The 72,089-nt window shown below is 48.4% G+C and overlaps 1 long non-coding RNA gene across 1 annotated transcript; it reads right to left on the bottom strand.

Moving 5' to 3' along the window:
• Positions 1 to 18,490: 18,490 nt before the first annotated feature.
• Positions 18,491 to 51,958, bottom strand: LOC137437981 (uncharacterized). Its single transcript, XR_010986625.2, has 4 exons — positions 51,821 to 51,958; positions 48,123 to 48,152; positions 46,158 to 46,318; positions 18,491 to 18,584 (listed from the first exon to the last, which is right to left on the bottom strand). It is a non-coding gene; the product is annotated as an uncharacterized LOC137437981 (long non-coding RNA).
• Positions 51,959 to 72,089: the final 20,131 nt, after the last annotated feature.

Raw genomic sequence — 72,089 nt, 5'->3', positions numbered from 1 at the left:
CTGCGAATGGTTAGACTCAGAATTAGAGCATGGGGTAATGAACATGGACCAAGTCCATGAAAAGCTGCAGGAGTTTGATCAGTCACCAGAGAAGAGCCTTTCTTATTCAAAGCATTGGCTGAAGATAAAACTTCTAGAGAAATACGAAGACACCTTGTATTTCACAACACAGGAAAGAAGGGCAGATGTACTCTGTCTCAAAGATGGCACCGACAATATTCTGCGAGCGCATCATGCTAATCTTGACCATGGAGATGAGAAGACTCAGATCATAAAGACGGCACTCAAGTTCATATCCAATGATATTGCCTTGATTGATTTAGGTCCAAAGTCATACCCCACCACACACAGTATGACTGACATCGATAGTCAGCTGACACTTGTTCCTGCAAGCCTTCAGATGTTCTTGAGACTGATTGTCAAGACAGACGAAAGAGTTGCCGTTTGGGGGCAGAATTTTATTAAGGCCTGTCGACCTCGGTCTGGAGTATTGCCACACCAAATGGGGCTTGCCATACAACTTGATCATAGATTTGGGTCAAAATGGATGCTCAACAAGTTCCACCGGCTGGGATACACTGAGTCTTACACGGAGACACAAAACTACAAATACTGCTTCCTTAATAGTAGGAGTGGAGATGATGTTCCAGATACTTCTGGCACTCTTTTTTTTTTCTTTTTTTTTTTTTTTTCTTTTTTTTTTTCTTTTTTTGTATACAAGATCGAGGCTCGTGAAAGAGCGAAAATTAATCACACAGAAAGACAAACAGACACATAAAACAAATAACATCGGGAGCGGTAGACAAGATGGGGAGAGAGGGGGAAGGACACAAACACAACATTTGAGAGCAGGGACCGAGAGACATGGAGACATCGAGAGATCTGTGGGAGGGAGAGGGCTTTGGGGGGGAGGCATGTGAAGGGGGGCAGGCATGTGAAGGGGGGGGGGGGGGGTGGGAGAGGTATAAACATATGGACACTGCCAGGATTTCCAGGAAATAAGTTGGAATTTCAAACAAGGTGGATCTGGGGTGAATTAGTGGGGGTAGAAAAGATCAAGGTTATGGATGGGGGAAGATAAGAGATGGTGGTGAACAGCTGTTTTAAAGACCTGGAGGGAGGAGAGGGATTGAAGGGAGTGTGGGAGTTTGTTCCACAGGCGGGAGAAAAGAGGAATGAAAGAGTGAAGGTGAGCAGAGAGCCGAGATTTCGGCAGTTTAACCATCAGAGGGTTGCTGGCAGATCTTGTGCGACCTGTAGGAATATTTGGGGGACAGAGCACGGAGAGAGCTGGGGGAGCAAGGCCGGAGAGGAGTCGGTAGAAGACAGAAAGACCACCTACCTGCCTGCGGTGAGTGAGTGAAAGGCCCTCAGAGATAGCTTCATCGCGGGAGATTCCAATGATTTTGAAAGCTTTGGATTCAACAGCGTGAAGCCGAGCCAGGTGTGAGGCAGGAGCACCAGCCCATAGGGGAGAACAGTATTCCATTGAGCTGCGGATGAAAGCCTTGTATGTGGTGAGGAGCTCAGGTGTGCCGAGGAAGGACTTCGCACGACGGAGGATGCCCAGTCGGCGACTGGCTTTGGAGGCCAGCTTGGAAATGTGGTTTTCCCAAGAAAGATCATGGCAGATAGTGAGACCCAAAAGCTTGAGTGACAGAACTTCTTGGAGAGGATTGTTGAGAAAGTAGATGGGAGGGTTGTCCAGTCGATCTTTTCGGAGAGACATAGTAAGAGAGTGAGATTTGGCAGGATTGAAAGACATGTTCCACTTGTTTGACCAGTCTGTGATTTTGTCCAGGTCTTCAGAGAGTGAGGAGGCTGCAGACTGCCTATCTGAGGGAAGAGGAATGGAGCGGCAGAGAGTGGAGTCATCAGCAAAGAGATAGAGGATTTTCCAGAGAGTCAGAGAGATCATTGATAAAGACCAGAAAAAGCACAGGGCCCAGCACACTTCCTTGGGGAACTCCAGCCTGAACAGGAAGGGGAGATGAGAGAAATCCATTCAGGGCCACACGTTGACTACGACCAGAGAGGAAGTCCGCAAGCCATGCATGGAGATTTCCATGGATACCATAGGAGGAGAGTTTGGTGAGCAGAGCTGGGTGCCAGACCGTATCAAAGGCCCTTGATATGTCAAGGGAGACAGCTCTGATTTCCTGTTTGGCATTCAGGACCTCCATCCATTGTTGAGACAGCAGAAGCAGCATGTCCAGAGTAGAGTGACCTGGTCTGAAACCAAATTGATGATCAGAGATCAAGCCATTGGAGAAGAGGAAAGATTTCATATCCGAAGCAATGATGGATTCCATGACTTTGCTGATAATTGGGAGCAGGCTGATTGGTCTGTAGTGACAGCTTGATGTCACTTGACAGCTCTTGACAGCATTGTGGAGGAAACCGATGAACAGATCAATGATGAGGTTGCGGTTGATGCTGCGCTTGAGGATCAATCAGTGATGACAGCCAAAGTGCCAGCCAGTGAAAGTGAATTGTCAAGTAATGATCAGGTGGTCTTTATGGAGGTTGGGGAAACAAACAATGCAGTCACTCAGTTTGTTGGAGACAATATAGATTTAAACATTGTCTCTATTCACGGAAACACTCCCTTTCACTCAATGGGTTGGATCGAAGTCACCTCTCCGGCACCACCTTTGCCAGATCCACAGACAACAGCAGCTTTCCCCCGGGTGAAGTTGAAGGCACTCGACAAAGCTAAGATCCTGAGAGGAACTGAAGTAAAGATTATTCCATTTACGAACAGGAAACAGATAGGAACGAACGCGATCATGTTTCTCCCCCTCGCTGAGCTTTCCTCCTCCCTGGCTCATGATCAGCCACTCCTCACTCCAGGTGACACACTCTGGGCAGCGGGGTGGGTGATCAAAGCCAACGATCCTGAGTTCCCACACTCCAACTGGAATGGCTGGATGAAGAGAATCCATGCTAATGATGAAAATCAGAGCACACAGATCGAGTTCCTCCCAGTTATTGAAGGAGACCCTAATGTCTCCCTCTTCCAAATCCTGGTGGCGTCTGGTCAAATCTGTTTCTGGTGTTTGTTCCCCCTCCATCCCCTCCCTAACCTCAAACGGCTTAACGGCTGACTCCGCACGTGAAAAAGCTGAATGCCTCAACTCTGTGTTTGCCTCTAAATCTTGTGTCCCAAACCCATCCCTCTCTGTACCCACCGTACCCAGCTGCTCCTGGACTCTGTGTCCTTTCCTCCTGACAAGGTGGAAAAGTTTCTGTCAACCCTCGACTCTGATTCTGCAACTGGTCCTGACGGCATCAGCCCACGGGTCCTAAAATCATGTTCTTCTGCTCTTTCACTCCCTCTTTCTGTTCTCTTCACCCTCTCTTTTGCTCAAGGTCATCTGCCATCTGCTTGGAAATCAGCCAACATCACCGCTTTGCACAAAAAAGGTGCAAAAACAGATCCCAGCAACTACAGACCAATCAGCCTTCTCCCAATTATCAGCAAAGTCATGGAATCCATCATTGCTTCAGATATTAAATCTTTCCTCTTCTCCAATGGCTTGATCTCTGATCATCAATTTGGTTTCAGACCTGGTCACTCTACTCTGGACATGCTGCTTCTGCTTTCTCAACAATGGATGGAGGTCCTCAACGCCAAACAGGAAATTAGAGCTGTCTCCCTTGACATTTCACGTGCCTTCGATACGGTCTGGCACCCTGCTCTGCTCTCCAAACTCTCCTCCTTTGGTATCCATGGAAATCTCCACGCATGGCTGGCGGACGTCCTCTCTGGTCGTAGTCAACGTGTGGCCCTGAATGGGTTTCTCTCATCTCCTCTTCCTGTTCAGGCTGGAGTTCCCCAAGGTAGTGTTCTGGGCCCTGTGCTTTTTCTGGTCTTCATCAATGATCTCTCTGACTCTCTTGAAAATCCTCTCTATCTCTTTGCTGACGACTCTACTCTCTGTCGCTCCATTCCTCATCCCTCAGATCGGCAGTCTGCAGCCTCCTCACTCTCTGCAGACCTGGATAAAATCACAGTCTGGTCAAACAAGTGGAACATGTCTTTCAATCCTGACAAATCTCACACTCTTACAATGTCTCTCCGAAAGGACCGACTGGACAACCCTCCCATCTACTTTCTCAACAATCCTCTCCAAGAAGTTCTGTCGCTCAAGCTTTTGGGTCTCACTATCTGCCATGATCTTTCTTGGGAAAACCACATTTCCAAGCTGGCCTCCAAAGCCAGTCGCCGACTGGGCATCCTCCTTCGTGCGAAGTCCTTCCTTGGCACACCTGAGCTCCTCACCACATACAAGGCTTTCATCCGCAGCTCAATGGAATACTGTTCCCCCCTCTGGGCTGGTGCTCCTGCCTCACACCTTGCTCGGCTTCACGCTGTTGAGGCCAAAGCTTTCAGAATCATTGGAATCTCCTGCGATGTAGTCAACGCCGAGGGCCTTTCACTCACTCACCGCAGGCAGGTTGGTGGTCTTTCTGTCTTCTACCGACTCCTCTCCGGCCTTGCTCCCCCAGCTCTCTCTGTGCTCTGTCCCCCCAATATTCCTTCAGGTCGCACAAGATCTGCCTGCAACCCTCTTATGGTTAAACTGCCAAAGTCTAGGCTCTCTGCTCACCTTCACTCTTTCATTCCCCTTTTCTCCCGCCTCTGGAACAAACTCCCCCACTCCCTTCAATCCCACTCCTCCCTCCAGGTCTTTAAAACAGCTGTTCACCACCATCTCTTATCTTCCCCCATCGAAAACCTTGATCTTTTCTACCCCCGGTAATTCACCCCAGAGTCCTTGCAGTGTTCATATGTTTTAATCCTCTCCCACCTCCCCCCAAGTCCTCCCGATGTCCCTGCTCTCAAATGTTGTGTTTGTGTCCTTCCCCCTCTTCCCCCTCTCTTTTGTGTCCTTCCCCCTCTCTTTTGTGTCCTTCCCCCTCTCTCCCCATCTTGTCTGCCGCTCCCCTTGTTTTTTGTGTTTTGTGTGTCGGTTTGTCTTTTTGTGTGATTAATGTTAGCTCTTTCACGAGCCTCGATCTTGTATACAAAAAAAAAAAAAAAAAAAAAAATGACCTCAACACCATCCTCACCACTCTGAAAGAGTGCATACGGCGCGCTGGGGTCGCTATAGTGACCTTTGATCTTCCGATTTGGCTGAAGGCTGTGAATATAATAAAGCAGGCAAATCTACCCGTCATTCCAAGGTTGGGTGGTTTTCACCTGCTGAAGTCTTATCTTGGATCAATGGGTAACATCATGGAAGATTCTGGACTACTAGATGTGATCCAGTTGATCTATCCTGGAAGTACGACAGCCAACCACATCATGGATGGAGGATGTTTTGACAAGGCAATCCGTGTTCACCTCCTCATCGATGCAGCCATCTATCAACACATCATGAAACTTGCCTTCACTGAGGAGGAGCGTGGTGACATGAAGACCTTCATGGAGAAGGTGGCTGATGGGAAGATGGGAGCCAGACACTCAGACCCAGTAGTGCCAGTGTTTGAGCAAAGGTTTGAAGAAACCTTCAAACGACTCTCAAAAGGAGGAAGAACACCTGCACTCTGGGTGGAGTACCACCACATGGTAGATGTGATCAAGGTCTTTATCAGAACCGAGCGACTTGCAGACCACAATGGGCATCTGTCCTGCATTGTTACCAAGATGCTTCACATCTTTGCCGCTGCAGGCCATCATCAGTATGCCAAGGGCGCACGGCTGTACTGTCAACTCATGAAGGAACTAGAAACTTTGCCTGCTTACAAAGGCCTGCCTTCTACAGAGCATGTCTCTGAACCCCAGTGACTATGGATGGACAATAGGTGTGCATGGGTATGAGCCAGTTCCAACACTGGACCCCACGGCTCCTGAGGAGCTATTGCAGTTCACGAGCTGTAATTGTCATGGAGATTGCAGCAACCGGCGATGCAGCTGCAAGAAGAATGGGGTCACGTGCATCTCGGCCTGTGGAGTCTGTAATGGCATTACATGCAGAAACTGCAGTCATGATGTTGTTGAGTCTGAAGAAGACATAGACAATGACTGTTGAAACTTCTGACATTGTGAATGAGAAATAACTCTTGAGTATTATATATGTATGTGAAATAAAAGCTACTTTGTGTGTAAATGTAAAAGTGAAAATATAAATGTTAACAATCAACTCAGAATCATGAAAAACCCTTATTTGACCCCTCATAAGTTACTTAAGGGCCGATTAAAAAAAATAAAAATTCTCGAAAATAATTTTTCGGTACCCGAATTCAACAGCTTTTTTTCTGGGTTTCCCACGGGAGTTGAACTTCAACATTTTAACACATATTATTACACACCTTTACAAACATATTGGTGAAGAAATTTTTTGGTAACAATTTAGTTAACAGATTTGTGAAATATCTCATAAAATGCCCTTACTAAATACGTTGCTGACTCATTGATCTGGACAAGTATATCATACCAATGACCAGACATATGAGGAATCTGAAAGTCCCCACTTCCTTAACTAGGCCCATTGCCTCGCTGTAACATTTAGCATCCTTTCCTTTTTGCAGTGTCAGCCAAACTCAGTGGGGCAGCAAAGCTGATGTGAGCCTAATGCCGAATATGTTAAGATAAAGAAGAAAACGCTGACTCGCCTCCTAAAGGTACTTCCGCAAGATGGAGGAAATGACGTAAAATCATGTAAATAATTCATAGTAAATTTCATTCCATTTACTTTGAGGTCGTTGGGAAGTTATTTAACAAGTAATAAAAACTTCTTCTTTTTTTTAATGAAAAAGGATATTGGGATGTTACTGGGAAAAGTATGGAAACAGGAAGAAATGATCGATTATTGACCTTATGCATTGACGTCACGAAGCACCGAACAACCAATCGCGACGCCATCTTAGAGGGCAAACAAAGGCCCTGACGACGCGTTCATGTGTGAGTCAACTGCGATCGCAACTAATTGCGTCAACTAACTGCGTCAACTAATTCCACATGGTGAATGAATCATAAAAATTATTTTTTGGTGAAGTAACAATGGATATAGTAATGTTTGAAATGTTTCTGTAGAAATTTATACACTACATATTTTCTGTGAACAATAAATGAAGCTGCACATATGTGTACATATGTTTTGAAGCTGACACAACTGTGACAATAAAACTGCTGCAACTTTATATTACTTGTGATTTTGTTTTGTTTCATGTGCGTATTTAACAATGTGAATCACTAATAAGGCGATACTGGTGATCCATAAAATAACACTTCCATGATAATCAGTCCATAGGAACTACTCCTGGACAAAGATTTACGAGAGCACACGCAACTTGTAAGATTTTGTTCACAGTTGCTTCTGGCGATGTCCCACGTTTTATCAGTGTGATGGGAATGCGATTTTGGAGTGCAGTATATTTTTGTTTCACCATTCCAATTACCCGTTCAACATGGATCCGAACACAAGAAAGTTCTCTGCTCCAGACAACTTCTCCTTTTTCAAGTTGCTTCTTTCCCTTGGTGAATGGGGGCACCTTCACCTCGGACATCGCCATTCCACAGTATTCATCAACAAAAGAACCACGATCGGAAAGCACAAGATCCCCTGGCATCAGTTTATTCATGAGGTCACTGTTTTCCGTTATCTCAGTGTCCGTTGCCCTTCCTCCCCAACACTTGCTTAGGAAGCATATTGGGCCCTGTGGTGTTATACCAATTAGAAACTTTACAGTTGAATGGTGCTTGTAGTTGCTCCACACTTGTGCCCTTGTGCCCTTGCCAGTAAATCGGACGCAGTGCAGTCAATAATAACTGCACATTTCCTGAAAGATTTCCTGAACGATGACGGCATACTGAGACGTAGAGCGTCACGACTGGGCCAGTGTATCAGCGACTGAGTCTTTACAAACATTACATCAAGAACGCGGTGGAAGTTTCGTGAAACAGTTCACTGGCTGACTCCGAATCTGTAAGCTCGGTCCTCGTCAAAAATGTTCAATCGCAACTTCATGAGGAACATTAGCACTTGACCAAACTTTGTGAGTTTTTTACACGTTGAGAGAGCACGTGATGTAAACGTGAAGAGTGGCACAAAAATTGCCCAAGAAGGAAGTCCCGTGTAAGATCGGAGTTTTGCATCGTTTTTTTGTTTTGTTTTTTTTTGTATACAGAATCCAGGCTCGTGAAAGAGCTAGCATTTATCACAAAAACAAATCAAAGAGACAAACAATCAAAGTATATAAAAAGGGGAGTGGTAGACAAGATGGGGAGAAGGGGAAGCACATAAACACAACATTTGAGAGCAGGGACATCGGAAATGTGTGGGAGGGAGAGGGATTGGGGGAAGGCGGCGTGGGAAGGGGGGGGGGGGGGGGTAGTCAGGTTCACTATGTTTTTTCGTTCAAAATCATTGTAGATTAGCAAACCTATACATTTTTGGAAACCTTATTACATGGAAAATCTGAAAATCAATGTTTACATTTGCCAATTCCGACCAATTCGATTCGATCAATTCGACCAATCGACCAATTCCATTCGACCCATTCGACCATTCGACCAATCGCTTCGATCGACCATTCGATCGATTCGATTCGATTCGATTCATCGAATTCGATTCGATCGACCATTCGACCAATTCGATTTGCCAATCAATTTGACCGACCTTTGCTTGTGTGGAACGGACTGTGAAAACGATGCGGACTATATTGTCGGATACGACACACAGGACAGTGATGACGAACTCTAAATGGCATATTCTGTAATCGTGTATGTTTGATGCCATTGACTGCCTGTGTATATTTTGTCATTGACTGCCTGTGTAGATGTGAAGTTATACTGACTGCATGTGTATATATGATTTTGCTGACTGCCTGTGTATGTTTGGTGATATGAATTATTGTGACACATTTTGATGTTATTAACTGCCTGTACAAAATGATAACATGTATTTGATTATGCAACTTATCGCGAAGATAAAGACAGTATTTTGCAATTCAAAACCTTTGATTCGTGTCTTACCATTCACCATAGCACTAATTTGATACTAAAGCGCGGCGTTACGCGCGCTGCTTGTGAGCAAGGAGGAAGCGGACAAGCGGTAACATATAAACATCTTTATTGTAAGACTACACTGTAACACTGAACTCCTCCGGGCTGGTCGCCCGGTGTATCTCATGAGGCCACGCCTACCCCTCGGGCGTGGCCACCGCCCACTTGGTGCGTGGAATGATGTCACCACGCCAGTGGGCTTTTGTGTCCGCCACACGCGCCCCCCCAGAATTCCCGCGCACCTGGAGGGCCAGTTTGCGGGGCAGACGAATGACCCGGCCGAAGCGCCCCCTGGCGATCGGCGGCGTCCGGGGTGCAGGGATACCAGGTGGGATGCCCCTGGCTGCCCCTGGGATGGGTGCAGGACCGGGGGGCGCCGTGGCGGCGGGGCTGGGCGGTGCCGGGGGTCCGCCCGCAGGAGGGCGGCCCCGACGTGGGGGTCGGGCCACTGGCGGTGGATGGTCCACATCGAGGTGGGCCGGCTTGAGGCGGTCTACCGAAACGCGGTCAGGAGTACCGCCGATGTCCAGGGTGAAGTGCTTCGCCCCGGTCTCCAGCACGCGGAAAGGCCCGTCGTACGGGGGCCGCAGTGGTGTCCGATGGGCATCGTGGCGGACGAAGACGTACTCCGCCGTGCGAAGCTCCGGGGCGACGTGCGTCGGTGGGTGCCCGTGGCATGCCGTTGGCACCGGGGCGAACCTCTGGGCGGTCTCTTGCAGAGCGGAGCGCTGCTGTGCCGCGGACCATGGTGCCGTGGAGTCGGGGAGGAACTCGCCCGGCACCCGCAGCGGTTGCCCGAAGACCAACTCCGCCGCGGATGCGCGCAGGTCCTCCTTGGGCGCCGTCCGGAGGCCCAGCAGGACCCAGGGGAGCCTGTCGACCCAGCCGCCGTCGCGGAGGGTGGCCCGGAGCGCGGCCTTCAATGAGCGGTGAAATCGCTCACACAGGCCGTTAGCCTGGGGGTGGTAGGCCGTGGTTCGGTGCAGCCGGACCCCGAGCCCCTGCGCAACCGCCCCCCAGAGCTCCGAGGTGAACTGGGGGCCGCGGTCGGATGAGATGTCTGAGGGGGCGCCGAACCGGGCGACCCAGGTGGCGATGAAAGCCTGCGCGACATCGGCCGCCGTTGTCGACGCCAAGGGCACGGCCTCCGGCCACCGGGTGGTGCGGTCCACCATGGTGAGGACGTAGGTGAAACCCCGCGAGGGGGGCAGAGGTCCCACCAGGTCCACGTGGACATGGTCAAACCGGCGTTCCGGCACCGTGAACGGGGCCAACGGGGCCTGGGTGTGCCGGTGCACCTTGGCGCGCTGGCACGCGAGGCACGTCCTGGCCCAGCCGCGGACGGCCTTCCGGAGGCCATGCCAGACGAACTTGTCGGCGATCAGCCTTTGGGAGGCCCTCGCGCCCGGGTGGGACAGGCCGTGGATGGCGTCAAACACCTGGCGCTGCCAGCCCGCGGGCACAATGGGGCGAGGACGCCCGAGGGAGACGTCGCACAAGAGGGCCGCGCCCGCGCCGTCGAACGGCACCTCGGTGACGCGGAGGCCCGTGACGGCGGTCCGCAAGGCCTGGACGTCGGGGTCAGCGGCCTGGTCCGCTGCCATCCGGGCATAGTCGATGCCGAGGTGGACTGCGTGGGCGACGGCCCGGGAAAGGCAATCCGCCACCGGGTTGTCCTTCCCCGCGACGTGCTGGATGTCCGTCGTGTACTCGGACACGGCCGAGAGGTGACGCTGCTGCCGGGCCGACCACGGCTCGGTGACCTTGCCCATCGCGAAGATCAGCGGCTTGTGGTCGACGAAGGCAGTGAACGCCCGGCCCTCGAGCAGATGGCGGAAGTGCCTGACCGCCAAGTGAAGTCCGAGCAACTCGCGGTCGAAGGTACTGTAACGGCGTTCGGGTGGGCGAAGCTGCCGGCTAAAGAACGCCAGCGGTTGCCAAGCTCCACGCACCCATTGCTCGTGCACCGCGCCCACCGCGTAGTCCGAGGCATCGGTGGTGAGGGCGATCGGTGCATCGGGCGCCGGGTGCGCGAGCATGGTGGCGTTAGCCAAGGCGAGCTTCGCGCCCGTGAACGCCGTGTCCATCTGCTCGGTCCAGGTAACGTCGCCTTTGCCCGGCTTACCTCGGAGAGCTTCGTGCAGAGGGCGCAGGAGCTGGGCGATACGGGGCAGGAACCGATGGTAAAAGTTCACCATGCCCAGGAACTCCTGCAGCCCTCTGATCGTGCGGGGGCGCGGAAACCCCTTCACCGCCTCCACCTTGGCCGGCAGGGGGACGGCGCCGTGCCTGGTGACACGGTGCCCCAGAAAATCGATTGTGGCGGCGCCGAACCGGCACTTTGCGGGGTTCACAATCAGGCCATGCTGGCCCAGGCGTTCGAAGAGCGTGCGGAGGTGGCGTAGGTGCTCTTCGCGGGACGCGCTGGCGACGAGGATATCGTCCAGGTAGACGTAGACAAAATCCAAGTCGCGCAGGACGCTGTCCATCAGTCGCTGGAACGCCTGAGCCGCATTCTTCAGACCGAAGGGCATGCGCAGGAACTCGAAGAGTCCGAATGGCGTGATGACCGCCGTCTTCGGGACGTCCTCCGGCCTGACGGGGACCTGATGGTAGCCGCGTATGAGGTCCACCTTCGAGAAGAAGGACCTGCCCGCCAAACGGGCGGAAAAGTCCTGAATGTGGGGGACGGGGTAGCGGTCGGGAGTCGTGGCGTCATTGAGACGGCGATAGTCCCCGCACGGTCGCCATCCCCCGCCGGGCTTCGGCACGATGTGCAGCGGCGACGCCCAAGCGCTCTCTGAGCGCCGAACGATGCCGAGTCGCTCCAGGGTAGCGAACTCCGCTTTTGCCACCGCCAGCTTCGTCGGCTCGAGGCGGCGTGCCCGGGCGTAGACCGGTGGCCCGACGGTGGGGATGTGATGGGCCACCCCGTGCTTGACGGCCCCCGCCGAGAAGGTGGGCCGCGTGAGGGCCGGGAAGCCGGCGAGGAGGCGGGTGAATGCGTCCGCTGCCGGAAGCGTACAGACCAACGTGGCCGGAACCGAATCGTTCGGCAAGCCGCTTGGCAAGCCGCTCGTTGAGCTGGGCAACGCACACGCGAGCGAGCTGAACGTCTCGGCCTGGACAAGCCGTCTGCGCTTGACGTCGACCAGGAGCCCATTAGCGCACAGGAAGTCCGCGCCAAGCAGTGCCATGGGCACGTCGGCGGTGACGAACGTCCATCGGAAAACCTGCCCTCCAAACCGCAGAGAGAGGCAGCGTTTTCCGTACGTACGGATGGGCGTCCCGTTCGCGGCAAGCAGCGCGGGGCCCCCACCCGCGGCGTGCTTGTCTGACGTGCCGGCGGGAATGACACTCACCTGCGCTCCCGTGTCGCACAGGTAACGGCGCCCGGAGAAGGTGTCCGTTATGAACAGCAGGCTGCTCGAACGGCCGGCGCTCATCGCCACAATTGAGCGCCGGCCCGGGCATTTCCCGACCCGTTGAAGGAGCACGGCGGATGACACCGCCGAGCTTCGTGGCCGAACTTGGCGTGGAACCAGCAGCAGGTGGTGGAGCTGGAGGAGCGCGGCTGGCTCCGCCAGGCCGGTGGAGTCGACAGGTTTCCCCGCGGTGGCGGTTTTCGCCGCGGCGGTGGGCGGGGCGTGGCGGCGTTCACGAGGTGCGTATCAGCATGCTGCTGAACTTCAGCGTGCTGTAGAAGATGATGCTGTGGAACATCAGCGTCGAAGGCCGTGACGGCCACGCCAACGCTCGCCCGCGTGTCCGAAGCGGCGAAGTACTTGTCCGCCTCGGCCGCCAATGCTCGGGGTTCCGTTAGCCCGATCCCGGCCAACGCGAGGCGAACCTGCGCTGGAAGTTGGCGACGGAAAAGCGCCCGGAATAGCGAACCGGGGGCTTCGTCGCCCAACAGTGACAGCATATGGTCCATTCGGACCGACGGGCGCGTCTCACCGAGCTCGGGGAGATCCAGGAGGCGGTCGGCCCGTGCGTCGTCCGTGAGGCTGAACGTGGCTAGGAGTAGCCGCTTGAGTGCCTCGTACTTGTGGCCGTCCGGTGGGTGGCGAAGGACGGACACAACTCGAGCGGCCGTGCCGGGCCCGAGGGAGGCGACGACGTGGCAGTAGCGCGTGTCATCGCCGGTGAGGTGCCGAAGCTGAAATTGGGCTTCGGCCTGGACGAACCAGACTTCGGCCTGAGCCTCCCAAAATTCCGGAAGTTTGACGAAGGCGGCCATGGCGATGGCGTCGCGTGTGGAAGGATCGCTCCGGCAGATCCAACGTCGAGGGTCACCAGTAAAGCGCGGCGTTACGCGCGCTGCTTGTGAGCAAGGAGGAAGCGGACAAGCGGTAACATATAAACGTCTTTATTGTAAGACTACACTGTAACACTGAACTCCTCCGGGCTGGTCGCCCGGTGTATCTCATGAGGCCACGCCTACCCCTCGGGCGTGGCCACCGCCCACTTGGTGCGTGGAATGATGTCACCACGCCAGTGGGCTTTTGTGTCCGCCACAATACTTTCATTGGACTCCTTGTCCCTGAAAATATAGGTTTAGTATATTTTAAAAAGTTTTTAGGGTATAAAAGGCAGAAATAGAACAAAATATGTATTTTACAGTGGCCATTTTGAAAATCCAAAATGGCCGCTATACAGGTATCTCTCCAAATGTAAACATTGATTTTTAGTTTCCTTATGCTATAACCTTTCCAAAAATGTATAGGTTTGCGAATCTACCATGATTTTGAACGAAATATAATTTATTGACAGAGTGAACCTGACTAGGGGTGGGAGAAGTATAAACACAAGCACACCAAGGACTTCCAGGAACGAAGTTGGTATTTCAAAAAAGTGGATTTGGGGTGAAATTAGCGGGGGTAGAAAAGATCAAGGTTTTGGATGGGGGAAGATAAGAGATGGTGGTGAACAGCTGTTTTAAAGACCTGGAGGGAGGAGTGGGATTGAAGAGAGTGAGGGAGTTTGTTCCAGAGGCAGGAGAAAAGAGGAATGAAGGAGTGAAGGTGAGCAGAGAGTCTTGATTTTGGCAGTTTAACCACAAGAGGGTTGCAGGCAGATCTTGTGCGACCTGTAGGAATATTTGGGGGACAGAGCCCAGAGAGAGCTGGAGGAGCAAGGCCGGAGAGGCGTCGGTAGAAGACAGAAAGACCACCAACCTGCCTGCGGTGAGTAAGTGAAAGGCCCTCGGAGGTAGCTTCATCGCGGGAGATTCCAATGATTCTGAATGCTTTGGTTTCAACAGCGTGAAGACGAGCTAGGTGTGAGGCAGGAGCACCAGCCCAGAGGGGAGAGCAGTACTCCATTGAGCTGTGGATGAAAGCCTTATATGTGGTGAGGAGCTCAGGTGTGCCAAGGAAGGACTTCGCACAACGGAGGATGCCCAGTCGGCGACTGGCTTTGGAGGCTAGATTTGAAATGTGGTTTTCCCAGGAAAGATCATGGCAGATAGTGAGACCCAAAAGCTTGAGTGACAGAACTTCTTGGAGAGGATTATTCAGAAAGTGGATGGGAGGGTTGTCCAGTCGGTCTTTTCGGAGAGACATCGTAAGAGTGTGAGATTTGTCAGGATTGAAAGACATGTTCCACTTGTTTGCCCATTCTGTGATTTTGTCCAGGTCTGCAGAGAGTGAGGAGGCTACAGACTGCCGATCTGAGGGATGAGAAATGGAGCAGCAGAGAGTGGAGTCATCAGCAAAGAGATAGAGAGGATTTTCAAGAGAGTCGGAGAGATCATTGATGAAGACCAGAAAAAGCACAGGGCCCAGAACACTGCCTTGGGGAACTCCAGCCTGAACAGGAAGAGGAGATGAGAGAAACCCATTCAGGGCTACACGTTGACTATGACTAGAGAGGAAGTCCGCCAGCCATGCGTGGAGATTTCCATGGATACCAAATGAGGAGAGTTTGGTGAGCAGAGCGGGGTGCCAGACCGTATCGAAGGCACGTGATATGTCGAGGGAGACAGCTCTAATTTCCTGTTTGGCATTGAGGACCCTCCATCCATTGTTGAGACAGCAGAAGCAGCATGTCCAGAGCAGAGTGACCAGGTCTGAAACCAAATTGATGATCAGAGATCAAGCCACTGGAGAAGAGGAAAGATTTCATATCTGAAGCAATGATGGATTCCATGACTTTGCTGATAATTGGGAGAAGGCTGATTGGTCTGTAGTTGCTAGGATCTGTTTTTGCACATTTTTTGTGTAAAGCGGTGATATTGGCTGATTTCCAAGCAGATGGCAGATGACCTTGAGCAAAAGAGAGGGTGAAGAGAACAGAGAGAGGGAGTGGAAGAGCGGAAGAACAGGATTTTAGGACCCATGGGCTGATGCCGTCAGGTCCAGTTGCAGAATCAGAGTCGAGGGTTGACAGAAACTTTTCCACCTTGTCAGGAGGAAAGGACACAGAGTCCAGGAGCAGCTGGGTACGACTGGGTACGGTGGGTACAGAGAGGGATGGGTTTGGGACACAAGATTTAGAGGCAAACACAGAGTTGAGGCATTCAGCTTTTTCACGTGTGGAGTCAGCTGTGTAGCCATTTGAGGTGAGGGAGGGGATGGATGGGGAACAAACACCAGCAACAGATTTGACCAGACGCCACCAGGATTTGGAAGAGGGAGACAGATAGGAGAGTTCGGTCTTGAGAACGGAGAGATATTGTTTCCTGGCTCTCCTGAGGGTGGAGATACACTTGTTTCGGGCTTTGTGAAAGGAAATGAGATTTCCTTCCGTTGGATTTGCTTTCCAGGAGACGAAGGCAAGTTGTTTCTGGGGAACAGCCTCACCACAAGAATCCATGTACCATGGACAGGAGGAAGGGTATGACAACTGAAGACGAGATGGGATAAATCTGTGCATGAGAGAGAGCAATTTACTTTGGAAGTTTTCCCAGGATGAGTTGATGTCAGAGGCGGTAGAGATGGGAGACCAGTCCAGATGATTGATGGCTGCTTGAAGACCGTGCCAGTTGGCCTGAGTGAAATGCCAGACTCGTCTGAAGGTGTTCTTCCTGCAGACCTGTTGCTGTTATCTTTTCTTCCAGGTCACACACTTGAGTTCTGAGGGCAATATTGTCCTTCTGTAGTTCCTCCACGTTTTTTTCCAGTGCACGAATGTCTCTGAAAGACAGTTCCGTTTGGGTTTCAGTCCCTCCAACAGGTGGAAACTGCTCATGAATGGGGCACTGCTCAGGATTTGCATTGTGTAGTTCTAGCAGTATTGCTGCAGTAGACATGTTGTCTGCCTTCCTGTTACGCTGCTGTGATCGCTCATATCGGTGAAACGCTGACACTGAAGAGGAGTGACAGCTGGTGTAGCCCATCTTCTATGTAGGTGCCCAGTCAGGGTTGGTGATATCATGTAGGTAGGCTGGCTTTCCTGTAAAATGTGAGACAAAAAAGTGGAACTAAATTATGTCAAATTGTTCGGGAATGTATGTTATGCAAAGGCATAACATACAGTAAATACTGGACTTCACTTACCTTATTTTGATTAGTTTCTTCACCATGAAGTATATCTCAACATAATTTGATGAGTCACTCATTTTAGCATGATTGTGAAGTTCGGTCGCATGTTCACTCCTGTACGCTTAATATTCAGCACTTCTTTACGTCATGCACATGCTCTGGATAAGTAAAGAGGAGGATATGACAACGTTATTCCATTATGATGGCAATCGTTAAAAAAAAAAAGTCTATCAAGCTGGTGCAAGGAATGTTTATGTGACAGACAGGTCATAACATAACTTCGACTGTCGACTGTCGTAAAGTTACTTGTTTTTTTTGTATACAGGATCGAGGCTCGTGTAAGAGCTAACATTAATCACAAAAAAACATAAATGGACACATAAAACATTTAATAAAGTGAGCATGAGACAAGATGGGGAGAGAGAGGGAAGCATACAAGTACAACAGTAGAGAACAGGGACATCAGGAGATCTGTGGGAGGGAGTGGGCTTGGGGTGGAGGCAGAGGAAGGGGGGTTGGGAGGTTGGAGAGGTATATAACACATGGACACTGCTAGGACTTCCACAAAATAAGTCGGTATATCGTAAAAGTGGATCTGAGGTGAATAAGCGGGGTTTAGAAAAGTTCAAGTTTTGGATGGGGGAAGATAAGAGATGGTGGTGAACAGCTGTTTTAAAGACCTGGAGGGATGAGTGGGATTGAAGGGAGTGAGGGAGTTTGTTCCAGAGGTGGGAGAAAAGACGAATTAAAAAGAGTGAAGGTGAGCAGAGAGTCTTGATTTTGACAGTTTACCATAAGATGGTTTCTGGCAGATCTTGTGTGAACTGTAGGAATATTTTGGGGACAGAGCCCAGAGAGAGCTGGAGGAGCAAGGCCGGAGAGGAGTCGGTAGAAGACAGAAAGACCACCAACCTGCCTGTGGTGAGTGAGTGAAAGGCCCTCACAATCAGCTTCATCTTGGGAGATTCCAATGATTCTGAATGCTTTGGTTTCAACAGCGTGAAGCCGAGCTAGGTGTGAGGCAGGAGCACCAGCCCTGAGGGGAGAGCAGTGTTCCATCAAGCTGCGGATGAAAGCCTTGTATGTGGTGAGGAGCTCAGGTGTGCCAAGGTAGCACTTCACATTACGGAGGATGCCCAGTCGGCGACTGGCTTTGGAGGCCAGCTTGGAAATGTGGTTTTCCCAGGAAAGATCATGGTAGATAGTGAGACCCAAAAGCTTGAGTGCCACAACTTCTTGGAGAGGATTATTCAGAAAGTGGATGGGAGGGTTTTCCAGTCGGTCTTTTCGGAGAGACATAGTGAGAGTGTGAGATTTGTCAGGATTGAAAGACATGTTCCACTTGTTTGACCAGTCTGTGAATTTGTCCAGGTCTGCAGAGAGTGAGGAGGCTGATGCCTGCCGATCTGAGGGATGAGGTATGGAGCGAAAGAGAGTGGAGTCATCAGCAAAGAAATGGAGAGGATTTTCCAGACAGTCAGTGAGATCATTGATGAAGACCAGAAAAAGCACAGGGCCCAGAACACTGCCTTGGGGAACTCAAGACTAAACAAGAAGGAGAGATGAGAGAAATCCATGCAGGGCTACTAACATTGTTGGAATCCTCAAAATTAAAAAGGTTGCAATTCCAAAGCTTGAGATTACCACTAATATCACTCGTTACTCGTGGAAATAACAATCAGATGCCTCTCTAACGTTCAGTTAATTCAGAGCATGAATGAATGCAGCCGTCTGTTTTAGCGTTTGTGTTTCAACGCAGCTAATTTTAGACTTGCTATGTTTTACCATGCCTGGCTTGCCACTTTGGCATACACTTAGACTGTTAGTCTATTTTTCCTTAAATTTCATGATTTTCATACTTAAACAACTCAGACAAATTGGTACACAATTAAGGCATCGAAAACACTTTTTATGACATTCAAACAACGAAATTCGAGTCAGCATTACACACATACCTCGAACGAAAAGCTCGGAACAAACTCGCGATGACTTCGCCGGTTCATACCCCTTGCGTTTGATGTTGGACAGCCATTTTTCTCGCCGTTCTTTTGACAGTTTTGCTGCATGGTCGCCTTGATGTTCCAACACTGTGGGAATACAGTAAAAGGGCACGTCCTTGTCGCGATTGCTACGATTAGAACACCCAACAACGCAGCAGAAATTTACCATGTTTATGTTTTCGTGAACATGGAAGTATCTAGTCGTGACTATCGTGCATCGCGTTGCGTGCGCTTGCCCTCTGAGCGAGGGCGCATTTCCGTTTCTAAGGGTGTGTGTCTGTGTGACGTCATATGCATAAGGTCTATACCGGTACTTGGAAAAAAATCAATGTCTGTTTAACATAAAGATACAGGTTTCTGTTTTAAAAGTCCGTCTATCTTCCTGAATTGGATGAAGAAGATTTTTTAATGTATGGCAGCAGGAGCCATTTAAGATTTTAGAATAAAGCGTGACAGACATGGAAGGAGCACATTAACAACAACAACAACAACTTTGCCACTAAAGGTCTGGTATTCGTGTGTTTCACTGTATTTTTCATCCTCATTTAGAATTGAGATTTACAGATAGAAATGCCATGTGGATGTGAAGTGCAACATGAAGACTTTGATTAAACCCAGTATATGAAGGATGAGTGAAGGATGTGAAGAATTAAACCTAGAATGATGAGTTGAAGCAATTGGCAGCCGGTGGGCATGCAGGATAGTGTTATTGTAAACATCTATGTTGCACAACTGGACTTTAAAGAAAGCTGATGTGGGAGGCCCCTATTTGTGGCTGGCCCCCAGCGGCTGCGGGTGCCTAACGGAGGCTCTGGCTAGTCCAAGTACACTGAACGGATCAGGACGCAACAGGACAAACGGAACAGTTGAGAGAGGGAGGAAACATCAACAGCAGAGTTGAAGGCCAAGATCGAGGCAAACTTGGCCCAACAATGGGTGTAGAGAGTAATGAGGAGCAGGAGAAGATGCGTGGGGTGGATAAGATGGATCTCATGAGGGAAAACTGGAAATTTAGAAGGAAGAGGGATTGGAGTGGGGTTAACGAGGGTAGAAAGGATCACGGCTTTGGATTGGGGAGAATCTGAGATAGTGGGGAACAGCAGTCTTGAAAACCTGGAGGGAAGAATGAGATTGATGAGAATGTGGAAGTTGATTCCACAGGTCGGGGAAAAAAAGGAACGAATGAGTCGAGGTGAGCAGTGATCCTGTATTTAGGTAACTTCACCATAAGGGGGTTGATGGTGGACTGTGTGTGCCCTGCAGAAACCTGGGGGAGAAAAAGCATGGAAAGAGCAGAGGGTGCAAGATCATAAGGGAAGGAGGCAGTAGAAGTCATGGAGAACACCGACCAGTCTACAATGATGAAGTGATAGACCCATATACTCAGGTTCATCGTGGGAGATTCTAATAATCTTGAAGGCCTTTGTTTCTACGGCGTCAAGCTAGCCAAGATGTGAGGCAGGAGAGCCAGCCCAGAGCGGAGAGCAGTACTCCATCAAGCTGTGGATTAAGTCCTTGTAGGTGCATAGAAGTTCAGGTGTCCCATGTTTGGAATGATGCTGCTTGGAATGAAAATATAGAGAACCTGCTGTCAACACCTGACGTTCGACTGAAGGTGGCACAGGAATGTGGAATTTATTGGTTCATCGTTTGCCATTTGCCGTTTTTTTACCCAAGTTATTCACGAACTGGCCGTCCATGCCTGAAGTCAAAAATTTAATACTTGCATTATTTGCTAACTGGTATCCCCACCCAGGTCATACCATCCTCATCAAGTAAAGTATCAAACAAGCCCGGCTACTCTGTTGTTAGACTATTGGTCTTGTGTTTTTAGGTTAAGCCCCAAAATGGATAGATATACTCGACTATATCTGCATTTTTATCTTGTCACCCTTCCTCCTTCCTTTTCTCAATCTCGTCTTCACTCGTTGATGGACGTGAATGCAGGGCATGTGATCAGAAGGAAAAGTTAAACCCTTCTCCCTGTAGTTATCTTCACCACATGATGTGGAGTGCCAGCTGTGCCATCTGTCTGTTGCAACTCTTTCAAATGCCATCAAAGTCTGAAAGCCATTTGAACGACAATTCTTTGGCAGCCAATAGGCACAGATTGTGCTAATTATGCTCAAGAATCAATGCAAACATGTAAGAAGATAATTAAAAATTCATAAAGTTATCCAAAAATGAACAAATCCTCCTACGGTACTTATTATGTATGCAAAATGTCAGGATTTGGCCCACCCGCTCCTCCTTCTCCTCAATCTCTTGCACCATCATCATTCTCTATTTTCCATAACTTTTATCTTTTTCCAATTTCCTTTAATTTCTTTCATCCCCAACTCCCTTACCCATGTCTTTATTCCCTGTTTTTACTTCTTCGGTTGCTTCAAATTCATTTATCTCAATTTTACGCCCCCTAAAAAAATAGTACGTGTTAAAAAGACAGGCCGAGCAGAGGTGAGTGTGCCATATGATGCGATGCAACAGTATGCCTCATCTTGTTGGCATGCATCACATGACCAGTTTGTGATTGCATCTTGTTCCATCAGTAATCGAACCCAGGCCAGACAACTCCAAGGCAAGTAAACGAGCTACCTTTTGAGCTTTGGATATAATATTCTGCTCATTTATCCTTCTCCTGTTGTTCTCCAAATTTCTCCTTCTTTCTCCATTTCTCCTTCATTTCTGCTGCTCCTAAAGCTAAGATTTATTGTTTTACTATGGTCACATGTCTCATCACATGACCAACCAAATTAGCATACACTATTTAGTATTGTACTCCTTCAATGCATTATCTCCAGAGAAGTACAAGTTAATTACTCTTAATTAGCCTTAGACACTAAAAAAAGAGCTTAATTGTGAATTTGATATCTAGTTCAATACACAGCTGAGATCTAGAGATAAAATGAGAAGAAAAGAGAGAAGAATAGGAGAGAAACAAGGTTAGGGGTGTGTGGCAGGATGAATGTATGCTGATCTCAACAAAATCTATAACGGTATTCTGTAGAGCGCATACTTCCGCCAGGCTGAACAGTTTATGTTTTGTATCCCACTGATAGGCTGGATCTGGATTCAGACGTGAACGAAAATCTAATTGGCTTGTTGTCACCTAACCAACTCATCCACCTAGTTTTGGCATAATCCGTCCACAACTTTTTGAAATATTGTGCTGTGTATCATTTTTGGCCTCATTTCTCAATGGTGAAGAATCACTTAAAAATAAAAAAGTTTTCGTATCCGCATCCGATTCTTCACCAAAATTTTATCAATTCGTCCTTGTCACATACCCAACCTGTCCACCAAGTTTCGACCGAATCCATCCCAAACTTTTTGAGATATTGTGATATATGTCGTTTTGGCCCTATCTCTCAATGGTGAGAAGAATCATTCTAAATTTATAGTGCAGTAAGTTATCATTAATGTGTCCCTAAAAACTGTGACGTTCTAGGAAACTACTTAGTGGAAACGATTTTTCCCATTTAAATTAACATAAGTAACATTTAATGTGTCCCAAGTCGAAAGTTTATTGCACTAAAAACACCTTTAATAAGCCAAAAAAAAGCATATTTTGTACATTTACATTCATTGACTTCCTAATCATAAAATTTGTCCGCACTGTTTCATAAACTAATCATGTTTCATAATCATAAAATACCTAAACTACAAAAAAACATAACTAAAAGCATAATATAAATAAGAACAAGAAAGAGCAATCAGAGATTGAAGACCCTCACCAGGATGTGGTTTCAGTGGTATTTAAGGCTTTTGTGTTAAAACAGATATGGCGGCCGAACCACGTGACCAATGACGTCATCGTTATTTTTTTTCTCCACCAATTTATCCCTAGATGATGCTCAATAAATTTCATCTTGATCGGATGAAGTTTTGTACTTGTCGAATTATGATGTCATAATGGAGGCACCTATGACATCATCATTAACATATTTTATTCCCCATAGAGAGTTCTTTACAATGAGCCATGTCTCAATTTTTTCTATGCAGCGCTTTCGGAGATATAGAGGTGCAAAGTTTTTCTGTTTTTCCAAGATGGCGCCCATACCACGGGACCTATGATGTCATAATTATAAATAAAAAATTCTTCAGGTGGAGTTGCTCCTATGGTGAAAATTTCCTGTCAATCGGACCAGCGGTTGCAGAGAAAATCATATTTATTCTGTGCGGACAAATAAACAGACAAACAAACAGACAGACAAACAAGAAGACGTCATGCGGAGCACGATACTTGCAAAATACGCCCCCCAACCCCTCCCCAAGAAAAAAAAATTCCATTGATACAGCAAATTGTCCATTTCATCAAGATTAAAATTGACAATCTTGATCAAAGCTCGGACCAATAGGAAGAAAAGTGACGATTTTTCAGATGAAAAATTATGATTTTGGAAGGTTGACCTTGAGTTGACCTTTGACCTTTTGACCTCAAAAATAGTTAGTTTCCCTATTTAGTGACCAGATATGCAAGTCGTCTTCAAATTTCAAGTCAATTGGTGGAAAATTGAGGATTTTAGAAATTTGGCCTATGTTGACCTTTTGGCCTATGTTGACCTCAAAGATACTTGGTGGTTGAATTCAGTGACCAGATATGCAAGTCCTCTTCAAATTTCAAGTCAATTGGATAAAAATTGAGGATTTTAGAAATTTGGCCTATGTTGACCTTTTGGCCTATGTTGACCTCAAAGATACTTGGTGGTTGAATTCAGTGACCAGATATGCAAGTCCTCTTCAAATTTCAAGTCAATTGGATAAAAATTGAGGATTTTAGAAATTTGGCCTATGTTGACCTTTTGGCCTATGTTGACCTCAAGAATACTTGGTGGTTGAATTCAGTGACCAGATATGCAAGTCCTCTTCAAATTTCAAGTCAATCAGATGAAAATTGAGGATTTTAGAAATTTGGCCTATGTTGCCCTCAAATATACTTGGCAGTTGAATTCAGTGTTGAGATATGCAAGTTCTCTTCAAATTTCAAGTCAATTAGATGAAAATTGAGGATTTTAGAAATTTGGCCTATGTTGACCTTTTGGCCTATGTTGACCTCAAAAATACTTGGTGGTTGAATTCAGTGACCAGATATGCAAGTCCTCTTCAAATTTCAAGTCAATTGGATGAAAATTGAGGATTTTAGAAATGTGGCCTATGTTGACCTTTTGGCCCATATTTACCTCAAATATACTTGGTTGAATTCAGTGACCAGACATGCAAGTCCTCTTCAAATTTCAAGTCAATCGGATGAAAATTGAGGATTTTAGAAATTCAGCAAAGTTGGTGACCTTTGGCCTATGTTGACCTTTTGACCTATTGACACCAAAAACAATAGGCTTCTTGCTTTTGACCAACTCTACCATTTGGTGAAGTTTCGTGGAATATCGGTTGAAAATTGTGACCTGTAGGCCGGTGAAAAACAGACAAACAGACAGACAAACAAACAGACAGACAGAACCACAAACACAACCGACCAATATACTTGAAAAATCTTCGATTTTGCAAGTAACAAATGAAAAATCGGTCAGAGACCGAGGACTTGCCGGAATGTACTTTTTATCGGCCATTTTGGATCAAAATGGCGGGAAATCTATACATGTATATACGCTAAGCAATGGAAGGTAACTGAGTAAGTGTGTGCATATCTCTTGTCCTTTCAGAGTTATAGTGGTTTGAAATATATTTTCAATGAAAACTCGACCCCCCCTGATTTCACGTTTTGGGTGACCTTGGGCTTGACCTTGGGCCTAGAGAGTTAAAAATTGGGCAGTCTATTCCAGGGCAAGGCAAATATGTGTGTAAAGTATGGCGATGCTATGTGCAACGATGTAGATGTAGTATTGCGCACAAACAGACAGACAAACAGACAAACAGACAGACAGACAAACCAACCAACCAACATACTTGCTTGAATCTATTCCGGCAAGTAACAAACAAACTGACTCAAATGCAATACCCTCTCCTCTGGCGACGTCAACTGATATGCCTCCGCCAACATTATTACTATATACATACTGTTACGTGCTCCTCCCCAAACCCCGGTCACGGTGTACCTCCGAGCCCCGAGAGGAGTCACGGCAGAAAGATGTGTTATTCTGTATGTCAAAGATCAATGGTGAAACCACACCAATTGTTACCAACAAACAAGTATTATATTAAGATCACACAAGAATAACAGTACAACAACAATAGTAATCAATTGTACAACCAATATATATTTCCTATGATGGTACCATCAGGTTCGTACAATATAACTCACTGTGCTCCAAGTGAGCGAAAAGAAGAACATTCCCCAATGTCTCTATTCCGGCATCAAGCCAAAGTCGATCCGCTCCAGTGATCGTCAGAACGATGTCTAATCGAGACCAGAATCCCGTTCGGATGACAGTCACAGTCACGCTGCCAAAGCTGCGCAAAGGCGCCCTCAAGGCGACTGGGAAATCACACCCTCGGGTGTGGACGTTCCACGGCTCCCACTCGGCGAACCGCAGATTTCCCACTCAAAAGCCACGTTGCACACACACACCAGATTAACGTCTGAATGCGGTGAAAATGGTTGAAGCGAAGTGAAAAACCTTGAGCGAAGCGCAAATCCTGCGCGAGGTAAAAATGGCCGACAGCCCGTTCTCGTGGCGTAACGGCACTCCGATGATTCTCCTCAGAATCAACCGCAAAACCTGTCACGCAGGTTTATCTGTCACAGCGCTAACAACTCTGCCGCAGGAATCTCTTTCCCAGGAAACCCAAAGTTCACACGTGACCGTCGTTCGCCAACGTTCGCTCAGGACCTTGAAGCAGCTCGGCTTCTTGTCCGACTCACTCGCTCTGCCTTCTCTTCCTCCTCTTCCTCTTCGTCGTCGTCCGGTTCCGGTTTCATTTAAAACATTAGCTTTTTTACCTTTTGAAAATAGTAATCTCTATCTTCCTTAAACGACAACAATCATAGTACATGGAATCAAAAATGTTTACAGTGGATGAAAACCACAACAACGGAAGTGACGAATCCGTAACAATACCTGTACCAAGTTTTAATTTAAATCCCTTCAGCTGTTCACAAGTTATCACATTTTTACCTGACATGACCTCTGACATTTGGCCTTTGACCTTGGAACCCCAAAATCTAATCAGTTAATCTTTACATCATTGTACATATCTGTACTAAGTTTGAATTAGATCCCTATCGCCGTTCTCAGGTTATAGACCTAATACAGACTTTGACCTTTGACCCCAAAGTATAATCAGTTAATCTTTACATCATTATACAGACCTGTACCAAGTTTGAATTGGGTCACTTCAGTCGTTCTCAAGTTATAGACATATTACAGACTTTGACCTTTGACATCTTGACCCCAAAATCTAAACAGTTCATATTTACATAATTCTACATAACTGTACAAAATTTGATCAGAATCCCATCACTGGTTCATAGGTTATCGCAGTAACAGGATTTTTTTTAACCTAACATGACCTCTGACCTTTGGCCTTTGACCTCGTGGACCCAAAATCGAATCAGTTCATTTATACCTCATTATTCATACCTGCACCAAGTTTGACTAAGCTCCGTGTGTGCTTCCCCAGACGGTGGAGGAGAAAGTCGTTCTCAAGTTTCTCAAGTTATCGTGGTAACAAAAACCTATCAGGGCCGGACGGACGGACAACTTGAAAACATAACGCCTCCGGCGACTTCGTAACATTTTGGGGGCGACTTTGTCGACGGAGGCATACAAAGTACCATGTAAAGTAATGTGCACAATACTGTAGTGTATTTACCATTGATGATCGTGGATGGAGCTTGAGGAGGTGGACTTGGAGGAAAATGGAGAGGGGAGTGGCCTAATGAAAGGAGCAGGAGTAGGTGGAACAGGAGGAAAAGGAGGAGGAGAAGGAGGAGGAGGAAGGGGATGAAGAGGAGGAAGATGTAGAGGAAACGGAGGAGGATGATCGCGCATGACAGAGCCAGAGAATAATAGTGTTGAAGCGCGGTGCTACGCGTGCGACTTGCTACCAAGGAGGAAGCGGACAACGCGGTTAAAACAAAAGTGTCTTTATTGACAAGAGGTCACTGTAGCACTGGCGCGCTCCGGGCTGCGCACCCGGTGTATATCCTGAGGCCACGCCTACCCCTCGGGCGTGGCCGCCGCCCACTTGGTGCGCGGAATGATGTCACCACGCCAGTGGGCTTTTGTGTCCGCCACACACCCCCCCCCAGAATTCCCGCGCACCTGGAGGGCCAGTTTGCGGGGCAAACAGATGACCCGGTCGAAGCGCCCTCTGGCGACCGGCGGCGTCCGGGGTGCAGGGATGCCAGCTGGGATGCCCCCGGCTGTACCCGGGATGGGTGCCGGACCGGGGGGCGGCGTGCCGGCGGTGCTGGGCGGTGCCGGGGGTCCGCCCGCCGGGGGGTGGCCCTGACGCGGGGGCCGAGCCACCGGCAGTGGGTGGTCCACGTCGAGGTGGGCCGGCTTGAGTTGATCCACCGAGATGCGGTCGGGAGTACCGCCGATGTCCAAGGTGAAGTATTTCACCCCGGTCTCCAGCACGCGGAAGGACCCGTCGTATGGGAGCCGCAGTGGTGTCCGGTGGGCATCATGCCGGACGAAGACATACTCCGCGGTGCGAAGCTCCGGGGCGACGTGCGTTGGTGGGTGCCCGTGGTGCGCCGTCGGCACCGGGGCGAACCTCCGGGCGGTCTCCTGCAGCGCAGAGCGCTCCTGCACTGCAGACCAAGGTCCCGTGGGGTCGGGGAGGAACTCGCCCGGCACCCGCAGCGGTTGTCCAAAGACCAACTCCGCCGCGGATGCACGCAGGTCCTCCTTGGGCGCCGTCCGGAGGCCCAGCAGGACCCAGGGGAACTTGTCGACCCAGCCGCCGTCGCGGAGGGTGGCCCGGAGCGCGGCCTTCAACGAGCGGTGGAACCGCTCGCACAGGCCGTTGGCCTGGGGGTGGTAGGCCGTGGTTCGGTGCAGCTGGACCCCGAGCCCCTGCGCGACCGCAGCCCAGAGCTCCGAGGTGAACTGGGGGCCGCGGTCGGACGAGATGTCCGAGGGGGCGCCGAACCGGGCGACCCAGGTGGCGATGAATGCCTGCGCGACGTCCGCCGCCGTCGTCGCCGCCAAAGGCACGGCCTCTGGCCACCGGGTGGTGCGGTCCACCATGGTAAGGACATGGGTGAAACCCCGCGAGGGGGGCAGAGGTCCCACCATGTCCACATGCACGTGGTCGAACCTACGTGCCGGCACCGTAAACGGGGCCAATGGGGCCTGGGTATGCCGGTGCACCTTCGCGCGCTGGCACGCGAGGTACGTCCTGGTCCAGCCGCGGACGGCCTTCCGGAGGCCATGCCAGACAAACTTGTCGGCGACCAACCTCTGGGAGACCTTCGTGCCCGGGTGGGACAGGCAGTGGATGGCGTCAAAAACCTGGCGCTGCCAGCCCGCAGGCACGATGGGGCGAGGCCGCCCGAGGGAGACGTCACACAAGAGGGCCGTGCCCGCGCCGTCGAACGGCACCCCGGTGACACTGAGGCCCGTGACGGCAGTCCGCAAGGCCTGGACACCAGGGTCGGCGGCCTGGTCCGCCGCCATCCGGGCATAGTCGATGCCAAGGTGGACCGCGTGGGCGACTGACCGGGAAAGGCAATCCGCCACTGGGTTGTCCTTTCCCGCGACGTGCCGGGTGTCCGTCGTGTATTCGGACATGGCCGAGAGGTGACGCTGCTGCCGGGCCGACCACGGCTCGGCGACCTTGCCCATCGCGAAGACCAGTGGCTTGTGGTCGACGAAGGCCGTGAACGCACGGGCCTCGAGCAGATGGCGGAAGTGCCTGACCGCCAGGTGAAGCCCGAGCAACTCGCGGTCGAAGGTACTATAGCGGCGTTCAGGTGGGCGAAGCTGCCGGCTGAAGAACGCCAGCGGTTGCCAAGCTCCACGCACCCATTGCTCGTGCACTGCGCCCACCGCGTAGTCCGAGGCGCCGGTGGTGAGGGCGATCGGTGCATCGGGCGCCGGGTGCGCGAGCATGGTGGCGTTAGCCAAGGCGAGCTTCGCGCCCGTGAACGCCGCGTCCATCTGCTCGGTCCAGGTAACGTCACCTTTGCCCGGCTTCCCTCGGAGGGCCTCGTGGAGGGGCCGCAGGAGCTGAGCAATATGGGGCAGGAACCGATGGTAAAAGTTCGCCATGCCCAGGAACTCCTGGAGCCCCTTAATCGTGCGGGGGCGCGGAAACCCCCTCACTGCCTCCACCTTGGCCGGTAGGGGGACGGCCCTGTGCCTCGTGACGCGGTGCCCCAAAAAGTCGATGTCGGCGACGCCGAACCGGCACTTAGCGGGGTTCACGATGAGGCCATGCTGGCCCAGACGTTCAAAGAGCGTGCGGAGATGGTGAAGGTGCTCTTCGCGGGACGCGCTGGCGACGAGGATGTCGTCCAGGTAGACGTATATAAAATCCAAGTCGCGCAAGACGCTTGTCCATAAGTCGCTGGAATGCCTGAGCCACATTTTTCAAACTGAAGGGCATCCGAAGAAATTCGAACAGCCCGAATGGCGTGATGACCGCCGTCTTCGGGATGTCCTCCGGCCTGACGGGGACCTGATGGTAGCCGCGTATGAGGTCCACCTTTGAAAAGAAGGACATGCCCGCCAACCGGGCGGAGAAGTCCTGTATGTGGGGGACGGGGTAGCGGTCGGGGGTGGTGGCGTCGTTGAGGTGCCGGTAGTCCCCGCACGGTCGCCATCCCCCGCCGGGCTTGGGCACGATGTGGAGCGGCGACGCCCAGGCACTCTCGGAGCGCCGCACGATGCCGAGCCGCTCCAGCATAGCGAACTCCGCTTTAGCTACGGCGAGCTTCGTCGGCTCGAGGCGGCGTGCCCGGGCGTAGACCGGTGGCCCGGAGGTGGGGATGTGGTGTTCCACCCCATGCTTAACGGCCCCCGCCGAGAAGGTGGGCCTCGTGAGGGCCGGGAAACCCGCGAGGAGGCGGGTGAATTCGTCCGCTGCCGGAAGCGTACAGATGAACCTGGCCGGAACGGAACCGCTCAGCAAGCCACTCGGCGAGCCGCTCGATGAGCCGCTCTGTGAGCTGCTCAACGAGCGGGGCAGCGCGCAAGCGAGCGAGCTGAACATCTCCGCCTGGACAAGCCTTCTGTGCTTGACGTCGACCAATAGTCCATGAGCACATAAGAAGTCCGCGCCGAGCAATGCCATGGGCACGTCGGCTGTGACGAACGACCACCGGAAAACCTGCCCTCCGAACCGCAGAGAGAGACAGCGTTTTCCGTATGTGCGTATGGACGTACCGTTGGCAGCAAGCAGTGCGGGGCCTCGGCCCGCGGTTTGCTTGTCCGACGTACTGGCAGGAACGACACTCACCTGCGCTCCCGTGTCGCACAGGTAACAGCGCCCGGACAAGGTGTCCGTTATATACAGTAGGCTGTTGGAACCCCCGACGCTCAAAGCCGCCACCAAGCGTCGGCTTGCCCGTTTCCCGACCTGCCGAATGAGCACGGCGGGCGACACTGCCGAGCCTTGTGGCCGAACTTGGCGTGGAAGAAACACCAGGTGGGCAGCTGCGGTGGCGGAGGCCGCGGGTTTCTTCGCGGCGGCGGTGGTGGTGGGCGGGACGTGGCGGCGGACACGAGGTGTGGTGCATCAGCAGCAGCCCCGAGAGCCGTGACGGCCGCGGCAAGACTCGCCTGCGTGTCCAAAGCCGTGAAGAACCTGTCGGCCTCGGCAGCGAGGGCCCGGGGTTCCGTTGTCGTAGAACCGGCCAACGCGAGGCGGACTCGTGCCGGCAGCTGGCGACGAAATAACGCCCGGAACAGAGCGGTCGGGGTTTCGTCGCCCATCAGCGACAACATATGGTCCATGCGGACCGGTGGTCGCGTGTCACCGAGCTCGGGGAGGTCTTAGAGGCGGTCGGCTCGTGCGTCCACCGTGAGGCCGAACGTGGCGAGGAGGAGGCGCTTGATCGCCTCGTACCTGCCGTCGGCCGGTGGATTCCTCAGGACCGACACGACGCGGGCGGCCGCGCCGGGCCCGAGGGAGGCGACCACGTGGCAGTACATGGTCTCGTCGACCGTGATGCCTCGAAGTTGGAACTGGGCTTCTGCCTGCAGGAACCAAACTTCAGCTTGTGCCTCCCAGAACTCGGGGAGCTTGACGGAGACCACGTTGGTTGCCATGGCTGTGGCGGGTTCGGGTGGTCAGCGGCGGCTGACCAGAATGTCGAAGGTCACCAATGAAGCGCGGTGCTACGCGCGTGACTTGCTACCAAGGAGGAAGCGGACAACGCGGTTAAAACAAAAGTGTCTTTATTGACAAGAGGTCACTGTAGCACTGGCGCGCTCCGGGCTGCGCGCCCGGTGTATATCCTGAGGCCACGCCTACCCCTAGGGCATGGCCGCCGCCCACTTGGTGCACGGAATGATGTCACCACGCCAGTGGGCTTTCGTGTCCGCCACAGTGTCATGTCCATGGCTGATGAACACCAGCCTTGGACGAATAGCCAGACAGTCTTTAATTTCGAGACAAATGACCGAATAATGGCAGTGTTTTTGGCAAGCGTGGGAATGAAGGAAACGGAGTGCTTACCTGCACGGAACACACGGGTTTGTATAGAAACCACAAAACATGCAAACACGACCAGGAAATTGAACAAGTTAGATGTAATGACAATAAATCAAGAAATGAAAAGATTGAAATATATGTTGAGATATAAACTATAATTCCTTCTGTGATGATCTTCAGTCAGATTCACAACACACAACAGGGGAATGATAAAATAAAATCCCTTTAGCCTGCCGGCACTCAGCTTTGTCATCAAGTGGCCCTCTTCGTAGAGAGTGGGGCAATGGCTAGGTTCTGTTGCGCCGTTGCGCACAAGATGGCGCCCAAGGTGCCAAGGGTGGTGAGGCTAGCAGACGAAACGGTCTCCTTTCTCCTCCACCTTCTGGGGAAGCACACGCGGCCTCCAGCTTCCCTGAGAGCCAAAAATAATCGAAACTCCTTTTCAATCGCTGCAACAGAGAGCCTCTCCTCACAGCCCGCACAAAAATGGCCAAGCCTTCTCCTCACAGGTGCAAACCAAAGATGCCAACCTTCCTCCTTGAACATTCTTGCTCTCTCACTGTGAGAAAGTCTCTGATGTTATGTGTACGATATACGTGAACGTTTCCTGCTTTGCTTATGAATGTTTTCTTGCAATATGTTGATGCCATGTTGGTGTAGTGCGAGCCTGCAATTCTTACTTTTTTCTCTTAATTTGCACCGGAAAGGGAGGAGACTTCCGGCTTCTGGCTGATGGCTCGTGTGAGCGAGTTGATTGCCGCCATCTTTGCCTTGTTTTATTAAATGTTGTGCCGAAAGGGAGTTTACTTTAGTGTCTCGTCCTGTCCGAACCGTTTGATCACGGCCCTTTTCCTGGATCCACTGTTCTCTATTTATCCTCCGTACTAGCTAGCCTTTACCGTAGGATTTCAAACCCTACTTTTCATGGTCCTTCGAGCCGGATAACGAACAGCTGGACAAGGAAATCATGGACGAGAATATCGCCGCTACCCTGACTGCCGATTGTACTCAAACAGCAGACAATACCAGCGACATTATCCCGGTTAGTCCTTTAACCACTCATGGCACGAATCCATTTGTCTCTGTTTCGGTGACCGCCGTCAGCCCCGCGCCTGTATCAGCCACCGAATTACCAGGTCCGGCTATCATCAGCACTGGCAATGAATTAACGGCGTCTTCCCGACCCGAAAGGAATATACGTATCCCTGAACGTTTGAAAGACGATGTTCTTAACTACGTACCTTCAAACACGAGTGGTTCTTCCCTTAATCAGGAGTGTGGGCCGAGTTCTTCTTACCGACGACATTCGTCAGAAAGCCACTGACCAAAGACTGCCTCACTATGCAGTGCACATAGCTCACGATGCAGCCATTGTTCCAGCTACAGCCGTACATCCATTACATCCCAACTCAGTGGTATACAATCGGCTATTCTAATGGAAAAACGAAAACAGTATGAACTGGAGGAACTAACATGTCAAGTTGGGGAGGATGAGAAAGCTGAGAAGCGTGGACAGCAGCTGCAGGATGATGTCCTTCAGGCTCAGGAGATGGAGCGCCAGGCTCAGGAGATGGAGCGTCAGGCTCAGGAGATGGGAGCGCCAGGCTCTGAGGGAATGCGAGGCCTTGTCCGTCCAGCTAACAAGACAGAGACGTCTGAGGAAGGCCGAACAGGAACTGGAGGAAGCACGGTTGATAGTGTCGTTCTTGGATGCAGGAGATGAAGCGCCTACCTCTCCAACCGGGCGTCCAACCGTTACCGCCCAGCATACGATTCTGCACGGTGGTGGAGCATCATGTACTCCCTCAGTTCAACCAAATAAACCATTCCCAACGCAGCTGCCGCTACGGCGGCCAGAGCCGGAAATTGCCATCACTGCCGACCTACAATCCACATCCACTCCTCGATTAATCATTAATGACAATCCATCACCGAAAGAGAAGGTGAAGCAAACTCATCCAATTGCATAGTCATTGCCACCACAGCTCCATTCCAAGCTTCAAATTTTCATCCTAACATGTTACCATGTCATCATGCACCATATCTACCACCCTCGACTTCACCACATGGGCATCTAGTTCACCCATCTGAGATGCCTGCAACACCCAACCTCATGGACCTACTAATAGCTTCATCCTATACACACAACAACAACATGCATTTTAAAGGCCATTTTCCCTGCTGGAGCCTGGTGTTGGGCTAGCGGCTAGGGTGCCGGCTTAGGATCCTAGGATCCTGTGGTTCGAATCCCGGTCAATCGCTGAATTAACGCCAGGGGAGTTGACTCAGCCTGTCATTCCTTCCGAGGTCGGCAAATTGAGTACCAGTTCACTGGTAATTCCCTGCTTGTCGTTAAAGGCGGCAAAAAGGGTTGGCATCAGGAAGGGCATCCGGCCGTAAAACATTGCTTCAAAAAGGGGACCGAAAAACAACAACAACCACAGTTCCCGAAAAAGGCCAACCCCCGCTTGCGGGGAAAAATGGCCTCTAAAGGTGGTTTTTTTTTTCCCTGCTAGAGCGGGGGTTAGCCTATGGCGTACCAAAACCGAGTCTGCCTTATTTCCAGAGTGGCAGAGAAAGTGACTTTGCCCTTCTCAAGCTTGCATTGGATAGCTTGATAAGTAATCACACCTACTTGTCAGAGGAGTACAAATATCAAGTACTCTTAACCCACCTTAAGCTACCAAGTGCATACAAACTTGCTCAGGCCTACATGCATGATCCGAAGCCATACACGGTGGCCTTACGGGCCCTGCAGGACAAGTATGGACAGCCAAGGCAACTCGTACAGAGCGAAATTGGTGCCATCATGAGCATGGCACCAGTGAGGACTGGAGATGCAGAGGCCTTTGAAGAATTTGCTCTCGCAGTGCACTCCCTTGTGGGTATGTTACAATCCCTCGAGGGTGAGCATGGATTTGAACTACGATGTGGCTCACATGTAGACAGGCTAATTAGCAAACTGCCACCGAGCTATCGTGATGGATTCATTGAGCACTGCATTAACGAAGGACTTTTAAATGCAGATTCTAATCAGACCTACACGTTGCACCATCTGGCAGCTTGGCTGCAGGCGAAGGCCCGAGCTAAACGTATAGCGAACCAAGCTGCTGTCCTCTACAAATGCGAGGGCCAGGGATTAGAGAGAAAGGAACAGCATTCTTCATCTTTCAAGAAGAAAGAATCACAGGCCTCGGTGTTTCACAACTCTGAGTCACCAATAGCTGGCACAAGGCCACAGCCATTGCGTAATGTTTCTTCAACAACCAAGACCAAGCCTTATTGTCCTCATTGTGACACCAGTGATCATTACCTCGGTTCCTGTACGGAATTCAAGAAGCTTTCCACAGACCATATTATTAAGTGGATAAGGGAACATGACCGTTGCTGGAGGTGCGGTTGGTCACACCCAGCTGATCGCTGTACACTTAGGAAGCCATGCGTTGCTTGCAACGAGTTGCACCTAACCATCCTACATGATGCAGTGCAGAGATCCAGCGATACCGTCCTAATGACAGGCTCCGCACCATCTGCAGTGTACCTTGACAAGCCTTCCCGTCCACATGATGTCCTGTTAAAGGTCGTAAAGGTGCTTCTTCATGGCCCACGAGGGTCCATAGAGACCTATGCCATTCTAGACGATGGTTCAGAAAGGACTATGCTTTTGAATTCAATAACGGAGCGGCTGAACCTGGTGGGTAAACCTGAAGCATTACTGCTCAAGACAGTGCGAGAAGATACGTTGCGGTGTACCGGGGCTTCTGTCAATCTTCAGATATCATCGGTCGAGAACCCGAACCAGAGGTACGGGATAGATGCAGCATTCACTACCACAATGCTGCGCTTATCTGAGTATTCGTACCCAGTGGCCGATCTTCAGAAACGGCACCCCCACCTAGCTGGGATACCACTCCCTTTGATTAACAAGGCTCAACCAACAATATTGATCGGGTCAGACTATCCGCACCTCATCTTACCAAAGCAACCTGTGTGATTTGGCCCCAAGGGTGCTCCAGTAGCAGTTTGTACCAACCTGGGCTGCTCACTACAAGGACCAGTCAGCGTACTAGAGTAAAGTGATGTGACTGAGCTCTGGAAGTCAACCTTCTGTGGAACAATGTCGGTGGACATACAGGCCTTACCTGACCCTTCACAGTACAAGACTTGGAACGCTCTGGTTGTGGCTGCACAGCAGTGTCCCAACGGGGTGGCCTACGATCAAGACTATCTTACCTTAAGCGCTCACCAGCATGGGGAGATAGAGAATCTTCTGCTTCAACGCTCACAGCACAATTGTTTTCCAGACGAAGTCCAGATACTTGCCACGGGTAGGGATTTACCCGTCAGAGGTCGACTGGCATCTCTCTCATCTGAATATGACTGTACCATTGGTCTCATCAGAGTAGGAGGAAGACTACGCCATGCTGATGTCCTTACACAAGATGCTGTGCATCCTATTGTTTTAGATCCTCCTCACCCAGTAACCAAGCTCCTCATTCAAGAATGTGATGACCAACTGCTTCACTGTGGTCCGGAGAGAATTCTCGCTGAAGTACGTCGCAAGTACGGGATTCTGCGTGGTCGATAGGATATTCGTCGACACCAACATCAATGCCACGAGTGCCGAAGATGGCGTGCCAATCCAGAGGTGCCAAGGATGGCTGATCTACCCTCTGCTCGGTTACGACTATACAAGCCTGCCTTCTACTTTACTGGAGTGGGCTGCTTCGGTCCTTTCACCATAAAAAATGGAAGACGAACGGAGAAGCGCTGGGGTATAATCTTCAAGTGCCTCACTACCCGCAGCGTACATCTGGGCCTCCTGGAGGGCCTTGATGCTGATGCCTTCCTAATGTCCGTCCGTCGCCTCAACGCCCGCAGAGGGAAACCTCACAAGACCTTTCCAGGCTCAGATGGCCATGCTCGAACTGCCAGCATTCAAGTTCGTGGCAAGAACTATGTTCGACTAGAGTCCCTGTATAAAGAGAGTTGCGCCATGCGCTGACCCGAGATTTCTGGTCACGTGATTTCGTGGCGCCATTTTGTGTCTAACTTCACCGTGCGTGAACGTCAGCTTGGTACGGGAATGTTGTTTATTGCCAAACAAAATGACTGGTTGTTCTGCTTTTGGTTGTTCAAACCAATCTGGGAAATATAAGATGTATAGATTTCCAAGTGATAAAGTCAGAAGACAAATTTGGGAAGCGAAAGTCAGACGAAAGAGCTGGAAAGCGATCGACTCCTCGAGACTCTGCCAGGTAGGCCCACGCCGCTTGATGATCGATGTTCAAAAGCAATTCTATCTGCTCGGTTTTTTTTTGGTTGTCTGTCCGTTGAAAACCCTTTTAAAGGGAAGTGATTTGTGTTTGTTTATAATCTTCAAGGAGCTGACCAAAAATGCATTTCCGTGGGAAGAACCCTGCTCAATTTTTTTCGGGTAGTCCTAGCGGACCGCATATTGTCATTGATTGATGAAATGTCCCGGTACAGTGACATTGCCTGGTCTGCGGTTGGGTAGTCTGCGGGCAATGTCACTGTACTTTTTCAGAGGGAATTAATTTTGATTTTATAGGGGTGGGAAACCCATGGTCCGTTTTGTTTTCAGTTGTCTGTCCGTCCATTCAAAACTTATTCCGAGGCAAGTTATTTTTTTGGTTTAAAATCTTTAGCCTAATCGGCAATCATAAAAGCAATTTTAGGGGGGGACCTGCTCAATTTTTTTGCGGGTTGTGCAGCCATCCATACGTCCAAAATTTGACGAGTTATTGTTTGCTTTGTACAGTGCTCATGCGTCTTGTGAGGGGGATGCTCACTTGTGAGGAGTGAACGGAGTAGTGATGAGTCTCACTTGTGAGGAGTGAACGGAGTAGTGATGAGTTTCACTTGTGAGGAGTGAACGTAGTGGGATGAAGTGTTGGTCTGGTCAGAGTGTTGTATTACGGGCAGAGTTTTCTTACGGTCTGAATGTATGAATCATGTTCTGTACTGAATGTATGAACCAAGTTTTGTACTGAATGTTTACTGTGTTGGCCTCATCGTGTTCCTGGTGAAATTAAACAAGTTATGGTGAATACGACGTCTTATCTGTGCTTTTCCATATCTGTTCGACTCGACGAACCGTGAACACTGCAGGTATTTTTAAAAGTTTTTTCTCTGTTTAATTACGGCTTGGCGCAGTCGAAAATTAAGTGTTAATTAAGTCGCCAGCTATGAAACATATTAATCGATCAGGCAATATCCATCAGAGTTCTGGGCAAGGGTGTAGTAATAAATGAACGTTTCAATCTTACTAGATGCCGATGACGTTTTCCTTATGTCAGAGACAGAAGCTGACTTGCAGCTTGTTAAATCATTACAATGGAAATTGAATATAAATGTCGATAAAACTAAAGTTGTACACTATAGAAATATGGCAATACCACGTACAGAATTTGTTTTAAGTGTGTTAGACTATATGTCGGCTGGAAGTCCTACACCGGAATTGCTCTCGGCACCCTTTAAAAAATATTGGATATGCCCACACTCCTTTCTAAAAGTTATTAAAATTCAGAGAACGACAGCATTGGTTTGTCTTACTTATAATGTTAGCTCTTATATGCAGTGTTGGCTTGTAATATGCATTGCCATACCACTTTTAATATCACCACACAGCTCTTTTTCACGGCAATAGCTGAGTTTTTGACAAAACAAATATCACCTGTATGTAATAATAAGACTAAATATGTGTAGTAAATTTTTTTTTAGCAGGTTTAGAATATATCACCCCATATCGCGAATGTACATGTATATCTAATCCGACACACTTAGACACAAAATGGCGTCCAAATTTGAGTTGACACAACTCTCTATATACAGGGACTCTATGTTCGACCACTTGCTAAATTGATCCGGCTGTCGAAGCTTCAAGATGATGGGTGAGGGGTGAATGGACTTAAAGACTTTCCCTTTTTTCAAATTTATTCCACAAATTTGGGGGTGGCTGTTAGAAAGTCTCTGATGTTATGCGTACGATATACGTGAACGTTTCCTGCTTTGCTTATGAATGTTTTCTTGCAATATGTTGATGCCATGTTGGTGTAGTGCGAGCCTGTAATTCTTACTTTTTTCTCTTAATTTGCACCGGAAAGGGAGGAGACTTCCGGCTTCTTGCTGATGGCTCGTGTGAGCGAGTTGATTGCCGCCATCTTTGCCTTGTTTTATTAAATGTTGTGCCGAAAGGGAGTTTAGTGTCTCATCCTGTTCGAACCGTTTGATCACGGCCCTTTTCCTGGATCCACTGTTCTCTATTATCCTCCATACTAGCTAGCCTTTACCGTTATGTCAGTTATTGTTGGTTAATGGCAGGCTGTTGTTCGTGTTACGAACGTAGAAAAAAGCCACAGGAAGCAATCACAAACTTGTGGGAAACTAGCGTAACCCCTATTTAGATAACACAGCTCCACACATATTGAGCTCATCATTGATGTATTGCACATATATTTTCTCCAGCACATCTATTATCACAAACTGATCATCATTGAACTCCAGCACATCTATTATCATAAACTAATCAGGATTGAACTCCAGCACATGTATTAGATAACAGCACACTAGATAACACATATTGAGCTATTAAATTAGCTTCAACTTCTCTCTTCTTTCGAAGATTGAGGCTCTTGGAATAACTAGAACGCCACTCAGTAGAGCGCATACTCCTGCCGTGGGTTTAGTTGGAATAATACGTTTTGTTTAACATCCCCTCTCCCCAAAACAATAAATGAAAAAGAAAGTAAGCCCTAACTGTCAGAGAATTTATTTTGATATATCTCGGAATTAGAGGAGAAAAACATCATTTAAGAATAAGAATAATAAAGCGCGGCGTTACGCGCGCTGCTTGTGAGCAAGGAGGAAGCGGACAAGCGGTAACATATAAACGTCTTTATTGTAAGACTACACTGTAACACTTCCGGGCTGGTCGCCCGGTGTATATCATGAGGCCACGCCTGCCCCTCGGGCGTGGCCACCGCCCACTTGGTGCGTGGAATGATGTCACCACGCCAGTGGGCTTTTGTGTCCGCCACACGCGCCCCCCCAGAATTCCCGCGCACCTGGAGGGCCAGTTTGCGGGGCAGACGAATGACCCGGCCGAAGCGCCCCCTGGCGATCGGCGGCGTCCGGGGTGCAGGGATACCAGGTGGGATGCCCCTGGCTGCCCCTGGGATGGGTGCAGGACCGGGGGGCGGCGTGGCGGCGGGGCTGGGCGGAGCCGGGGGTCCGCCCGCAGGAGGGCGGCCCTGACGTGGGGGTCGGGCCACTGGCGGTGGATGGTCCACATCGAGGTGGGCCGGCTTGAGGCGGTCTACCGAAACGCGGTCAGGAGTACCGCCGATGTCCAGGGTGAAGTGCTTCGCCCCGGTCTCCAGCACGCGGAAAGGCCCGTCGTACGGGGGCCGCAGTGGTGTCCGATGGGCATCGTGGCGGACGAAGACGTACTCCGCCGTGCGAAGCTCCGGGGCGACGTGCGTCGGTGGGTGCCCGTGGCATGCCGTTGGCACCGGGGCGAACCTCTGGGCGGTCTCTTGCAGAGCGGAGCGCTGCTGTGCCGCGGACCATGGTGCCGTGGAGTCGGGGAGGAACTCGCCCGGCACCCGCAGCGGTTGCCCGAAGACCAACTCCGCCGCGGATGCGCGCAGGTCCTCCTTGGGCGCCGTCCGGAGGCCCAGCAGGACCCAGGGGAGCCTGTCGACCCAGCCGCCGTCGCGGAGGGTGGCCCGGAGCGCGGCCTTCAATGAGCGGTGAAATCGCTCACACAGGCCGTTAGCCTGGGGGTGGTAGGCCGTGGTTCGGTGCAGCCGGACCCCGAGCCCCTGCGCAACCGCCCCCCAGAGCTCCGAGGTGAACTGGGGGCCGCAGTCGGAGGAGATGTCTGAGGGGGCGCCGAACCGGGCGACCCAGGTGGCGATGAAAGCCTGCGCGACATCGGCCGCCGTTGTCGACGCCAAGGGCACGGCCTCCGGCCACCGGGTGGTGCGGTCCACCATGGTGAGGACGTAGGTGAAACCCCGCGAGGGGGGCAGAGGTCCCACCAGGTCCACGTGGACGTGGTCAAACCGGCGTTCCGGCACCGTGAACGGGGCCAACGGGGCCTGGGTGTGCCGGTGCACCTTGGCGCGCTGGCACGCGAGGCACGTCCTGGCCCAGCCGCGGACGGCCTTCCGGAGGCCATGCCAGACGAACTTGTCGGCGATCAGCCTTTGGGAGGCCCTCGCGCCCGGGTGGGACAGGCCGTGGATGGTGTCAAACACCTGGCGCTGCCAGCCCGCGGGCACAATGGGGCGAGGACGCCCGAGGGAGACGTCGCACAAGAGGGCCGCGCCCGCGCCGTCGAACGGCACCTCGGTGACGCGGAGGCCCGTGACGGCGGTCCGCAAGGCCTGGACGTCGGGGTCAGCGGCCTGGTCCGCTGCCATCCGGGCATAGTCGATGCCGAGGTGGACTGCGTGGGCGACGGCCCGGGAAAGGCAATCCGCCACCGGGTTGTCCTTCCCCGCGACGTGCTGGATGTCCGTCGTGTACTCGGACACGGCCGAGAGGTGACGCTGCTGCCGGGCCGACCACGGCTCGGTGACCTTGCCCATCGCGAAGATCAGCGGCTTGTGGTCGACGAAGGCAGTGAACGCCCGGCCCTCGAGCAGATGGCGGAAGTTCCTGACCGCCAAGTGAAGTCCGAGCAACTCGCGGTCGAAGGTACTGTAACGGCGTTCGGGCGGGCGAAGCTGCCGGCTAAAGAACGCCAGCGGTTGCCAAGCTCCACGCACCCATTGCTCGTGCACCGCGCCCACCGCGTAGTCCGAGGCATCGGTGGTGAGGGCGATCGGTGCATCGGGCGCCGGGTGCGCGAGCATGGTGGCGTTAGCCAAGGCGAGCTTCACGCCCGTGAACGCCGTGTCCATCTGCTCGGTCCAGGTAACGTCGCCTTTGCCCGGCTTACCTCGGAGAGCTTCGTGCAGGGGGCGCAGGAGCTGGGCGATACGGGGCAGGAACCGATGGTAAAAGTTCACCATGCCCAGGAACTCCTGCAGCCCTCTGATCGTGCGGGGGCGCGGAAACTCCTTCACCGCCTCCACCTTGGCCGGCAGGGGGACGGTGCCGTGCCTGGTGACACGGTGCCCCAGAAAATCGATTGTGGCGGCACCAAACCGGCACTTTGCGGGGTTCACAATCAGGCCATGCTGGCCCAGGCGTTCGAAGAGCGTGCGGAGGTGGCGTAGGTGCTCTTCGCGGGACGCGCTGGCGACGAGGATATCGTCCAGGTAGACGTAGACAAAATCCAAGTCACGCAGGACGCTGTCCATCAGTCGCTGGAACGCCTGAGCCGCATTCTTCAGACCGAAGGGCATGCGCAGGAACTCGAAGAGTCCGAATGGCGTGATGACCGCCGTCTTCGGGACGTCCTCCGGCCTGACGGGGACCTGATGGTAGCCGCGTATGAGGTCCACCTTCGAGAAGAAGGACCTGCCCGCCAAACGGGCGGAAAAGTCCTGAATGTGGGGGACGGGGTAGCGGTCGGGAGTCGTGGCGTCATTGAGACGGCGATAGTCCCCGCACGGTCGCCATCCCCCGCCGGGCTTCGGCACGATGTGCAGCGGCGACGCCCAAGCGCTCTCTGAGCGCCGAACGATGCCGAGTCGCTCCAGGGTAGCGAACTCCGCTTTTGCCACCGCCAGCTTCGTCGGCTCGAGGCGGCGTGCCCGGGCGTAGACCGGTGGCCCGACGGTGGGGATGTGATGGGCCACCCCGTGCTTGACGGCCCCCGCCGAGAAGGTGGGCCGCGTGAGGGCCGGGAAGCCGGCGAGGAGGCGGGTGAATGCGTCCGCTGCCGGAAGCGTACAGACCAATGTGGCCGGAACCGAATCGTTCGGCAAGCCGCTTGGCAAGCCGCTCGTTGAGCTGGGCAACGCACACGCGAGCGAGCTGAACGTCTCGGCCTGGACAAGCCGTCTGCGCTTGACGTCGACCAGGAGCCCATTAGCGCACAGGAAGTCCGCGCCAAGCAGTGCCATGGGCACGTCGGCGGTGACGAACGTCCATCGGAAAACCTGCCCTCCAAACCGCAGAGAGAGGCAGCGTTTTCCGTACGTACGGATGGGCGTCCCGTTCGCGGCAAGCAGCGCGGGGCCCCCACCCGCGGCGTGCTTGTCTGACGTGCCGGTGGGAATGACACTCACCTGCGCTCCCGTGTCGCACAGGTAACGGCGCCCGGAGAAGGTGTCCGTTATGAACAGCAGGCTGCTCGAACGGCCGGCGCTCATCGCCACAATTGAGCGCCGGCCCGGGCATTTCCCGACCCGTTGAAGGAGCACGGCGGATGACACCGCCGAGCTTCGTGGCCGAACTTGGCGTGGAACCAGCACCAGGTGGTGGAGCTGGAGGAGCGCGGCTGGCTCCGCCAGGCCGGTGGAGTCGACGGGTTTCCCCGCGGTGGCGGTTTTCGCCGCGGCGGTGGGCGGGGCGTGGCGGCGTTCACGAGGTGCGTATCAGCATGCTGCTGAACTTCAGCGTGCTGTAGAAGATGATGCTGTGGAACATCAGCGTCGAAGGCCGTGACGGCCACGCCAACGCTCGCCCGCGTGTCCGAAGCGGCGAAGTACTTGTCCGCCTCAGCCGCCAATGCTCGGGGTTCCGTTAGCCCGGTCCCGGCCAACGCGAGGCGAACCTGCGCTGGAAGTTGGCGACGGAAAAGCGCCCGGAATAGCGAACCGGGGGCTTCGTCGCCCAACAGTGACAGCATATGGTCCATTCGGACCGACGGGCGCGTCTCACCGAGCTCGGGGAGATCCAGGAGGCGGTCGGCCCGTGCGTCGTCCGTGAGGCTGAACGTGGCTAGGAGTAGCCGCTTGAGTGCCTCGTACTTGTGGCCGTCCGGTGGGTGGCGAAGGACGGACACAACTCGAGCGGCCGTGCCGGGCGCGAGGGAGGCGACGACGTGGCAGTAGCGCGTGTCATCGCCGGTGAGGTGCCGAAGCTGAAATTGGGCTTCGGCCTGGACGAACCAGACTTCGGCCTGAGCCTCCCAAAATTCCGGAAGTTTGACGAAGGCGGCCATGGCGATGGCGTCGCGTGTGGAAGGATCGCTCCAGCAGATCCAACGTCGAGGGTCACCAGTAAAGCGCGGCGTTACGCGCGCTGCTTGTGAGCAAGGAGGAAGCGGACAAGCGGTAACATATAAACGTCTTTATTGTAAGACTACACTGTAACACTTCCGGGCTGGTCGCCCGGTGTATATCATGAGGCCACGCCTGCCCCTCGGGCGTGGCCACCGCCCACTTGGTGCGTGGAATGATGTCACCACGCCAGTGGGCTTTTGTGTCCGCCACAATAAAAGCTTTAATGCAGTAAAACAGAAAAAATCTTTCCCCAAAAAATTTCCAAAAAAATTCCCGGATCCGGAATAATATCCCGAGCTTCACCAAAAACTAAACAATTCTTCCTTATCGCAAGGGCAATCATCCCACCAACTTTCACCAAAATCCGTTCAGAACTTTTCCAGATATCTTGTTCACAAACACACAAACATACGAACACACACACACACACACGGACGGACACGATCGAATGCGTTACTCCCTGGCGGTGGCGGGAGTAATAAACCTGAAAATCGCAGAGCCAGAACCAGAATTATTTATTTGGTCTGGGAAGCCCATGCGTGGTTTCTTCTTCTTCAGCCTCGGACAACCCTGGGTGAATATGCGATATTTTTTTTTTTAAGTTGGAATTTTGCCAAATCTGTTTTATTCGTTTGTTAATATACCTCAGCCATTGACAAATCTGGAACGAAGTCTTTATAAGTTCATCAAATACTGACACCGCGAATGACATTCGCTGAGCTAAATGTTGATATCTCTTCTGAGGTAAAAAACAAAACAAAACAAAAAACTGTTTTAAAGCATTATACGTATCAAACGATACATTTTATGAAACGGGGAAACCTAATACACACTTTGGTGGTTTTAAAATGACAGAATATATCTTTATTAGAAAGAAAAAAAATGAAAATTGAAGACGACGCTGCTAAAAAAAAATACACCGCTCTAACGCATAACCACGAGTTTAAACTACATTTACAACAAATATGAAAACTATTTTCATATCACAATGTTAAATATAGAATATATAGAAGATAATGTTAAAAAAAATGAGCCCTATTTTCCAATGGTAAAAAAATCCTTCAAAAAATTCCTGGATCGGGAATAATATCCTGAGCTTCACCAAAAACTAATCAATTCTTCCTTATCCCAAGGGCAATCATCCCACCAACTTTCATCCAAATCTAGACCTCTAGAATTAACACGGTGGGATAGCAAGGTTCTTCTTCTTTTTTATGGACAGATTGAAGGAAGGACAGCCAAATATGGAAGCGGCCTCGCCGTTTAAAAATATTATTCATCTCTTCCGATTATCTTCAAGGATATTAAATCTGTCATTTGACTGCTGGTGTGACGTCAGCATTCCAGAGCACTTCTCAAAAGTGGGCAGCACTTCAAACCGATCCAGGGTCACCAGTAGATGACCTATGGTAGATATTCTGATAGGTGACCAAAATATAAGGCCCAAGGCATATCACACCCTCACCCATGCATGCGTTCACACCATCATCTGAAAAGTGCATGTGGTTGTTGTCATGTTGTCATTGGAGAAGATTCAAACTGCAATGTGAAAAATGCAGAGTTTAATGGCCTTACCAAAGCTATTCAAGGAAACAAACAGACATTTGGTCACATGGGGTCAAGGAAGAATCATTTTGAAACCTCTTCCAGCTTTGCGATCACCTCTGGGCTTTAATGTTATGTTTCTTTGCTTTGACAATTGAATTGTGCAAGTTGTGCAAATTGTACTGTTTTCCAGCAAGGAGGGGAAACTTATTCAGGCCAAGGGAACACCACGTGTTTGTAGCACATTTCAAGCTGCTTTCCGCCTAAACAGCTTGTTTGCATTAAGCTGTGTCGGCCACATTGCCTACGCACCATGCTCCCAACCCCTTAACCAACAGTCTCAATGCCCGCCAAGTATAAATACCTTCACTTTCACTTCTAAATCTCTGTAATGCCGATAAAAATGCCGAGCTTGCAAACTTTCCCCTTAGTCGTTGTTGTCTTTGGACTCTCTAGCTCTCAGCTGATTCCTCCATCAGGGCAGACACGCACATGCTTTCGCTTTCTTCCATTGACTCTGAAATGGACATTCGACACTGGTGTTGATGTAATCTTTTGTGAAAAGCTACATGACCATTGGGGTACTGCTCCTTTTGGGAAGACCTCTCTCCATTCCTCCGCTAGTTAAATTTTCTGCGATAAGTAGGTTACGCCAGGTGTACTCGAACCCGGAAACGACTACATGGAAGTGTCTTTTGATGTACATGCTTCTCCTCTCTCCAAAGACCTTGAAAAGTATCTGCGACGCTGCCTGATGAGGATGTTTATCTCTATGTACATGTCCTTGTCTAACTATTCATCTGAACTGTCCGCATATTTTGTTTGTAGCTTGACAGCTGACTCAGCGAATCTGTCTATGATGGGAAGCATGGCGCAATGTTCCTTTCAATTTACTTTCCAATGACTCTCTGCTCACCTTCTCTCCTTCATTCCTCTTTTTTCCCACCTCTGGAACAAACTCCCTCACTCTCTTCAATCCCTCTCCTCCCTCCAGATCTTCAAAACAGCTGCTCACCACCATATCTTATCGTTCCCCATCCAAAACCTTGATCTTTTCTTCATCCATGAATCCAACCTAAATCCATCTCCTTCAAATTCCGTTTTCTTTCCTGAAAGTCCTTGTAGTGTCCATTTTCTTTATCCCGTGTACCCCGCCCCAGTCCTCTCCCTTCCACAGATCTCCCAATGCCCCTGTTCTCTACTGTTGTTGTTTTCCTCTCTCTCACCCTCTTGTCTCCTGCACTCTTCATTATATGTTCTGTGTGTTAGCTCTTACACGAGCCTCGACTGAGTATAGAATTATTTTTTTCCCACTTGGCGACCCCAACAACGCACGACCAAACTGAACTATAATCTGATAGCCATTGTTAGTATTTGTGCTCTGAAACAATTATAATATCCTCACTGAAATTAGGCAGGATTCTTCACGACGTCACCCAAGGCATCGGCCTGGGCTTGGGAAACACAACCTTAGGCCAGCTGGGTTAGCTCAGCAAACTCAGATGCTATCAGGAAAGTCAGCAGCTCTGCATGAGATATCCAGTTTTCCTCCAGCCACATCAGGGCCTTGTCAGAATAGCAAGACATTGGCAGGGCAGGAGAAAGGTTTGGTGCAGTTAGTGGATGATAGAGTACAACAGTGTATACAACTAGCCCAAGTACCAAGCGTTGTCTGGGGAAAACAATGCAATATGTATTGGAATATTGAGTCAAATATCTTGGCAACCCAGAGGCAAATCACTTAAACGTAAAGTTCGTTTTATTGATGTGTGAATGCAAAATTAAACAAGAAAAAGCAATCAGAGATTGCAAACCCTCACCAGGATGTATTTTCAGTGGTTTTAAAGGCTTTTTTGTTAAAACAAATATGGTGGCCAAACCACGTGACCGATGACGTCATCATTATTATTTTTTCTAAACTAATTTATTCCTAGATTATGCTCAAGACATTTGATCTTGATGGGATGAAGTTTTGTACTTGTCGAATTATGACGTCATAATGGAGGCACCCATGACATCGTCATTAACATATTTTATTCCCCATAGAGAGTTCTTTACAATGAGCCATGTCTCAATTTTTTCTATTCAGCGCTTTCGGAGATATAGAGGTGCAAAGTTTTTCGATTTTTCCAAGATGGTGGCCGAACCATGTGACCTAAGACATCATAATTATCATAAAGAAATATACAAGTGGAGTTGCAACTATTGTGAAAATTTTCTGTCAATCGGACCAACGGTTGCAGAGAAAATCATATTTATTCTGTGCGGACAAACAAACAAATGAAAAATCGGTCAGAGACTGAGGACTTGCCGGAATGTACTTTTTAAAAATCAGCCATTTTGGAGAAATATGGCGGCCGAACCACGTGACCGATGACATCATTATCAACATATTTTATTCCCCATGGAGAGTTCTTTACAATGAGCCATGTCTCAATTTTATCTGACCAGCACTTTCGGAGATATAGTGGTGCAAAGTTTTGCCGTTTTTCCAAGATGGCGGCCGAACCACGTGACCGATGACGTCATCAATTGGGCACAGCCTATTCCAGGGTAAGACAAATACGTGTGCAAAGGTGACATCAATGGAGGGGGGAGAAATGGGTGGTGACATGGTGAGCTAGGTCGCCAGCAGGACTACACAGGTGTTTGATTCACTGCTCAAATCGCGCCCGTGTCCAATCGTGCATATCGAATCGCGCACCCGTGTCCAATCACGCTTATCGAAAACACAAATGGCAATCGCTCAAATCGCGCATATCGATCACGGCTACTTGTGATGAAGAAGTTTTCGACTTTTAATCGCAAAATTACTCACTCTATAAATCAGAAATCGGAAGAAGTCAGATCATATCTCTTTTGCAGGGTATTGCAGGATAGATTAATGTTAAGGTGGGCTGAGTGTTTGAGTTGCCCTTTAATGTTAAAAAAGCAACAGTACAGAGATGGAGAGGATTAGAGCTAGGGGAGAAATGCATCAAAGGAACACAAAGTTTCCCTCATTAGCTTGCATACATATGATCTTCACAATACATATTACTCGCGTCATGGCAGTGTGGGAGAAACATAGTCACTCGAGGCCTCAACACGGATGTTTTATAATAAACCTGTGTAAAACAGTCTTTTTAATAACAGGTGCACGTGTGAAAACACTATAATCATTAATTTTGTGTTGTTGACAACAAACCACTAAATTCAACCTCAACATATGATCTTCATAAAACATATTGTCGTGTGACTACCCTTTGGTGAACACCGTCGGGTAGTACGGATGACCAAACGAGCTTTAACACTCCGAGGCGTTCAGGTGAATGACGGAGTTAATACGCGTGGGGAGCAAACGTGGGAGAAGAGAAACTGGAGAGCTTACCTTCACGGATCCCACCGGCAGTCCTCGAACCTGTAATAAATAAACTCACATGAAACGGAATTAAAATGTACAAAAATAAACAGGTTTATTTAATAAAATCGCAATAACAAGGACACAACACGATAAAACTCAATTCCTAAACGGGACGTCCCCACACCCAGACTCGAAAAACAGACGAAGGGAAAAAGAACTGGAAAATAAATGTGTTTGGTTATTGGTGGTGCATGGCCGTTCTAAGTTGGTGGAGCGATCAGTCTGGTTGATTCCGATAACGAGCGAGACTCCGACACGCTAATTAGTTCCGCGACCCTGGTGTGGCCGGCGGACTAACTTCTTAGAGGGATGAGTGGCTGCAAGCCGTGCGAGATGGAGCAATAACAGGTCTGTGATGCCCTTCGATGTCCGGGGCCGCACGCACGCTACACTGGACGGGCCAGCGTGCACCTTGCCCTTCGCCGTCAGGCTCGGGTAAACTGTTGAGCCCTGTCCGTGATGGGGACTGGGGCTTGAGACAGTGTCCCACGAACGAGCAATTCCCAGTAAGCGCGAGTCATCAGCTCGCGTTGATTAGGTCCCTGCCCTTTGTACACACCTCCCGTCGCTATTACCAATCGGACGGTTTGGTGAGATCCTTGGACCAGCCTCTGCACGGGCCGTTCTCGGCTCGTGCCGGTGCGCCGAAAAGATGAGCGAACTTGACTGTCCAGAGGAAGTAAAAGTTGTAACAAGTCGTGTCTCGTTAAGAATCGTCCAGGCCCTCCCCAAGCACGCAATCCGGACACGGCTCTGGTGTTGGCGGGGAAAAAGGCCTCACTTGCCCTCCTTCACTAGGCCGTGCTTGTTTGCGCGAAACTTTTTATGTTTAATTCTTTTTTTTTATCCAAACATAGCCCTCGACCTTCCTCTGGATGAAAGAGTAGGCCATGCAAAGTGTGGTTGTACTGGTTCCTGCAGTGTCCGAATGCATAATAAACAAACAAACAAACAAGAAATATGTCGTGCATAGCACGATACTTGCAAAATCCCTAAAATAAGTTGTTGGCCTATGATGACCTCAAAAATACTTGGTGGTTGAATTTAGTGACTAGATATGCAAATCCTATTCAATTTTTAAGTTATTTGTATGAAAATTGAGGATTTTAGAAATTTGGCCTATGTTGACCTTTTGGCCTATGTTGACCTCAAAAATAGTTGGAGGTTGAATTCAGTAAGCTGATATGCACATTATATTCAGATTTCAAGTTAATCGGATAAAAAATGAGGATTCTAGAAATTTGGCATATGTTGACCTTTTGGCCTATGTTGACCTCAAAAATAGTTGGAGGTTGAATTCAGTGACCAGATATGCAAATCATATTCAGATTTCCAGTCAATCGGATGAAAATTGAGGATTTTAGAAATTCGAAAAAAGTGGTTGACCTTTGAACTATGTGACCTATGTTGACCCCTCGTGACCTATGTTGATCTCAAAAATAGTTGGTGGTTGAATTCAGTTCGCTGATATGAAAATCCGATTCAAATTTCAAGTCAATCGGATGAAAATTGAGAATTTTAGAAATTTGAAATGGTTGTTGAGCTTTCACCTATGTTGACCTTTTGGCCTATGCTGATCTCAAAAATAGTTGGTGGTTGAATTCAGTTCGCTGATATGTAAATCCTATTCAAATTTCAATTCAATCAGAATAGTGGGGCGGCTTAGCCCAAATATTCAAAAGAATTGTGCATTTTGTGATACAAGCACCAAATTTGGCACAAATGTACATTAATATGTTGCGAACATTTTCAGATATTGGGCCACTTGAAATTCCGTAATTTTTTTTTTCAAATTTTTTCAAATTTCGTAATTTCAAATTTTTCGGGTGACACCGTCACAATTTCGGTCTTCGAGGCCGGCCGATAGGCAAAGTGTGACCGGAAGGGACGAGGTTCTCCTGACCACGTGGCCCTCGATCTGGGAAGCGAGAGGCGTTCCATTAGTGGACGCGCCTCTCACGCCCGACTTTTGGGCAGCCCCGGCAGGCCGTTTGTTTTGACGTTCCGTGACAGGCCCCGCACCCCCACCTCCGGGCCGACCGGAAGCTTGTGCTGAGTACATCATACCTGAACAACTCAGTGAGGCAGAACACAGCAGTGCACACCAGGGTGACCCCTTCAGTGCATAAACCAATTAACCTGTCCACTGCAGGGCATATAGAAATGAAGTTATTTTCTGCATATAATAATAATATAAGTTCAGTTCTCTATAACAATTTCTGTTATCACCACTACCACTACAACTACCACTACTACAAGCTTTGTCTGGAATTTTGTGGACTAACAGACAAACAGACATACAGACAAGCTGGGATCAAAACATTACCTCCTTCCACCATTGAGTGTAGAGGTAAACATCATGGAAATTATATCATGCCCTAGATTTAATTCATGCTTACCCGTGTATTTGCTTCACTGGTTCACAAGGTCTTTTGCATACATGTAATTCAGACTCTCGTCTTCATTGCTGACCACACAATGTTCGCAACATATTAATGTACATTTGTGCCAAATTTGGTGCTTGTATCACAAAATGCACAATTCTTTTGAATATTTGGGCTAAGCCGCCCCACTATATTGGCCGGCCTCGAAGACCGAAATTGTGACGGTGTCACCCGAAAAATTTGAAATTACGAAATTTGAAAAAATTTGAAAAAAAAAATTACGGAATTTCAAGTGGCCCAATATCTGAAAATGTTCGCAACATATTAATGTACATTTGTGCCAAATTTGGTGCTTGTATCACAAAATGCACAACAGGTTTGCTATGCTGCTACACTAATAGAAGGAAATTGAGGATTTTAGAAATTTGGAAAAAGTGGTTGACCTTTTGCCTCTGTTGACCTTTTGACGTATGTTGATCTAAAAAATAAACAGGATTTTGTCGGACCACGAACTTTTACCAACTAATGAAAAATCACTCATAGAGCGACACTTGGCAAAAGAGAACAATGTAGAATGGCACTCAGGAGAGCATCCTTTTGACCTCACAAATAATTGGTGGTTGAATTCAGTGACCTGATATGCAAATCGTCTTCAAATTTAAGTTAATCGGATGAAAATTGACAATTTCAGAAATCTGGCCAATGTTGACCTTTTGGCCTATGTTGACCTCAAAAATATTGGCGGTTGAATTCAGTGAGCTGATATGCAAATCGTCTTCAAATTTTAAGTTAATCGGATTAAAATTGACAATTTTAGAAATCTAGCTGATGTTGACCTTTTGGTCTATGTTGACTTCAAAAATAAGTGGTGGTTTAATTCAGTAAGGTGATATGCAAATCTTATTCAGATTTCAAGTCAATTGGATGAAAATTGTAGAAATTTGGAAAAGGTGGTTGACCTTAGGCCTATGCTGACCTTTTGGTCTATGTTGATCTCAAAAATAGTTGGTGATTGAATTCAGTTTGCTGATCTGAAAATCCTATTCAAATATCAAGTCGATCAGATGAAAATTGAGGATCTTAGAAAATTGAAAAAAAGTGGTTGACCTTTGGCCTATGTCAACCTTTTGACCTCAAAAATAAATAGCATTTTGTCGGACCACGGGCTCTACTATTTGTTGAGTTTCGTGAAGATCAGTTTAAAATTGTGACCTGTAGCAAGTATATATATGTATGCATATTGCATAGTGTATATATAAAGGGTATTTGTGTGCCACTTACCTCTCGTTGTCGCTCTCGCTTGGGGGTTCTATCGCATGACCAGCCCATGACTGGGAATGAAGATTCTGCCGCCTTCTCAGATGTTGAGAGTTCTCCGAAGAACGTTCCTGATGTGACTCCACTGCGCAGAATTGAACACGACAGAAAAACCACCTGATGGCCTCGATCTGTAGAGGCTTGTACCGAGTTTCTTCTTTTAAGGAGGGGAGATTGTCATCGATTGTGTCATATATTGATATTCCATGTTCCTCGTACTGTCATACTGGTTGTAATTCCAGATCCTTGCATTACCCATAGTTCACTGCGATATTCAAGATGGATACTGTGTAGACTGGTGTGGCTCGATCGACGCAGTTATTGTGTCCTGTTGTGTTGTGACAGGTTGGCCTGGTCTTGCTGAATAAAGCCAAAGGTGTACAACTATAAACAAATCAAGCCTGTCTTTTCGACACTCCCTTCAGCTTATCTGCAGGCCTTATGCAACAACATCAACATGGATCCAGAAACCTCGTGGTGGATCCAAACTGTGGTGAGCACATTTTTTGGGTTTGTATATCATGGAGTAGTTAATTCTGATGTATCGTTAACAAAGTATTCTACAAATGATGTCCTGCAGTTTCTGGTGTGTAAATTATGCCGGTCTTGTCTGTATAAATGGGCATCGAACAATGGGTCCTGTGTAAAAATGACAATGCCACACTGCAGTGTCTGCATGCCAGTCTGAGCAACATGGCATTGCAGTTGTAAATCTCCAAGCAAACTCAGTAAGTCTTAATTTTGGTGCGATTATGGATTTTCCAAGCCACAAAAGTGTGTTAAAAGAGGCCATTTTGATAATGTGCCGATGATTATGCAATGTATAACAGCTCTTGTTTCGCTTCCATTTAAAACAAAGCACTTTGGAAGAGACAAGTCTGACAACTCATTGAGTGTTGTGTACCTTGCAAAATAATAGACCATGTGTTAATTTTTATACATCGACAAGTATCAGAGTAAACAAAAAATAAACATATGTCACCCACAGGGTGAACCGTATCTTGCCAAGTGACCTTGACCTTTGACCTTGACCTTAATAATTTCGTATGGTGAATAGTATGTCTTCATGACCAACGCACATGAAATATTGAAAGATTTTGATGAGAACTGAGGAAATAATTTTTTCATGAAAATTCCGTTTTTTCGTCATGACGTCATCAAATGACGTCATAGCGTCAAACTGTTTACAGATCTGGGAAGCACTCATCAAGGGCATTCATATGAGGTATTACTCGATATGGTACCTACGATTTCAAAATTTGACCTTGGGGTCAATAATTTTCGACCTCCAGCGCTAACCATGAAGGTCAAGGCCGATCGCCACCAAAAACTAATCAGCTGAGCGCCGGACCATATACTAGATTCCCATGAAGTTTGGAGACGATCCGATCAAAGTTACTCAAACAATTAGTGTTTCGTCGACCTCCATGATTGGCCGCAAAGTGACCTTGACCTTTGACCTTGACCTTCATAATTTTGTGTGCTAAAGGGTATCTCTAAAAGACTCTGATATGCGAACTTACAAGAGTTTCCAAAGGGAACTGTGCTCTACAGAGTGACCTAAACAATGCGAACTAAAGCAATACAATATACATGAAAAGTGCAGTTTTTTCGTCATAACGCCGTCAAATGACGTCACATTGTCAAACTAGTTATATGTTTGGAAAGCACTCAACAAGGGCTTCAATTTGAGGTACTACTCGATATGGTAACTGAAACTTGAAAATTTTACCTTTTGGTCAAAATTGAATGACCTTCAAAATGACCTTGAAGGTCAAGGCCGATCGACACCAAAAACTAATCAACTGAGCGCCATACCACACCCTATATACCCACCAAGTTTGGAGATCATAAGATCAAAGTTACTCAAAAAATAAGGGTTTCGTAATTTGACCTTGGGGTCAATAATTTTCGACCTCCAGCGCTAACCATGAAGGTCAAGGCCGATCGCCACCAAAAACTAATCAGCTGAGCGCCGGACCATATACTAGATTCCCATGAAGTTTGGAGACGATCCGATCAAAGTTACTCAAAAAATAAGGGTTTCGTTGACCTCCATGATTGACCGCAAAGTGACCTTGACCTTTGACCTTGACCTTCAAAATTTTGTGTGCTGAAGGGTATCTCTATAGGACTCTGATATGCGAAGTTACAGGAGTTTCCAATAATAACTGTGGTCTACAGAGTGATCTAAACGTGAAAAAAAAATGATTAACCACAAACAAAAAAACAAAATAAAACATCACCCACAGGGTGAACCGTATCTTGCCAAAGTGACCTTGACCTTCATAATTTTGTGTGCTAAAGGGTATCTCTAAAAGACTCTGATATGCGAACTTACAAGAGTTTCCAAAGGGAACTGTGCTCTACAGAGTGACCTAAACAATGCGAACTAAAGCAATACAATATACATGAAAAGTGCAGTTTTTCCGTCATAACGCCGTCAAATGACGTCACATTGTCAAACTAGTTATATGTTTGGAAAGCACTCAACAAGGGCTTCAATTTGAGGTACTACTCGATATGGTAACTGAAACTTGAAAATTTTACCTTTTGGTCAAAATTGAATGACCTTCAAAATGACCTTGAAGGTCAAGGCCGATCGACACCAAAAACTAATCAACTGAGCGCCATACCACACCCTATATACCCACCAAGTTTGGAGATCATAAGATCAAAGTTACTCAAAAAATAAGGGTTTCGTAATTTGACCTTGGGGTCAATAATTTTCGACCTCCAGCGCTAACCATGAAGGTCAAGGCCGATCGCCACCAAAAACTAATCAGCTGAGCGCCGGACCATATACTAGATTCCCATGAAGTTTGGAGACGATCCGATCAAAGTTACTCAAAAAATTAGTGTTTCGTCGACCTCCATGATTGACCACAAAGTGACCTTGACCTTTGACCTTGACCTTCAAAATTTTGTGTGCTGAAGGGTATCTCTATAGGACTCTGATATGCGAAGTTACAGGAGTTTCCAATGACTCGATATGGTAACTGAAACTTGAAAATTTTACCTTTTGGTCAAAATTGAATGACCTTCAAAATGACCTTGAAGGTCAAGGCCGATCGACACCAAAAACTAATCAACTGAGCGCCATACCACACCCTATATACCCACCAAGTTTGGAGATCATAAGATCAAAGTTACTCAAAAAATAAGGGTTTCGTAATTTGACCTTGGGGTCAATAATTTTCGACCTCCAGCGCTAACCATGAAGGTCAAGGCCGATCGCCACCAAAAACTAATCAGCTGAGCGCCGGACCATATACTAGATTCCCATGAAGTTTGGAGACGATCCGATCAAAGTTACTCAAAAAATAAGGGTTTCGTCGACCTCCATGATTGACCACAAAGTGACCTTGACCTTTGACCTTGACCTTCAAAATTTTGTGTGCTGAAGGGTATCTCTATAGGACTCTGATATGCGAAGTTACAGGAGTTTCCAATAATAACTGTGGTCTACAGAGTGATCTAAACGTGAAAAAAAATGATTAACCACAAACAAAAAAACAAAAAAACAAAAAAACAAACAAAAAAACAAACATACAAGCTGACTAATACATCTTGCAAAAACTTCGTTTTGGCAAGATAATAAACATATGTCACCCACAGGGTGAACCGTATCTTGCCAAGTGACCTTGACCTTTGACCTTGACCTTCATAATTTTGTGTGCTAAAGGGTATCTCTAAAAGACTCTGATATGCGAACTTACAAGAGTTTCCAAAGGGAACTGTGCTCTACAGAGTGACCTAAACAATGCGAACTAAAGCAATACAATATACATGAAAAGTGCAGTTTTTTCGTCATAACGCCGTCAAATGACGTCACATTGTCAAACTAGTTATATGTTTGGAAAGCACTCAACAAGGGCTTCAATTTGAGGTACTACTCGATATGGTAACTGAAACTTGAAAATTTTACCTTTTGGTCAAAATTGAATGACCTTCAAAATGACCTTGAAGGTCAAGGCCGATCGACACCAAAAACTAATCAACTGAGCGCCATACCACACCCTATATACCCACCAAGTTTGGAGATCATAAGATCAAAGTTACTCAAAAAATAAGGGTTTCGTAATTTGACCTTGGGGTCAATAATTTTCGACCTCCAGCGCTAACCATGAAGGTCAAGGCCGATCGCCACCAAAAACTAATCAGCTGAGCGCCGGACCATATACTAGATTCCCATGAAGTTTGGAGACGATCCGATCAAAGTTACTCAAAAAATAAGGGTTTCGTTGACCTCCATGATTGACCGCAAAGTGACCTTGACCTTCAAAATTTTGTGTGCTGAAGGGTATCTCTATAGGACTCTGATATGCGAAGTTACAGGAGTTTCCAATAATAACTGTGGTCTACAGAGTGATCTAAACGTGAAAAAAAAATGATTAACCACAAACAAAAAAACAAACAAACAAACAAACATACAAGCTGACTGATACATCTTGCAAAAACTTCGTTTTGGCAAGATAACAAATGAACATATGTCACCCAAGGGGTGAACCGTATCTTGCCATTTGACCTTGACCTTAATAATTTCGTATGGTGAATAGTATGTCTTCATGACCAACGCACATGAAATATTGAAAGATTTTGATGAGAACTGAGGAAATAATTTTTTCATGAAAATTCCGTTTTTTCGTCATGACGTCTTCAAATGACGTCATAGCGTCAAACTGTTTACAGATCTGGGAAGCACTCATCAAGGGCATTCATATGAGGTATTACTCGATATGGTACCTACGATTTCAAAATTTGACCTTGGGGTCAATAATTTTCGACCTCCAGCGCTAACCATGAAGGTCAAGGCCGATCGCCACCAAAAACTAATCAGCTGAGCGCCGGACCATATACTAGATTCCCATGAAGTTTGGAGACGATCCGATCAAAGTTACTCAAAAAATAAGGATTTCAACATTTGACCTTGGGGTCAATAATTTTCGACCTCCAGCGCTAACCATGAAGGTCAAGGCCGATCGCCACCAAAAACTAATCAGCTGAGCGCCGGACCATATACTAGATTCCCATGAAGTTTGGAGACGATCCGATCAAAGTTACTCAAAAAATAAGGGTTTCGTCGACCTCCATGATTGACCACAAAGTGACCTTGACCTTTGACCTTGACCTTCAAAATTTTGTGTGCTGAAGGGTATCTCTATAGGACTCTGATATGCGAAGTTACATGCGAAGATATGCGAAGATATGGTACCTACGATTTCAACATTTGACCTTGGGGTCAATAATTTTCGACCTCCAGCGCTAACCATGAAGGTCAAGGCCGATCGCCACCAAAAACTAATCAGCTGAGCGCCGGACCATATACTAGATTCCCATGAAGTTTGGAGACGATCCGATCAAAGTTACTCAAAAAATAAGGGTTTCAACATTTGACCTTGGGGTCAATAATTTTCGACCTCCAGCGCTAACCATGAAGGTCAAGGCCGATCGCCACCAAAAACTAATCAGCTGAGCGCCGGACCATATACTAGATTCCCATGAAGTTTGGAGACGATCCGATCAAAGTTACTCAAAAAATAAGGGTTTCGTCGACCTCCATGATTGACCACAAAGTGACCTTGACCTTTGACCTTGACCTTCAAAATTTCGTGTGCTGAAGGGTATCTCTATAGGACTCTGATATGCGAAGTTACAGGAGTTTCCAATAATAACTGTGGTCTACAGAGTGATCTAAACGTGAAAAAAAATGATTAACCACAAACAATAAAACATCACCCACAGGGTGAACCGTATCTTGCCAATGTTTGGAAAGCACTCAACAAGGGCTTCAATTTGAGGTACTACTCGATATGGTAACTGAAACTTGAAAATTTTACCTTTTGGTCAAAATTGAATGACCTTCAAAATGACCTTGAAGGTCAAGGCCGATCGCCACCAAAAACTAATCAGCTGAGCGCCGGACCATATACTAGATTCCCATGAAGTTTGGAGACGATCCGATCAAAGTTACTCAAAAAATAAGGGTTTCAACATTTGACCTTGGGGTCAATAATTTTCGACCTCCAGCGCTAACCATGAAGGTCAAGGCCGATCGCCACCAAAAACTAATCAGCTGAGCGCCGGACCATATACTAGATTCCCATGAAGTTTGGAGACGATCCGATCAAAGTTACTCAAAAAATAAGGGTTTCGTCGACCTCCATGATTGACCACAAAGTGACCTTGACCTTTGACCTTGACCTTCAAAATTTTGTGTGCTGAAGGGTATCTCTATAGGACTCTGATATGCGAAGTTACATGCGAAGATATGCGAAGATATGGTACCTACGATTTCAACATTTGACCTTGGGGTCAATAATTTTCGACCTCCAGCGCTAACCATGAAGGTCAAGGCCGATCGCCACCAAAAACTAATCAGCTGAGCGCCGGACCATATACTAGATTCCCATGAAGTTTGGAGACGATCCGATCAAAGTTACTCAAAAAATAAGGGTTTCAACATTTGACCTTGGGGTCAATAATTTTCGACCTCCAGCGCTAACCATGAAGGTCAAGGCCGATCGCCACCAAAAACTAATCAGCTGAGCGCCGGACCATATACTAGATTCCCATGAAGTTTGGAGACGATCCGATCAAAGTTACTCAAAAAATAAGGGTTTCGTCGACCTCCATGATTGACCACAAAGTGACCTTGACCTTTGACCTTGACCTTCAAAATTTTGTGTGCTGAAGGGTATCTCTATAGGACTCTGATATGCGAAGTTACAGGAGTTTCCAATAATAACTGTGGTCTACAGAGTGATCTAAACGTGGAAAAAAAATGATTAACCACAAACAAAAAAACAAAAAAACAAAAAAACAAAAAAACAAACAAAAAAACAAACATACAAGCTGACTAATACATCTTGCAAAAACTTCGTTTTGGCAAGATAAAAAAACAAAAAAACAAAAATAAAACATCACCCACAGGGTGAACCGTATCTTGCCAAAGTGACCTTGACCTTCATAATTTTGTGTGCTAAAGGGTATCTCTAAAAGACTCTGATATGCGAACTTACAAGAGTTTCCAAAGGGAACTGTGCTCTACAGAGTGACCTAAACAATGCGAACTAAAGCAATACAATATACATGAAAAGTGCAGTTTTTCCGTCATAACGCCGTCAAATGACGTCACATTGTCAAACTAGTTATATGTTTGGAAAGCACTCAACAAGGGCTTCAATTTGAGGTACTACTCGATATGGTAACTGAAACTTGAAAATTTTACCTTTTGGTCAAAATTGAATGACCTTCAAAATGACCTTGAAGGTCAAGGCCGATCGACACCAAAAACTAATCAACTGAGCGCCATACCACACCCTATATACCCACCAAGTTTGGAGATCATAAGATCAAAGTTACTCAAAAAATAAGGGTTTCGTAATTTGACCTTGGGGTCAATAATTTTCGACCTCCAGCGCTAACCATGAAGGTCAAGGCCGATCGCCACCAAAAACTAATCAGCTGAGCGCCGGACCATATACTAGATTCCCATGAAGTTTGGAGACGATCCGATCAAAGTTACTCAAAAAATTAGTGTTTCGTCGACCTCCATGATTGACCACAAAGTGACCTTGACCTTTGACCTTGACCTTCAAAATTTTGTGTGCTGAAGGGTATCTCTATAGGACTCTGATATGCGAAGTTACAGGAGTTTCCAATGACTCGATATGGTAACTGAAACTTGAAAATTTTACCTTTTGGTCAAAATTGAATGACCTTCAAAATGACCTTGAAGGTCAAGGCCGATCGACACCAAAAACTAATCAACTGAGCGCCATACCACACCCTATATACCCACCAAGTTTGGAGATCATAAGATCAAAGTTACTCAAAAAATAAGGGTTTCGTAATTTGACCTTGGGGTCAATAATTTTCGACCTCCAGCGCTAACCATGAAGGTCAAGGCCGATCGCCACCAAAAACTAATCAGCTGAGCGCCGGACCATATACTAGATTCCCATGAAGTTTGGAGACGATCCGATCAAAGTTACTCAAAAAATAAGGGTTTCGTCGACCTCCATGATTGACCACAAAGTGACCTTGACCTTTGACCTTGACCTTCAAAATTTTGTGTGCTGAAGGGTATCTCTATAGGACTCTGATATGCGAAGTTACAGGAGTTTCCAATAATAACTGTGGTCTACAGAGTGATCTAAACGTGAAAAAAAATGATTAACCACAAACAAAAAAACAAAAAAACAAAAAAACAAACAAATAAACCTATGTCACCCACAGGGTGAACCGTATCTTGCCAAAATGTGAACATGAGTGACTTGCTTCAGGTCACACTGAGGTGAACAGAACTGCTATCCACTAGAAGCGACTCTTTGAGGAATGTCTGCCCACGAGATATTGAAAGATTTTGATGAGAACTGAGGAAATAATTTTTTCATGAAAATTCCGTTTTTTCGTCATGACGTCATCAAATGACGTCATAGCGTCAAACTGTTTACAGATCTGGGAAGCACTCATCAAGGGCATTCATATGAGGTATTACTCGATATGGTACCTACGATTTCAAAATTTGACCTTGGGGTCAATAATTTTCGACCTCCAGCGCTAACCATGAAGGTCAAGGCCGATCGCCACCAAAAACTAATCAGCTGAGCGCCGGACCATATACTAGATTCCCATGAAGTTTGGAGACGATCCGATCAAAGTTACTCAAAAAATAACGATTTCAACATTTGACCTTGGGGTCAATAATTTTCGACCTCCAGCGCTAACCATGAAGGTCAAGGCCGATCGCCACCAAAAACTAATCAGCTGAGCGCCGGACCATATACTAGATTCCCATGAAGTTTGGAGACGATCCGATCAAAGTTACTCAAAAAATAAGGGTTTCGTCGACCTCCATGATTGACCACAAAGTGACCTTGACCTTTGACCTTGACCTTCAAAATTTTGTGTGCTGAAGGGTATCTCTATAGGACTCTGATATGCGAAGTTACAGGAGTTTCCAATAATAACTGTGGTCTACAGAGTGATCTGAAGGTCAAGGTCAAAGGTCAAGGTCGACCTCCAGCGCTAACCATGAAGGTCAAGGCCGATCGCCACAAAAAACTAATCAGCTGAGCGCCGGACCATATACTAGATTCCCATGAAGTTTGGAGACGATCCGATCAAAGTTACTCAAAAAATAACGATTTCAACATTTGACCTTGGGGTCAATAATTTTCGACCTCCAGCGCTAACCATGAAGGTCAAGGCCGATCGCCACCAAAAACTAATCAGCTGAGCGCCGGACCATATACTAGATTCCCATGAAGTTTGGAGACGATCCGATCAAAGTTACTCAAAAAATAAGGGTTTCGTCGACCTCCATGATTGACCACAAAGTGACCTTGACCTTTGACCTTGACCTTCAAAATTTTGGGTGCTGAAGGGTATCTCTATAGGACTCTGATATGCGAAGTTACAGGAGTTTCCAATAATAACTGTGGTCTACAGAGTGATCTAAACGTGGAAAAAAAATGATTAACCACAAACAAAAAAACAAAAAAAAAAACAAACAAAAAAACAAACATACAAGCTGACTAATACATCTTGCAAAAACTTCGTTTTGGCAAGATAAAAATTGAACACTCACCACAATTTAACTCTAACTATCCATTCAACTCTAACCAACAATTAGACTCAAACCTGCAATTAGACTCTAACCAACAATTAGACTCTGACCATCAACGATTCAACTCTAACTAGCAATTAGACTCTAACCTGCAATTCGACTCTGACCATCAACGATTCAACTCTAACCTGCAATTCGACTCTAACCAACAATTAGACTCTGACCATCAACGATTCAACTCTAACTAGCGATTAGACTCTAACCTACGATTAGACTCTGACCATCAACGATTCAACTCTAACTAGCGATTAGACTCTAACCAGCGATTAGACTCTAATGAGCGATTATACTCTAACCAGCGATTAGACTCTAACCAATGATTAGACTCTAACCAGCGATTAGACTCTAACCAACTATTAGACTCTAACTAGCGATTCGACTCTAACTAGCGATTAGACTCTAACTAGCGATTAGACGCCAACCAACGATTAGACTCTAACCAGCGATTAGACTCTAACCAACGATTAGACTCTAACCAGTGATTAGACTCTAACCAGCGATTAGACTCTAACCAACGATTAGACTCGAACCAGCGATTAGACTCTAACCAACGATTAGACTCTAACTAGCGATTAGACTCTAACCAGCGATTCAACTCTAACTAGCGATTAGACTCTAACCTGCAATTCGACTCTAACCAACAATTAGACTCTTAAAATCAACGATTCAACTCTAACTAGCGATTAGACTCTAACCTACGATTAGACTCTGACCATCAACGATTCAACTCTAACTAGCGATTAGACTCTGACCATCAACGATTCAACTCTAACTAGCGATTAGACTCTAACCCACGATTAGACTCTAATGAGCGATTATACTCTAACCAGCGATTAGACTCTAACCAATGATTAGACTCTAACCAGCGATTAGACTCTAACCAACTATTAGACTCTAACTAGCGATTCGACTCTAACTAGCGATTAGACTCTAACTAGCGATTAGACGCCAACCAACGATTAGACTCTAACCAGCGATTAGACTCTAACCAACGATTAGACTCTAACCAGTGATTAGACTCTAACCAACGATTAGACTCTAACCAACGATTAGACTCTAACCAACGATTAGACTCTAACTAGCGATTAGACTCTAACCAACGATTAGACTCGAACTAGCGATTAGACTCTGACCAGCGATTAAACTCTAACCAACAATTAGACTCTAACTAGCGATTAGACTCTAACCTGCGATTAGACTCTAACCAACAATTAGATTCTAACCAACAATTAGACTCTAACCAACGATTAGACTCTAACTAGCGATTAGACTCTAACCAGCGATTAGACTCTAACCAACAATTCGACTCTAACTAGCGATTAGACTCTAACCAACGATTAGACTCTAACCAGCAATTAGACTCTAACCAACAATTAGACTCTAACCAACGATTAGACTCTAACTAGCGATTAGACTCTAACCAACGATTAGACTCTAACCAACGATTAGACTCTAACCAACAATTAGACTCTAACCAACGATTGGACTCTAACTAGCGATTAGACTCTAACCAGCGATTAGACTCTAACCAACGATTAGACTCTAACTAGCGATTAGACTCTAACCAGCGATTAGACTCTAACCAACAATTCGACTCTAACTAGCGATTAGACTCTAACCAACGATTAGACTCTAACCAGCAATTAGACTCTAACCAACAATTAGACTCTAACCAACGATTAGACTCTAACTAGCGATTAGACTCTAACCAACGATTAGACTCTAACCAACGATTAGACTCTAACCAACAATTAGACTATAACCAACGATTAGACTCTAACCAGTGATTAGACTCTAACCAACGATTAGACTCTAACTAGCGATTAGACTCTAGCCCATCCTGTTTTCTCCATTGTGATTTTGCATTCTCGATCTCCAAAAGCCATGACCAGTGTCTTGCTGACGTTGTGGTTGTGAAGCAGGTTGTGCACACCTGTTGGATAAAGAAAATACCTTTCATATTAAATATCTCCAAGGGTCTATTCTTCTGTCCCTTACATTATGAATTGTTCGCAATCAGCGAGGATCAAATGATTGTTTGGGTTTGAATGATGATTGGAAGTCACCCATAACGTTGTGAGAAAAGGGGAAAGGAACGTATTGGTTAGAGGTGGGGGTAATCGAAGGGGTCGGGGCTAGAAACATCAAAGGGGCCAGAAACATGATGGGGGACTTAGCGGGGGTGGAGGAATAGTCAGAGGGGGAAAGAAACATGGTGAGGAGGTAAGGTCAGATGGGACAGGGAGCGTGGTTGGGTGGGGAGGGGGAAAGGGTGAAATAATTTAGTTAGTGGAGGAGAGGGGTATCGTCAGAGGGAAAGGATGGGTGCATAGGGGTGTTAGTCAGAGGGGAGTCAGACTGTGGTGGGTGGGGGCATGGGGGTGTTAGTCAGAGGGGAGACGGGCTGTGGTGGGTGGGGGCATGGGGGTGTTAGTCAGAGGGGAGACGGGCTGTGGTGGGTGGGGACGTGGGGGTTTTAGTCAGAGGGGAGATGGGCTGTGGTGGGTGGGGACGTGGGGGTGTTAGTCAGAGGGGAGACGGGCTGTGGTGGGTGGGGACGTGGGCGTTTTAGTCAGAGGGGAGATGGACTGTGGTTGGTGGGGGCATGGGGGTGTTAGTCAGAGGGGAGACGGGCTGTGGTTGGTGGGGACGTGGGGGTGTTAGTCAGAGGGGAGACGGGCTGTGGTGGGTGGGGGCATGGGGGTGTTATTCAGAGGGGAGACGGGCTGTGGTGGGTGGGGACGTGGGGGTTTTAGTCAGAGGGGAGATGGGCTGTGGGCGGTGGGGACATGGGGGTTTTAGTCAGAGGGGAGATGGGCTGTGGTGGGTGGGGGCATGGGGGTGTTAGTCAGAGGGGAGTCAGACTGTGGTGGGTGGAGACATGGGGGTTTTAGTCAGAGGGGAGATGGGCTGTGGTGGATGGGGGCATGGGGGTTTTAGTCAGAGGGGAGATGGGCTGTGGTGGGTGGGGACATGGGGGTTTTAGTCAGAGGGGAGATGAGCTGTGGTGGGTGGGGACATGGGGGTGTTAGTCAGATGGGAGATGGACTGTGGTGGGTGGGGGCATGGTAGTGTTAGTCAGAGGGGAGATGGACTGTGGTGGGTGGGGGCATGGTGGTGTTAGTCAGAGGGGAGACGAACTGTGGTGGGTGGGGGCATGGTGGTGTTAGTCAGAGGGGAGATGGACTGTGGTGGGTGGGGGAATGTTGGTGTTAGTCAGAGGGGAGATGGACTGTGGTGGGTGGGGGCATGGTGGTGTTAGTCAGAGGGGAGATGGACTGTGGTGGGTGGGGGCATGGTGGTGTTAATCAGAGGGGGGACGGACTGTGGTGGGTGGGGGCATGGGGTTTTTTTTTTTTTTTTGTATACAGAGTCGAGGCTCGTGAAAGAGCTAACATTTATCAAACAAACAAATCAAACAAACAAGCAAACAAAGTATATAAAAAGGGGAGCGGTCGACAAGATGGGGAGAGAAGGGGAGGAAGCACACAAACACAACATTTGAGAGCAGGGACATCGGGAGATGTGTGGGAGGGAGAGGGCCTGAGGGGAGGCAGGATAGGTATAAAACCGCAAGGACACCAAGGACTTCCAGGAAAGAAGACAAAAGTCACCTCAAAAAAGTGGATTTGGGGTGAAATTAGCGGGGGTAGAAAAGATCAAGGTTTTGGATTGGGGAAGATAAGAGATGGTGGTGAACAGCCGTTTTAAAGACCTGGAGGGAGGAGTGGGATTGAAGAGAGTGAGGGAGTTTGTTCCAGAGGTGGGAGAAAAGAGGAATGAAGGAGTGAAGGTGAGCAGAGAGTCTTGATTTTGGCAGTTTAACCATAAGAGGGTTGCAGGCAGATCTTGTGTGACCTGCAGGAATATTTGGGGGACAGAGCCCAGAGAGAGCTGGGGGAGCAAGGCCGGAGAGGAGTCGGTAGAAGACGGAAGGACCACCAACCTGCCTGCGGTGAGTAAGTGAAAGGCCCTCGGAGATAGCGTCATCGCGGGAGATTCCAATGATTCTGAACGCTTTGGTTTCAACAGCGTGTAGACGAGCTAGGTGTGAGGCAGGAGCACCAGCCCAGAGGGGAGAGCAGTATTCCATTGAGCTGCGGATGAAAGCCTTGTATGTGGTGAGGAGCTGAGGTGTGCCAAGGAAGGACTTCGCACGACGGAGGATGCCCAGTTGGCGACTGGCTTTGGAGGCCAGCTTGGAAATGTGGTTTTCCCAGGAAAGATCATGGCAGATAGTGAGACCCAAAAGCTTGAGTGACAGAACTTCTTGGAGAGGATTATTCAGAAAGTAGATGGGAGGGTTGTCCAGTCGGTCTTTTCGGAGAGACATCGTAAGAGTGTGAGATTTGTCAGGATTGAAAGACAGGTTCCACTTGTTTGCCCAGTCTGTGATTTTGTCCAGGTCTGCAGAGCGTGAGGAGGCTGCAGACTGCCGATCTGAGGGATGAGGAATGGAGCGGCAGAGAGTGGAGTCATCAGCAAAGAGATAGAGAGGATTTTCAAGAGAGTCAGAGAGATCATTGATGAAGACCAGAAAAAGCATAGGGCCCAGAACACTGCCTTGGGGAACTCCAGCCTGAACAGGAAGAGGAGATGAGAGAAACCCATTCAGGGCCACACGTTGACTACGACTATAGAGGAAGTCCGCCAGCCATGCGTGGAGATTTCCATGGATACCAAAGGAGGAGAGTTTGGTGAGCAGAGTGGGGTGCCAGACCGTATCGAAGGCACGTGATATGTCGAGGGAGACAGCTCTAATTTCCTGTTTGGCATTGAGGACCTCCATCCATTGTTGAGACAGCAGAAGCAGCATGTCCAGAGTAGAGTGACCTGGTCTGAAACCAAATTGATGATCAGAGATCAAGCCATTGGAGAAGAGGAAAGATTTCATATCCGAATCAATGATGGATTCCATGACTTTGCTGATAATTGGGAGAAGGCTGATTGGTCTGTAGTTGCTAGGATCTGTTTTTGCACCTTTTTTGTGCAAAGCGGTGATGTTGGCTGATTTCCAAGCAGATGGCAGTTGACCTTGAGCAAAAGAGAGGGTGAAGAGAACAGAGAGAGGGAGTGGAAGAGCGGAAGAACAGGATTTTAGGACCCGTGGGCTGATGCCGTCAGGTCCAGTTGCAGAATCAGAGTCAAGGGTTGACAGAAACCTTTCCACCTTGTCAGGAGGAAAGGACACGGAGTCCAGGAGCAGCTGGGTACGACTGGGTACGTTGGGTACAGAGAGGGATGGGTTTGGGACACAAGATTTAGAGGCAAACACAGAGTTGAGGCATTTAGCCTTGAGGCATTCAGGGTTTTATTCAGAGGGGAGACGGACTGTGGTGGGTGGGGACATGGGGGTTTTAGTCAGAGGGGAGATGGGTTGTGGTGGGTGGGGACATGGGGGTTTTAGTCAGAGGGGAGATGGACTGTGGTGGGTGGGGACATGGGGGTTTTAGTCAGAGGGGAGATGGGCTGTGGTGGGTGGGGACATCGGGGTGTTAGTCAGATGGGAGATGGACTGTGGTGGGTGGGGGCATGGTGGTGTTAGTCAGAGGGGAGATGGACTGTGGTGGGTGGGGGTATGGGGTTGTTAGTCAGAGGGGAGACGAACTGTGGTGGGTGGGGGCATGGTGGTGTTAGTCAGAGGGGAGATGGACTGTGGTGGGTGGGGGAATGTTGGTGTTAGTCAGAGGGGAGATGGACTGTGGTGGGTGGGGGCATGGTGGTGTTAGTCAGAGGGGGGACGGACTGTAGTGGGTGGGGGCATGGGGGTGTTAGTCATAGGGGAGATGGACTGTGGTGGGTGGGGACATGGGGGTGTTAGTCAGAGGGGAGATGGGCTGTGGTGGGGAAGGAGATGAGTATATCGTCAGAGGTGAAAATGAACATGGTGTTGAAGAGAGGGAGGCGAGGTTGTACTGCGGGTGATAAAGTAACCTTGTGAGTAAGAGAGTCGAGAGCGGAGTCACAGCTTGGGAAAAAGAATGTGGTGGCGGGAGAGGTTCGTGGTAGTCAGAGTGATAAACAACCACGTGGCAGATGTGGGAGGGCTGGGGATAAGATTCTCGGGTTGTCAACATCATGAAGGATTACAAAAACGTCACAATCGGTTGTGTAACATCACTAACCAAATATAGTATTTATTTATTTATTTTGGAGTGCTTTCACTAAGGAGAACCAAAATAAGCAGGTGAATCGATTAATATACCTTAAATATGTGGAGCTATACATATGCGGACTAAAAAAAACCGATATGTATAAAATAAATAAATAAAATTTTTTTTTGTGTTTTATACAAAAACAATCTGACCATGATTTCAACAACAATCCAACTGTTCACCTGGTCCTTCTTCACCTTTTCAACATCTGTGTTGTCTTCTCTTTGCCCCTCTGCCCCCTCCTGTCATTCTCGAGAGTTGACCCTTTGGGCCTGACCTCCAGGGTAAGTTCCCATCCCAACATGACCAACAGGAATGGCCAACAGGCCGAAGCCATTGCAATTGGGAGACATCCTTCAGGGTCACTGGCAGGTCAGGTGAGGGCTGGAACCAGGTGTCTTCAAAGGACCCAGCTGGAAACACCTTCTGGTTTTTGTAGGTTTTGAGATGCTAAAGGTTAAAGTAGTAATTAGGAGATCGAACTCCTGGGTTTAAAATGATGTCATTATTCGTGGGGGGAAAAACATCCATTTCAGTACACCTGGGCACGGAGCAATCACCTGGGCTTCTTCCAGGTAAAGTGACTCAGTTGGTCATCCCATAGGTACAAAGCAGAGTGCCATAAAGGATTGGAATCAAAGTATACATTAACACATTAACAACAATGTTTAGGTGTCACCACCTTTTATCATAGATCAACCTGTTCACCACGTGATAATCTTGGGGTGTGATGTATTAACTGACACCTGAGATTAAATATTTTAAACTTTCATCTGTATTACTCACATTTATAGCTTCATGAAACACAAATCCACCTGCTTCATGAAACACAAATCCACCTGCTTCATGAAACAGAAATCCACCTGCTTCATGAAACACAAATCCACCTGCTTCATGAAACACAAATCCACCTGCTTCATGAAACACAAATCCACCTGCTTCATGAAACACAAATCCACCTGCTTCATGAAAGACAAATCCACCTGCTTCATGAAACACAAATCCACCTGCTTCATGAAACACAAATCCACCTGCTTCATGAAACACAAATCCACCTGCTTCATGAAAGACAAATCCACCTGCTTCATGAAACACAAATCTACCTGCTTCATGAAACACAAATCTACCTGCTTCATGAAACACAAATCTGCCTTCTTCATGAAACACAAATCTGGGCACGTGAGAGCGTCCATGCTTCAAGAAAAGCAACAACCATGCTTCATGAAAAGCAACATCCATGCTTCATGAAAAGGAACATCCATGCTTCATGAAAAGCAACAACCATGCTTCATGAAAAGCAACAACCATGCTTCATGAAAAGCAACATCCATGCTTCAAGAAAAGCAACATCCATGCTTCATGAAAAGCAACATCCATGCTTCATGAAAAGCAACATCCCTGCTTCATGAAAAGCAACATCCCTGCTTCTTGAAAAGCAACATCCTTGCTTCATGAAAAGCAACATCCATGCTTCATGAAAAGTAACATCCCTGCTTCCTGAAAAGCAACATCCCTGCTTCATGAAAAGCAACATCCCTGCTTCATGAAAAGCAACATCCCTGCTTCATGAAAAGCAACATCCATGCTTCATGAAAAGCAATCCACTCCTGTTTCATGAATAGCTAATCTACCTGTTTCTTGAAGAGCAGCATTAGAAGTGATATGTGAACCAACCTGTGATGACTGCTGTATTATTTGTTTAAATGCCAAGTTTTTGGTGTCTCATGCCTGTATGTGTCGGTGCAGCTTTAGATCACTTGTATATGCCCGGGCAGCCTGAGATCACCTGTATATGTCCGGGCAGCTTGAGATCACCTGTATATGTCGGAGCAGCTGGAGATCCACAACAAATCCTCCTGTAGACATGGGTTGGAATAGAGACACATTGGGGTCACCTAAGATGGTGGTCCTCAATACCTTGGAGTATATTGAGAGGTCCTCAACACCACCAGAGTGCAGATATAAATGGAGGAGGGAAGGTGAGTGAGGATGAGAGAATGTATATTAAGGCCGGTAGAGGGATATTGCAGAGGGACATCATAGAAAGAGAGAGAGAGAGCGTAGAGGGAGAGCATAGATGGACATCATAGAGGGAGAGCATAGAGGTAGAGCATAGAGGTAGAGCGTAGAGGGACATTGCAGAGGGAGAGCATAAAGGGACATTGCAGAGTGGGAGCATAGAGTGAGAGCATAGATGGAGAGCGTAGGGTGGGAGTGTAGAGGGAGAGCGTAGAGGGAGAGCGTAGAGGGAGAGCGTAGAGGGAGAGCATAGAGGGAGAGCGTAGAGGCAGAGCGTAGCGGAGAGCTTAGAGGGAGTGCATAAAGGGACATTGTTAGGGGGAGAGCGTAGAGTGAGAGCATAGAGGGACATTGTAGAGTGAGAGCGTAGAGTGTAGAGTGAGAGCGTAGAGTGAGAGCATGGAGTGAGAGCATGGAGTGAGAGCATGGAATGAGAGCATGGAGTGAGAGCATGGAGTGAGAGCATGGAGTGAGAGCATGGAGTGAGAGCATAGAGGGAGAGCATGGAGGGAGAGCATGGAGAGAGAGCATGGAGGGAGAGCATGGAGGGAACGTGTGGAGGGAGAGCATGGAGTGAGAGCGTGGAGTGAGAGCGTGGCGTGAGAGCGTGGCGTGAGAGCGTGGCGTGAGAGCGTGGCGTGAGAGCGTGGAGTGAGAGCGTGGAGTGAGAGCGTGGAGGGAAGAGCGTGGAGTGAGAGCGTGGAGTGAGAGCGTGGAGTGAGAGCGTGGAGTGAGAGCGTGGAGTGAGAGCGTGGAGTGAGAGCGTGGAGTGAGAGCGTGGAGTGAGAGCGTGGAGGGAGAGCGTAGAGGGAGAGCGTAGAGGGACATTGTAGATGGAGAGTGTAGTGAGAGAGCGTAGAGGGAGAGCATAGACTGTAGACATTGTAGAGGGAGAGCGTAGAGGGACATTGTAGAAAGCGTCGAGCGTAGAGGGTCTTTGTGGACAGAAACATTGCAGAGGGAGAGCGTAGAGGGGTATTGTAGAAGGAGAGCATAGAGGGACATTGTAGAGTGAGAGCGTAGAGGGACAATGTAGAGTGAGAGCGTAGAGGGAGAGCATAGACTGTAGACATTGTGGAGTGAGAGCGTAGAAGGAGAACATATAAGGAGAGCGTAGAGGGACATTGTAGAGGGAGAGCGTAGAGGGAGAGCATAGAGTGAGAGCTTGGAGGGAGAGCATAGACTGCAGACATTGTGGCGGGAGAGCGTAAATGGACATTGAAGAAAGCGTGGAGCGTAGAGGGACATTGCAGAGGAGGAGCATAGAGGGACATTGGAGAGGGAGAGCGTACAGGGACATCATAGAGGGAGAGCATAGAAGGAGAGCATAGAGGGACATTGTAGAGGGGCATTTTAGAGGGAGAGCATAGAGGGACATTGTAGAGGGAGAGCGTAGAGGGACATTGTGGAGGGAGAGCATAGAGGGACATTGTAGTGGGACAGTGTAGAAGGACATCATAGAGTGAGAGCGTAAGGGGGCAGCGTAGAGGAGCAGCGTAGAGGGGCAGCGTAGATGGACAGCGTAGAGGGGCAGCATAGAGGGGCAGCGTAGAGGGACAGCGTAGAGGGACATCATAAAGGGACATCGTAGAGGGACAGCATTTGGTTTTGTGTTGCATTACTTTGTGATGACAAACAGTCTATCAATATGTGGTGGAGTACAGCTGTAAGAGTGGGTCTCTATCCCTAAACATGTTCCATGCTGGGCTTGAATTTTTCTTGTTTGAGGTCTCTGTAGCCACAGTGTGTGTTGTCACCTAGTTAATGGCTGAACAGTTGGGAGCCTTCTTGGTAAACAACTCCTCTATCTCAGTCCTGTTGGCATATGTGTTTGTGTATCACATCTAGAAACGCGCTGCAGCTAAACATTCATAGTATGGATTCCTGAATTGCAATTTTTCATTCATTCAGTCCGTGCTCACTGAAGGATGCATGGCTGTGTACATACAGTAGTTTATGCGTGCGTAACTCACCTCCGTATTGCATGGAATCAAGAGAACATTGAGAAAAGAGTTCCAATGGAGGGTTCACTTCCTCTTCTGCTCCGATGAAGGTTGAAGTCCCAATCGCCAGCTTCTCGTCTCCCACTCCGATCGACGTTTCTGTTCATTCCATCCATTGTTGTGCTTGTCCACAGATGCAGATCGACATGAGCCTTCAAGAGCGAGACTAGTTTTCCATTCCACCAAACATAGACCTTGATACCTTTCACCTGTCGGCCGGATTTGGATGCTCATCTGATTATTCCTGTGCTTGTATAATCTGAATTTGAATCCCTCATTGCTGTACATTAGATTCTTCCCAACTCACCAAGAATATCAAACTGAAATTTTGTAAAAAATATTTACTATACAGTACCTGAAAGTTTATAGATTTCATTGAACAATAAGAAGAAGGCCACTCGTTTTTGCATCTTCAGATGCAT

The sequence above is a fragment of the Myxine glutinosa genome, chromosome 12 (genome assembly GCF_964187855.1).
Source record: "Myxine glutinosa chromosome 12, kmMyxGlut1.1, whole genome shotgun sequence".
Taxonomy (NCBI): Eukaryota; Metazoa; Chordata; class Myxini; order Myxiniformes; family Myxinidae; genus Myxine; species Myxine glutinosa.
The sequence above is the reverse complement of the archived record's forward strand: the minus strand, read 5'-3'. Positions and strand labels throughout refer to the sequence as shown.